The following is a 64,991-nucleotide window of genomic DNA, read 5'->3' on the forward strand; positions in this document are numbered from 1 at the left end:
CGAGGCGGCGGGCCCGTCCGTGCTGCTCCTTCTAGGAGCCTTCTCGGAGCCCTTCTCGGGACCTTCTCCTAGGCGGCGGGCACGTCCGGGCTGCTCGAGCTGCCCGCGGGGCGGGGAGGCGGGTCGGCGCCGAGCGACGGCGGCCCTCCGCGCGCGTACCAGCTCGCCCTGGGCGTCACGTCGGCGCCGGGCGAGTCGTGCCGCTCCAAGATGCTCGTGGTGGAGCACCGCACGACGCTGCTCAACCGGCTCGACCGGCCGGTTGGCTACGTGCACCACGGCAAGGGCGGCCACACTGCGGCGCTGCTGCGGCCGGGCGAGCGGGCACCCTTCCACTGGCAGGACGAGGAGCCTTCTAGGAACCTTCTAGGAACCTTCTAGGCGAGCGGGCACCCTTCCACTGGCAGGACGAGGAGCCCTAGGAACCTTCTAGGAACCTTCTAGGCGAGCGGGCACCCTTCCACTGGCAGGACGAGCCCGGCCTCGCGCGCCTCCTCTCCGTCTGCCTCCTCGACGCCGGCGCCGACGCCGCCTTTGCTGGCCCCCTACTGAGTACTGAGTCAATCCGCAGTCCACCGTTGAGGCTTGTTGACCAGGCGCCGACGCCGCCTCGCTTGCCGAGTGCGACTGGTCCAACGCGCTGCCGATCGACTCCGTCGGCGAGCCCGTTCCTGGCAGTCTCGTCCTCCCGAGACGGAGGGAGGTCTGAGGAGGAGACGTGGCTGCTGCTAGGCGAGCTCAACCTCGTCTGCCGCCTCTCCAACCGGCGGACGGTCCTCTTCCTCTCGGTCGACGTGCAGCTTCTCTCCGGCGCGAGCATGCTCGTCGTCTTTTCGGAGCGGACGGCCGAGCTCGCGCCGTACCGCGTCGACAACCTGTCCGCGCTCCCGCTGCTCATCTCGCAGAGCCCGTGCGCCGCGCTGCAGCAGCCGCGCGTCGTGCAGGAGGTGCTGCCCGCGTCGCGCGCGCCCTTTGCGTGGGAGCAGGCGGTCGCCGTCTCTCGGCGTGTCTCGGCGTGTCTCGGCGTGGCTCTCGGGCTCATCTCGGCGAATCTCGGATGAGCAGGTGGTCGCCGCGCCGACCCTCGACTTGCACGTCGGCCGCTCCGTGCGCAAGGTCTGCCTTGACGATCTCCAGCGAAGCGGCACCATCCCCTGCGCCGACCCGCGCGCGAGCGGCGCGCCGCACGAGCCATCCTCCGTCATCGCCGCGCCGCGCTCTGCCTTTGGAGACGGCGCCGGCGAGTGGAACGGCTACCGCGACGTGCGGCTCGAGTCCTTGCATGAGGGCGTCGCCACGACGAGGCTGCCTGGCTCGATCGCGCGCGCCGAGGTGCGCGCGCGGCACAGCCAGCGAGAAGGCCGGTTCGGATGGCACGGGGACGAGCTTTGGACGGCGGACGGGCTCCGCGCGACGTTTCGCGTCTTCTTCGTCCGCTGGGGGTTGGAGGTCGACCTCGACTCGCGGGGGATGCGGCGGAGCGAGGTCGAGATCAGCCGAGATCAGCCCCGAGATCAGACTTGAGATAGCGTTCGAGGGGGATGCGGCGGAGCGAGGACGAGCCTCCGCCACGCCCTCGCGCTATCTCGGCGCATCTCGGCTCGGCTCGGCTCGGCTCGGCGCATCTCCGCCTCCCCTCCCTCCCTTTCCCAGGTCGACCTCCGCCACGCCGTCGCGCACGCCGCCGTGCAGTCGCAGCGGTCGGCGTCGGACGGCTCGTTTGGCTGGTCCGACTCGACACTGTGGGTGGACGAGGGTCTGCGCGCGCGCTTCGCCGTGACGCTGCAGCGCGATGCCCTGCCCGGCTCGCGCCCGCCGCTCGAACTGCGGTACCGGATGGTTGCAGACGGGCCAGTGAAGGTGCTGCAGGTGATGCCGGCGCCGTCCGCCGCCGCCTCCGGGGAGGTGCCCTCCCTGCCCGTCCTGGCGTCGGAAGAGGACGACGGCAAGCTGCGGCTGAGCGTGCACGTGTCGCTCGCGTGCCTCGGCGTGTCGCTGATTGCGGACGGGTGCGAGGAGCTCCTCTACTTGAGCCTCGTCGACCCTGTGGTGAGCTACCGCGCGTCGTCGGGCCGAGACTTTCTGTCGGCGCAGGTGCGGCACCTGCAGGTGGACAACCAGCTGCAGGCCGCCTCCTTCCCCGTGCTGCTCCAGCCCTCCTTCTCCGCCGAGGAGGCGCAGCAGGCGGTGAGGCCGCACTCGCTCGAGCTGCTCGTGCAGCGCCGCATCGGCGCCGCGCAGGTGCCGTCCCACGACACCGCCAGAGAGACCGCCCGAGACAGCCCGAGACCGCCCGAGATGGCGCGAGACGGCGCGAGACCGCGCGAGACGGCGCGAGACGGCGCGAGACGGCGCGAGACGGCGCGAGAGACCGCCCGAGATGGCGCGAGACGGCGCGAGACGGCGCGAGAGACCGCCTGAGATGGCGCGAAACGGCGCGAGATGGCGCGAGATGGCGCGAGATGGCGCGAGATGGCGACGCGAGCTGGCGCGAGACGGCTGGTGGCCGCCCTCGCCAGGTGCTGTACTACGAGACGGTCTCGCTCCGGCTGCAGACGCTCGAGCTGATGGTGGACACGGTGCTGGTGCGCACCCTCTTCCTCTTCGTCCTCTCCACCTACCTCGACCTCGCAAAGATGGCGACGGCGGTGGTCGAGGCGACGACGCGCGGCCAGCCGCGCCGGGCCGACGCGGTGGTGCCGCCCAAGGTGTACCTGCGCTGGCTCAACCTGCAGCCGCTCCGGCTCCACCTCAGCTGCCGCTCCGTCGCGGGCGGGCGACGCCGCGAGGCCGTGCGTCGAGACGAGGCAGCCGATCTGACCCCGAGCAAGCACCCGAGAGCGTAGGCGGGCGCGGCTTCGAGGCGGTGCTCGAGAACGCGCCGGCCAGCGCCGTGGGAGTGCTCAACTCGGTGAGCGCCGTGCTGTCAAACATCGACTCGGCGCCGCTGCAGCTCAAGGCGCTCGTCCTCGACAACACCTTCGCGCCCGTCGGCACGCTGGCGCAGGCCATCGGCGACTCGTACCGCGAGCAGCTGCTGCAGCAGCTGTACAAGCTCCTCCTCTCGGTCGAGCTGCTCGGCAACCCGCGCGGCCTCTTCCAGCACCTGGCCACCGGCGTGACGGACGCGTTTTACGAGCCGCTCAACGGGATCATGCGCGGGCCCGACGAGTTCGCGCAGGGCGTGCTGCGCGGCGGCAGCTCGCCGGAGCTGCGAACGGCGTCTCTTCACACCTGCAGCCGTGAACAGGCGTGCTGCGCGGCGGCAGCTCGCTCGCCAACAACCTGACCTACGGGCTCTCGGACTCGGTCGGGAAGTTCACCGGCACGCTGGGCAAGGGGCTCGCAGAGCTGTCGATGGAGCGAGACGCGACAGGGAGGGCCTCTGCACGGCGTGCGCGTCACCGCCCTCCCGCTCTTCCCGTGTAGGACCGAGACTATCTCGACCGGAGGGCGTCGTCGGCGCAGGCGCCGAGATCGCCCGAGATCGCCCGAGATCGCCCGAGATCGCCCCGAGATCGCCCCGGGATCGCCCCGGGATCGCCCCGGGATCGCCCCGGGGCGACGCCCCAAGCTCACCCGAGCCTCGGCGGCCTCGTCCGCCTGGCCCGCAGGTGCAGCAGCAGGAGGGCCCGCGCAACATCGGGGAGGGGCTGCTGCAGACGGCCGAGTCTGTCTCTGGCGGGCTGCGCCAGCGCGCGGCGACTGCGAAGACGGGCGGGCGCGCCGAGAGATCGCGAGGGCTGTGTGAGCAGGCGGGCTGCTCAAGGGCGTGGCGGGCGTGATCCAGAAGCCGCTGCAGGGCGCGCAGAGAGGCGGCCTCTCGCCGGAGCTGTGAGCAGCGTCTCTCCACACCTGCAGCTGTGAACAGGCGCGCAGAGAGGCGGCTTCGGGGGCTTTTTCAAGGGCGTGGCGCAGGGCGCCGTCGGGCTCGTCGTCAAGCCGGCGGTCGGAGTCGCGGACGGCATCACCGCCGCCGCCGAGGGCCTCAAGAGCCAGACGACGGTGCTGCGCGGCCTGACTCGCCGCCGCCGCCAGCCGCGCACGTTTGGGCTGTGGGGCGAGCTGCGCCTCCTCTTCTCGGGCGCCTAGGAACCTTCTAGGAACCTGTAGGAACCTGCTAGGCGAGCTGCGCCTCTTCTCAAACGCCGACGCGCGCATCCAGCGCGCCCTGTACGACGCGGTGACGGGGCGCGGCGTCCGCTCCCTCGCGTCGGGGCGCTTCTGCAGCCAGGCGCCGCGGGCGCGCAAGGGTGTGCGGCGGCGCCGCCGCCTCTTCACGCTGCGGCTGTGAGGTAGGTGCCTTGCGCGAGCCCGCCGCAGGCGGAGATCTCGCTCGTCGTCACGACAGGGCACGCCATCCTGCTCTCGGTCAGCGGGGAGGGCGGCGCGGGCAGCAGCAGCAGTGGGGGCGGAGGAGGAGGCGCCCCCGCGACCGCGCTCGTCTGGTCGGAGCCGCTCAGCCAGATTGCCGTGTGGGAGTGCGTGGAGCGGTCCCATGAGCTGGCGCTGCATTTGCGGTCGGGCGAGGTGCGGCGCGCGCGCTTCCCGTCGGCGGCGGCGCGCGCGAAGGCGGTGCGCCTCATCGAGCAGGCGGTCAAGCTGGACGAGTCGAGCACCAGTCGGGCGCCGCGGCGCTGACGCGGCTGCTGCTGCGTGTCGGGAACCAGCAGGTACACTGGCGGGCCCCACATGGTAAGGTAAGGTAAGGTAAGGTAAACTTCTCCACACACACGAGGTGGTGGGGCAAGGGGGGGGCAACCCTCGCGTCTCCACGTCCCACATGGTACTGTGGGATCGGATCGATCTTTGTACTGTAAGAGGCCGACACCCCCACCCGGAAGGCAAAACTGTGAAGCCGTAATTTCATACTGGGGCGAAAAAAGGATTACGGGGTGTGGACCCTAATTAAATGGAAGGGCGCGACAAAACGGACATGGGAGCGCCACCGGACCATCGCGGCGATGGGGGGCGCGAAGCTAGAGGCGCTCAGGGAGGCGCAAGACACAAAATTAATACCGTTCAGCACCCGCGACCGCATCGAACGAGCGGCAACGAGAGGAGAGGCTGGTATGCGAGCAATGCTAACCGCAATCGACACCTGGGCGGACACGGCGGGGGCGCAGAGACCAAACGACGACACGCTGACCAGGATGTGGTCCACAATAAAACGACACGTCGAGGTTGCCTCCCACAGTGACGAGGCAGGACAACGCCAAGACAACATCAAAGAGAGCACGCGCAACGAGACCGAACGCGACAGACATAGCTCGGCGCTACCCTTCAGAACATTATACCTAGGCAAGGAGCCGAGCACAGAGAGCGACGCAGCAGATAGCGATGCACAGAAGGAAAAGACGAAAAAGACGATGGCCCTGACGGGGGGAGGCGACGAGTGGAGAGTAGCCGCCGATGGAGAGGCGACGATCGGCGGGGACGCATGGTGGGGGAGTGACGAACCGGACACGCTCGGACATGGGCAAGAGATAGACGACCTAGTGGGTGGCGGGGAGTGGAGGCGAGGTGCGCCGCAAGCGGTACTCGACAACGTCGCGATCGAGGAGGAGATCGGAGGGGCGGTACATGCACAGCGGACGGTACGGGCCGTGCAGCGGTCATAGCGGCGAGGCGCGGGACCGTCTGTGGCGAGGTGGGTCGCGTCCCCGGATTTCCTCAACTCACGGTCCGCTCCCTCTACGCGGATTTACTCCGTGGCTCGGGTTACACCAATCCTCGCTACCCAACGCGGCCAAAGGATATCCACCTCGAGAACCTCGAGAACCTCGAGAACCTGGAGAGTTGGGCTCGGCCAGGTTTTCCGGAAAACAAAAAGGAAAACAGAGAGAGGGTCCCCAGCAGCAGCACTTTGCGTTTCCGGAAATTTCCAGGGAAAGAAAACAGAGGGTGTTTGGTGCTCCATTCTGGAAACTCGCGAGTTTCCCTGAGTCTGAGAGCTGGTCTGGGGCAAAATCTGAGGCAAAATTGAGGAAATCGACAAAATACCATGCAAACCTGGCCGAGAACTACCTCGAGAGGAGAGGGCCCAAGAGACCTCGAGAGCATCACATCGCCGCCCCGCCGCCTCCTCGACCTCCCTAGAGTGCCGCCCTTGACTCTCAAGAGCTCCTCCGCCAATGGTCGCTCCTGCGTCCGCCGCCGCCGGCCGAGGAGCCGCGCTGCCGCTGGCGGGCCGGCGCCGCTCCCGATCAGTCGCCTGTGCCGAAGAGTGCCGCGAGCGCTCCGTCTCGTTTCGGCTGCAGCAGGGCGGCGGCGCGCCTCTCTTCTACCGGCCTGCCTCGCGGATCATCCGCGACCTCGGCGTGCTCGCCCTCGCGGCGCACGGCCGGCAGCACCAGCGCGCGCCTCGCGTCCTCGACGCCATGTCCGGCTCCGGCGTGCGGGCTCTCCGCTACTCTCACGAGGCAAACGCGAGCTTTGTGCACGCGAACGAGCGCATGTTCGGAGAGCACCCGCTCCGCGCCAACCTCGAGCCGCTCCTCTCGGCCGGCCGCGCACGCGTCACCGCCGACGACGCCGTCGACGTCTACATGCGCTCGCGGCTGGACGGGTCGCTGTACGACCTTGTGGACGCCGACGCGTTTGGCACGGGCCAGCCGCACGCCGCAGAGGCGTGGTGGGCGTGCAGGACGGGCGGCCTCGTCTACCTGTGCGCCACTGACTCGCTGACCACCAGCGGCAGCAACCCGCACCAGGCAGCAGCCGGGTACGCCGCTGTCACGCACAAGTTCCCTGGCTGCAACGAGGCGGGCCTGCGGCTGCTCGTCGGCACGGCGGCGCGTGAGGCGGCGGCGAGGCACCTCACCGCTTCGCCCGTCTTCAGCTTCTTCCACCGCCCCTCCTCCACGTTCCGCGTGATGATGCGGCTCGACGCGGCGAAGCGGCCGCCCGCCTCGGCCTTCGCGGCGCTCTCGCACGTCGCTCGCTGCCCGAGTTGCGGCGAGGTGTGGCGTGTGCCCTCGACGCGGCTTGGGGACGCCGCCTCTCTCGCGCCGCCGTGCAGCTGCTGCTCAGAGAGGGGCGAGGCGCCGAGGGAGGCGCCGCAGGTCTTGGGGAGTGGCGTGTGGGCGAGGGCGGCTGCGCAATTGCTGGTCTGCACTACTCACTCCCTCGGTCGCACCGCCCAGGTGATGGGCCCGATGTGGGTCGGGCCGATGCACGACGCCGAATTCGTGGCGGGGATGCGAGGCGACGCGGCGGCACGCGGCTGGAGCGAGCCGGACCGGCTGCTCGGCTCCTTCCTGGAGGAGGCGGAGGCGGAGGCGAAAGGCGCCCTCCTCTTCTACCACCTCGGGGAGGTGCAGCGCGCGCTCGCCAAGCGGGGTCTGCGCCAGCCGCCGCTCGCCGCGCTGCTGCCGCTGCTGCGCGGCGCCGGCTTTGGGGCCGCGCAGGCGCACAGCGAGACGAAGTCCCTCAAGACGAGCGCAACGCTCGACGAGGTTGTGCGCGTCGTGTCCGAAGCCAAACACCGCGCCGGCGTATAGATAGCTCGTCTTTTCTTAAAGTTTTATTCGTGGGCACAGACCACAGTCACAACCGACGGGCTCTAATGCGGTATGGCTCTCAGACTGGAGTCTGGACTCCTCCCGCGTTGGTCCCGCGATGCCTTAGTCACTAGCTTCGGTCTGATCAAGGTCGGAACAGGTCAGAGTCCTACCTCTTTCTTGCCACCCGCCCCCACCCCCCCCCCCCCCACCCCAGGTGCGTGTTTGGCCTCCCCCCACTTCAGCGCGCCCGCGCCGATGGCCTCCCACCGCATCGGCGCGCGCGTCGCGGGCCTCTCACCAGAACAGCTGTGCGCCATCATCGAGGCGCAGGCGGGCGCGAGCGCCGCCGCGCTGCGCGTGGCGGAGGAGCACGCCGCACGGCTCGTGGAGCAGCCCGAGTGGGTGCTCTCCGAGGTCCTCCTCTCGCCGGACCTCGCCCCGCACATCCTCGCCCAGCTGCCGACCAAGGATCACGCCGTCAAGGGGACGTGCCGCGCGTGGCGCCGCGGCTGGAAGGAGACGCTGAAGAAGCGCGAGAGGCCGCGCATGCTCGTGATTGGCGGCCACGACAGCGACGGCGAGCTTGTCAACTCGCTGGAGCGGTACGACCCGTCCACGAATGAGTGGGAGGAGGAGGCTGTGGCGCCGATGCCAACGACACGAAAGTATTTCGGCACGGCGATGCTCGATGGCAAGCTCTACGCGGCGGGCGGCAGGAATGAGGCTGGTGATGCAACTTCCAACGCGGTGGAGCGGTACGACTTTGCTACGAATGCATGGGAGGCGGTGGCGCCGATGGCGACACCACGCGACAATCACGCCGTGGCGGTGCTCGACGGCAAGCTGTACGCTGTGGGCGGCTTCTGCAACGGAGAGGGCGTCCTCACCGCGGTCGAGCGGTACGATCCGGCGGCCAATGCGTGGGAGGCGGTGGCGCAGATGAACACACTGAGGACGACCCTCGCCGTGACGGTGCTCGACGGCAAGCTGTACGCGGTGGCCGGCTGCAACAACTTCAACCTCAGCTCGGTCGAGCGGTACGATCCCGCGACGAACGCGTGGGAGGCGGTGGCGCCGATGGCGGCGGCGCGGAGTGACCATGGCGTGGCGGTGCTCGACGGCAAGCTGTACGCTGTGGGCGGGTACAACCTCGGCAGCCTCAGCTCGGTGGAGCGGTACGATCCGGCGACGAACGCGTGGGACCCGGTGGCGTCGATGGCGAGTATGCGGGAAGGTCACGCCGTGGCGGTGCTCGAGGGCAAGCTGTACGCTGTGGGTGGCTTCGAACACGACGACGACCTCAGCTCGGTGGAGCGGTACGACCCTGCGTTGGATGCGTGGGAGGCGGTGGCGCCGATGGCGACGGCTCGGTACCTTCCTCTCGCTGCCTTGATGTAGCGCCGGCCATGGCACTGCCGTGCTTGAAGACGTCGATTGAAACAGCAGACCTTTTGCTCGCGCAGTAGGGTCAGTAGCCGCGGACCTCTCGGATGGCCGTGGCCCCGATAGACTGAGAGGTGTGTGCGCGCGCGCGTACGTGGCAAAAGTTTCCTTTCCGCTTTGTAACTATCACTTGCCTCAGCGACGACACCAGCGGCGCACAGAGGCAGCAGAACGTTGCCCCAAACTAAAAAAACCAAAAAAATGTAAGAACATAGATGCAAACTTAGTGCTTAGAGAGGCAACGCCTGGGCCTTAGCCCTTACGTTTACTTACCTGGGCTTCTAGGGGGGGGCGGGCAGGGTTTGCCCCCCGAAAGGGCCCCGGGAAACCTCGAGAATTTAAGAATCTCACGATCTTGTGCTCTGTACTTGCGACCGCTCGGCGCACGGACCTCCACCAGCCCTTGTGACGGAGCGGGCAGGGCACGGCACACCGTGGAGCGCCTCCGCCGCTGCCGTCGTGGCGCTGCCCAATGCGGGCTGAGGGGAGCCGACGGGGGTGGAACCAGCACCAGCCCGCCCCCGGGCTTCCAACTCAAGTGCGGTCGGCTCCGCCGCCGTGCCCTCAGCCTCCGTCCCCTCAGCCACCCCTGCAGCGACGCGGCTGACTGCGAGCTCGGCCGCCGTGCACTCTCTTGGGGCCCCGAGCGCCGCCGGCGGCGTGGGGACGGATCCCGCCCAAAACGGCGTCAAGTTGAAGCACCACGCCGCCTAAGGCGTTGAGGATGGGCGGTGGGGAGCTATGTATGGGACGCACGGGTGGAGGCGGCGAAGGCGGTGGGAGATGACTTTGCAGAGGAGGCTGCCGCTACACTAGCGCCGCTACTCGGCCTTGCGCACCGCATTGTACAACTCGAGGTACTGACCCTCGCTCACACGCTCCTTGACCCCCTCGATCGCCTGCAGGCGGCAAGGGGCGTGTGAGGGGGAGCGCACTGCGCGGCTGTCGCCGCCTCGTGCCAGTCGCCGCCTCGGCCAGGCATGCAAACGCGAGCCTCTTCTCCTCACTGGCGTCGGGCGCCTCCTACACACGGTGAGCGAATCGGTCATCGCTCACTGTTGGGCCGTCCTTCCTCCTCGCTGGCGGGCAAAGACGCCTCCTCCTCCCCCTCCTCCTCTTCCCCGCTCCCGGCCGCGTCGGCCATTCTGCGCGTATGCCGCTGCTGCAGCTGCGCGCCCACTGCCGCCCCTACCAGCGCGGCCGCGAGCACGGCGCACAGCACGTCCGCGCCGTTCGCGAACAGGCCCTGGCCGAGTCTTGCTGACCACCGCGCCGCCTTGAGAGCTTCGCCGCCGAGAGCCGCGGCGCGGCCATGAAGGCTGTGCAGGTATGCCCTGCCCGCCTCGGCCATGCGCGACTGTAGTACGGCTGACCTCCACGGCGCGAGCGCCCGTGCCCCCGCGACCGCCGCCTCGGCCGCCGCGGCCGCCGCCGCTCCGCCGAGCGATGCTGCGGCGTCGATGGCGTCGGCGACGGCGAGCCAAAGAATGCACGACGCACCGCCGCAAGCCGTGCCGCCGCAAGCCACGAGCGGGGCCGCAGCAAGACCGCCGCCCGTGAGAGCTGCCTCGGCGATGCTGCGGTACCAGCCAACCACTGCAGAGCCGCGCGTAGTGAAGCAGAGGAAGGGGGTAGCGACCCAGCCGTCACCCTCCTCTTCGCCCCGCTCGCTGCCGCCGCCGCCGCCCTCGCCGCCGCCGCCCTCGCCGCCGCCCTGCACCAGAGCCGCCACCCACTCGCTTGCACGCCTCCAACCGTCGGAGAGCATCCCCGCCGCCCTCCATCCGGCGGCCCCTTCCCCAGACCCCGGCCGCGCCCGCCACGCCAGCGCTTGGTTTGGCCACGCGCCGGCGGCTGCGGTGCCCGCGCCGACAGCGCCTCGGAGCCAGCCTTCCGTGCTGAGCGAGTGAGGCCCAAGCACCCACTCCCCGGCCTAGTTGTGATCACTGATCTCATCCATCACAGTCATCAGCTAACAGTGAGTAAACCAGCCCGAGCACCCTCTCCTCCGCGCCGCTCCCGACCTCGTGCGCCGCCGCGGGCTGCGCGGGCGCAAACCAGAGCCTCCGGTCGCACGGCGTTGCGCCGCATCGCCGCGACTCAAAGGTCGGCCAGCCGTTGACGAGCAGATCGCGGCGCAAGACGTACTCGCCAAGCCATCCAGCCAGCCACGCTGCCTCGGCGGGCGCGTGCCTGGTCATCACAGTCGCGGCGCGTGAACAAGACGCTGTTCGCTGCCGCGCTTCCGTCGGCGGGTGTGTGCACCCCGAGAGGTAGACGGAGGCCGGCGGAGGGGCGACAAACCGGAGGCGGGAGGAACGCCGCCAGGTGCCGGGACCTGTGAGAGGGAGCGGCGTCACACTCAGGTCGAGGTGGCGCTTGCGGTTCCGCAAGTAGAGGAGTGAGTTGTGCGGGACCTTCGACGGCGCGCCAGCCGCTGCTCACGAGGTCTGGCGACGCGGCGCCGCCATCGTCGGCCGCGATCACAGCCTCGCCCTGCGCTACATCGGCGGGATGGCCCACGTGCCAGAGGAAGCCGCCGCCGTGCGCCGCCTTCTGCCGCCATACGACGCGCGAGTCGTCGCCCGACTTGGAGTAGTAAGGTGCGCCGTTGTGCATTTTTGTGCGGCGGTACACGCCCGCCCACTCTGCAGTCCACTCAGCGTGCGATCCCGCCAACAAGATCTCCTCCGCTGCGGCGGGAGGCTCTGCCGGCGGCGTGGAGGGAGGCTCCGCTGGCGTCGGCGGCCGGTGAGGGCCCGCGGCGATGAGGAAAGCGAACGCAGCCACCCCAATTATAGCAGTGCTGGCGATCGAAATCGGAGGGAGAAATGGACCGCCGAGTGGGCGCCTGGCCATGACGGAAAAGCTCGCATGCGCGCCGCCATACAGAGAAGAATTCTTCGGCGCGCTGGCGTAGCCGATTGTATTCGTAGCCCTTGCATTCGTGCAAGGTGCTCCCCGATCACACCGACGGCGCGGTATGTACACCGCAGTCATCCCCTCTGATTCTCGCGTGTTCATGGCGTAGTATATAGGCGCACAAGCGAAGGACGGCGATTACGCTGACTACGAGCCTCCGACGAGGTGCTGATGGCTGCACGGGCAGCTTCGTCAGGAGAAAACAAGGGCGAATCTCTCGGGCCCGTCCACGCGCTGCCAGTGAGGTCACAAGACGTCCAACTGGCGCCTGTGAGCACAACATACCCGGTCGCATTCCACCAATTGCGCTGAGAGCAGTGTAGGAAGCGGGCCAGTCGCGGCTGCTGGTCCCGGTCGCCTCTCGAGAGCTCTGACATGTACTCGGACAGAACCTGGTCGGCCGTGCCGCCCCCCCTCCGTCGCGCAGCCATCTCGACATGCCTCGAGTTCAAGTGCAGCACACGCGCGCCAGGGAGCGGCCTCGATATGTTGCTCATGAGCTGCTGGCGCAGCTCCAGGTAGCCCTGGCCAATGTCCACGAGCGAAAGGTTGGGCAGTCCAAAGCCATTGCGTGCTGACGCTAGGAGGTGGCCAAAGAAGATGTCGACCAGAAGGCGCTTCGGCGGCTGTGGTTGCTTGAAGAGCGCTCGTGCGTGCTTCTGCTCTCTGGCCATGTCGTTGTCGGCGCCAGCAAGCGCAGCGGCCACAGAGGCCGACCACACCATCAGTGGGCCTCGCAGGAATGGAAACGGCGGTGAGAAGCTTCGCTTGTGGCGCTGCAGCTGAGCAATCATGCGCGCCTCGCCACGCGCGCGCACACGAACCCCCGCATCGAGGCGCCCCGGCCAGACATCCTCATTCACGCCCGTTGCGTGCCGCCAGGCGAAGGTGCTGCCGAAGGCATCCCTTCCCCAGCAGGCATTAGCATGCCCAGTATCCCTCATGTAACAGCTCCATTCAAAGCGGCCGTACACAACGTCCTTCACGTCCAAGTGATGCAGGAAGCTCAAGTGGGGGGTCAGCTGCCGCTGGCTCGGGACCGCTGAGCGACAGGGGGGTGTAGCTACCCCCCCCCACCTCCACCTGGTCAGACCGTCGACCTAGAGGGGGGTCCCCAGGTGCGTGGGGGGGGGTGTTTGAAGATGACGCGCATATTAAAGGATTCGTGTGAAGAAACGCAAACAAGACAAACGGTACTATGGTCACCAGTACAAACGAAAATTCGACTTTGAGGGATCATATCTCAAAAGGCTGGGTGAGAGCATAGCATTATTGTTGCATATTAGGCCACATAAGGTCAAACTTGACCCCAGAAGCATCAAGAACCCGATGCTCCGGCTCGACTGTATGCCGGCACACTGCCTCCTCGCGCACGCTGCTCGCAGGCCGTTGCGGCCCGTGGTGCACCAGAGAGAGAGGTCGACGCGTTGCCCCCGCCGGCGACCCCGCGCGGCTCAGGCCAGCCAGAAGGTGTGTGGTGACGGCACCGTGGCAGGAGTGCGGAGAAGAGCTCGCCGAACGCGAGCAGCAGATGGCCCCAAAGTGTGCCAGCGCGAGAGCCTCGCGAGCGGGCGCAGAAGGAGCTCGCCGTGACACGATGCCGGGCGGTGGTGGTGCTCTGGCGACTGTGCACAGTGGGCAAAGTCAGGCTGCAACAGGGCAGCACGTTGGTAGTGCCCTGCTGCAGCCTGGCCTGACATGCACAGAGGGCGAACAGAGGCGGTACTATCGTCCGGCGCTCGTCACCGAATCTGGGCGAACTTCGACCGCCGCCACAGCTCACCACGAGCACGCAGCGACAAAATGTTGACTGTATGGAAGTCGAGGCTGGTCCATAGGAAGAGGCTGCCGTGCGAGCCGGCAGCAGGCTGGCTCGCGGGCGCGTCGTGGACTGCCGCGGCGACTTTCGGTGTCTTTCTTGATAGTGCCTCGCCACCCTCGCAGGAGTCGCTTAGGCGGCTCCCGTGGTGTACAATCGGAATTCTCGCTCGACCACCACCGCGGTGGCGACAAGAGCGCCTTTTCAACACGCTGCGATGGCGGTGTGCAGCACCAGCCGTCACGGCTTCCTGCGCCGCGTCGAGGCTCGCCGAGCGGGCACGTAGGTCGACTCGACACGACACGGCCCCAAACATCCCACGTCGCGCTCGCGTTCTGCCAGCTCTCTCCCCGCAGTCGCTGCTGCTCACGCTCTCGCCGCGCGTCTCCTGTGCTGCACGCCCACACGTGCGCCGCCCGTCCGCCGCGCGGGAGCGAAGCGCTCTTTGGTGGCGACACGAGCTGCTGTGCCATCGACTCTCGGCAGCCAAGGGATTCTGCCAAAGACATACTCCGCCTTTCCCTGACACGCCGTCAAACCAAAATGGCAAGGCTACCCTCGCCTCGCCGGCAAGAAGACTGCCGGAGACGTGTGCGCATCGCACGGTGGCTTATATGTGCCCAGCTTCCGAGCGTCAGCAGCCTGTGAGATTTCGCAGCTCGATCAGCGCTCCTCACACACCAGCCGACACACCGGTCACCGCTCACAGAGCCGACACGCCGGCGCATCTCATCTCTATGTGGACGTGCAGCGCGCAGCGCAAGCGCTCTCAAGCGAAGGAGAAAACTAAAGATGCTCCTCATTAGATTTCAGTTATTTTTTGCCTCCACTACGGTAGGACGACGATACTGTGCGCACTGCCCGAGGCGGAAAAAACAGCCACGGCCTCAACTGCCGGACGGGCGCGTATTTGCAGGCGCGTTGTGTGTCGTGAAACGCCCGTCCCTGGAAACGTTCAGAGGAAGGACGACCGGTCGCCGTGCGCCTTGCATCCCACCGACTCATCGTAATCGTGCGTCAGCTCATCGTCGCCCGCTTCGATTAATGCGCGCGTACACTATGTTGCGAACGGGCTCGGGCTGGTAGAGCGAGCCGAGACGCGATGCACGTTGCACAGCCGCGCGTGCGAGAAATACGCGTGGCAAATCTCGGGAACTTGCACCGCATACACACCGTTGCCCGACAGGCAGCAGGTGCGCACCGGCCGTCGCCGCACCGGCGATCAGCGCTCTGAAGTCGGCGAGCGCTAGCCGCTGGTTGACGAGGTTGGGCCAGCGGTAGGCCCTCAGGCTTTTGGCTCGCCACCGAGCAATGTGTCGCCGAGCGATGCGCCGCCGAGCGAAGAGAATGGCGCCAGACAGACATAAGCTCGGTCTGAGGTTCCGCCTAGATGCACGACGTCAGCGGCGCGCCGGGCAAACGTCTCGTGACAAATCATTTCCCTGCGCCACCAAAGAGCGCTTCGCTCCCGCGCGGCGGACGGGCGGCGCACGTGTGGGCGTGCAGCACAGGAGACGCGCGGCGAGAGCGTGAGCAGCAGCGACTGCGGGGAGAGAGCTGGCAGAACGCGAGCGCGACGTGGGATGTTTGGGGCCGTGCCGTGTCGAGTCGACCTACGATCGCGGCGAAGATCACGCAGGAGGAGAAGGACTCGACGCGCGCGACGGTCCGCCCCGCCGCCCGCGCCGCGCCGCCCGCCCGCGCCGCCCGCCCGCCGCCCGCCCGCGCCGCCCGCCGCCGACGGCGCCCACCGCCCGCTGACGCCCCGATCCGCCGTTCCTTCCCTTGTCAGGTCGACGAGGACCGGAAGCACGCGAGATCGAGGCGGCGATTGTGCGCATCATGAAGACGCGCAAGACGCTCGACCACCAGAAGCTCGTGCTCGAGGCGTCGACGCAGCTGATGCGCCACTTCAAGCCCGACCCGAGGCAGATCAAGAAGCGCATCGAGGACCTCATCGCCCGCGAGTACCTCGAGCGCGACGCCTCGAACTCCACCGTCTACAAGTACCTGGCCTGAGCTTTTAGCCAGTAGCTTGTAAAAGTACGTCGTGCGAAATCACTCCTACTAACTCCCGCACGCATCCTCACTTAGCACGTCGGTCACGTGAGGTCGTCGGGGTCGAGCTCGTCCTCGGGCGCGACCTCGCCGAAGTCGCCCGTGCCCGCGCCGCCCGCGGCGGCGGCGGCGGCGGCGACGCCGGGCTCGGCGGCGGCGGCGCCGCCGAGCATCCCCATCGGCACGGCGGCCGACTTGAGGGTGAGTGCCTTCGCGGCGCGGACGATCTGGTTCTCGAGGAAGGTGAACGTCTGGTCGGTGTTGACACACGCGACGAGCGTCTCCTCCGACTGGCCCGCGAACGCCGCGAGCAGCACGTCGGCGGCGTCGGCCTCGTCGGAGCCGGCGAAGCCGTCGCCGCGCCGCAGTCGGCGGGCGGCGCGAGCCCGTCGCCCGCCGCGCGCTTCTCGCGGCCGCAGTCGGCGGCGCTCTCCCGCGGGCCGGCGGGCCGGCCGCAGTCGGCGGCGCCGAGCCACCGCCCCGCGCCGTCGCGGCCGACGTCGGCCGCCGCCGCTCGCCCTGCCATCTCGCGGCCGCAGTCGGCCCCCGTCGACCGCAACGGCGGCGCCGCCGGCGGGTTTGCGATGAAGCCCCACGTGATGCTCTCTCGGTGCATCAACACGTGCGACCACCTCGCGGCGGGCGAGGCGTGGGCGGCGGAGGCGCCGGCGGGCGAGCGCGCCGCGCGCGCCGTCGAATTCGAGAAGCTGCGCTCATCGCTGCAGGCGCGCGCCCGAGCGCCGCTCCCATGACCCACCCCACCTACCGCCACACCGCCCGTCCGCTCACCCCTCCCCTCCTCCGCAGGCGATGCGAGCGACGGTGATCCCCGCGCAGCAACACGCAAACATCCTCGAGCTGCAGCGGCTGCTCGACACGGAGCGACGCGCCGCCGAGGGCGCGCGCTACGAGCAGCAGCGCGCCGTCGCTGCGATGGTCGCCGCGCAGCAACAGCTCGCCGCGCAGTACGAGAAGGCGGCGGCCGCCGCCGCCGCCGGCGGCGCGACGCCGATCGGCGCTCAGACGACGGCGGCGTACGGCGTGCTCACCGGCGGCGCGCCGCAGCTGACGAAGCGGCCGAGCTCGGCGGCGGCGGGGCACAAGGTGACGACGATCGCGCTCCAAAACAAGGCGGACCGCGAGCGCGCGCGCGCCGACGCCGCGGAGCTCGCGCTCGTCGCCGCCGAGAAGCGGATGCGGAAGCAGGTGGAGTTCGAAGCGGCGCGCGCCGACCACGCGGAGGCGGCGCTCGCGAAAGCGTCGGAGCGCATCGACCGCCAGCGCCGCTCGATTGTCTCGGCGAACGGGATGCTCGACGCCCGCGGCGGCGGCGGCGCGCGGGCCGCCGACTCGGCGGCGCTCCTCGACGCGCACACGCGGCTCGAGGCCGAGGGGCGGCGCGCGGCGGCGGCGGAGGCGGCGCTCGCGAAGGCGAAGGAGGAGATCGCGTTGTTGCAAGGGGAGGCGGAGGAGGACGCGCGGGCGCTCCACCAGGGCGGCCGCGCGGGGAGCCCGGGCGCCGACTCCTTCTCGTCGGAGGGCGTGCGGCGGATGTCGAGCCACGAGGGCGGGCACTCGATGCGCGAGGCATCCTTCCACCGCGGGAGCAGCGGGTATGGATCGGGCGCGCTGCGCGCGCCCTCCTTCCACGGCGGGCGCGGGCGCACGACGTCCTCCGACCTGCGCACGCGCGTCGACGGCGCGCGCGACGACGACGACGACGGCGACGAGCTCGCCGCCGCCGACGCCGCCGCCGCCGCCGCCGCGCGCCGCCGGCGGACGGTGTCGGGCACGTCGGTCGGCGGCGACGACGCGGCGGCGGCGGCGGCGGCGGAGCAGCGCAAGAAGCTGCAGGACGAGGTGGGCCGGCTGCAGAAGGAGCTCGCCGAGCTCCGCCGCGTCGTCAAGGCGCTGCGCGACGAGAACTCGGACCTGAAGGAGGAGGCGAAAAAGAAGGAGGCGGCGGCGGCGGCGGCGGCGGCGGCCGAGCGGCGGCGGCGGCGGCCGAGCCGGCGGTGGCGGCGCCGACGGCGCGGCCGGCGAGCGCGCGGCCGAAGAAGGCGGCGGCGCGGGAGTGGGTGCGCGTGCAGATTGTGCGCGTGGATGGCCCGAGTACCGCAGCACGCCGCGGAAAAAGTTCGCACCCCTCGACCCCTCGACCCCTCCACCCTCCGAGGGTCGAGGGGTCGAGGCCCCCTCGACCCCTCCGGAGGGGGCCTCCGAGGGGTCGAGGCCCCCCTCGACCCCTCGACCCCCTCGACCCCTCGGCCTGTTTCCCGGCCATTCCACGTCGCTCACGAACACGATACGCGACCAGTGACACGCGAGAAAAATATTGTCGCCGCGTAAGCGCCCCTTGTTCGCGGCCTTGAGTTCTAGCCGCAGTGCGCAGAACCACAACCGCGGACATCCGTCCAGATCGTGCGCTGCCTCCCACCGCGTGCGGCCCAGTTCAGACACCCACCCGCACTCGCCTCCGGCTAGGGCCGCAGCCCAAATGTCGCGCGACCGCCACCAACCGTGAGCGCGACTGTGCATCGGCCACGAATGGAGCGCCACCGCGCATTCATCTCCACGCCTCCCCTCTAGGTATCTGAAACGCCTTCGGGCACCCGCGCGGCGCGAGGCAACCACAAGATCCGCGACAGATCCGATTCTGACCCGACACACTCCTAGGACACGCCCGAGACACACTCGAGACCCGACCGCATGTCCGAGATACGTCCGCTCCCCGCCAGAGTCCAGAGTGTGGCTCGCATGGAAGCATAGTTCTAGAAGCAAAGTGTGGTGCGTCCCCGTCGTGTTCGACGGCCTCCTCCCTTCCCTCCGCCCCTTCCTTCCCTCCTCGCAGCGATACCTCCAGCACCATCCCATAGTGCCCCGCTGCCGTCCAATCTGCCGCGCCGCCTGCCGCGGATGGCTCGGCCGGCACCGCCACCGTCGGCGGCCACCTCCCGCCCGCCGCCCTGGCCACTGCCACTCGCGCCGCCGTTTCGCCCAAAGCTGCCGCCGACACCTCCCGTCCGCCGCCGCTGCCGTCTCCAGGCATCCGGCCCCGCCCACGCGACTTGCCTCGCCGCCGCCGCCGCCGCCGTCCTCCCCACCGTCCTCCCCACCGCTCTCACTGCCACCGACGCGCCGCTCGCCGCTCCTGCCTCTGCCCTCGCCGAGCCGTCGCCACCGCCCTTCTCGCCGCCTGCACCGTGCCGCCTTGGCTGCCGCCTTTTCCGTGGCCCTCGCTGCCGCCACCGCCGCCGCCGCCGCCGCCGCGGCCACCGCTACCGCCGCCTCCCTGCTCGCCGCCCCCTCCGACACCGTCACCCACCCTCCTCCTACCGTCCCTGCCGGCCGCCTCCGTTCTCGCCCCACCTCCCACACCACCGACCTCTCCGCGCCCCCACCGCCCCGCGCTCCCATGCACCACGACCCGCCAATGGCGCCCCCCCCCCCCCCCCCTCCCCCTTCCCTCCCCACCCACCCACCCAGCGCCCCAGGCTCTTCGTAGCTCCACTCCAGGCGCCGCCGCCCGAACCGCTGCTGCCCCCGCGGCCACCGGCCGCGGCGGCGCGCGGCGCGTGGCGGGCAAGCTGCTGCCGGGCGGCGCTTCTGGTCATGGTTTTAGTGGATGTGCCGCGTAGGTTGCCCTTCGGCCCGCTTCTTGTGCGTGCGGCCGTGGCATGCGAGAAGGCGGCGCGGTACGGCTGGCTGGGGCGGGTGAAGCCCCTGGGGGCGGGAGCTGGCGGCATCACCAGCGGTGAAGCCCCCGAGGCGGGTGTGCGTGGCGGCATCCCGTAGTTGGCTGACGTTCCCTGGCCGTCAATGGCCTCTCTCTGTGCGAGCCTCGTCCAGTAGGTAAAATCGTCCTCAGCATCGTCGCACTCACTATCCTCAAAGGCATCACTCCAGTCTCCTGCGTCACCTGTTGCAGGCGCTTTCCCATCCCGCATTGCGGCTGTAAGCGTGGTGAGGCCCAGAAGGCACAGCGTCGCCGGCCAGAGCATACGTGCAACCATCAGGTGGCGGCCAAGAGCTACAGGCGAGAGGAGAGCTGCAGCCCACGACTGCAACCAGATGGGCGGGCGGGCGACGAGGCCGAATTTCGCCCGCCCACTATCTATCAGTAAACCTCGTCCAACCGTGAAACCCCCGGCGTTTTCGTGAGCGACGTGGAGCGGAATGGCCGGGAAACAGGCTGAGGGGTCGAGGGGGTCGAGGGGTCGAGGGGGGCCTCGACCCCTCGGAGGCCCCCTCCGGAGGGGTCGAGGGGGCCTCTCGACCCTCGGAGGGTCGAGGGGTCGAGGGGTCGAGGGGTGCGAACTTTTTCCGCGGCGTGCTGCGGTACTACCGCGGGTGGACTGCTGGACTTCGCACGTCGCCAAAAGATGAGCGTCGCCGATGCCGAGCAAGCGGCGCTCGCCGAACTGCTCGCGAGCCCGTTCTTCCCGAATCAGGCCGAGGCGAACCGACACCTTGACCGCGTGCGCGCGGCGCCGGATGGGTTCAAGGACACGGCGGGCGCCGTCGGCAACTTCGCACGCCGGCTGATCGCCCGTGACGAACAGCCGATCGACCCGTTCGGCGGCGGCGGCGGCGGCGGCGACGGGCCGGCGCAAGCTCCGCCGATCCCCGGGCGGACCGTATCGCAGGCGCTCAAGGTCGACGTGGCGATGATCAAGGAGCACGACCACTTTCGAGAGGGCTCGATGAGCAGACAGCAGGTGTACGCGCGGGCGCCATCGGAGCACTACTTCAGCCATCTGCACATCGACCACACGATGTCCGGCTTCACCGCGGGGTCGAAGGAGGAGGGGGCCGTGCGTCAGATCTACAAGGTGATGATGTACTCGTCGAAGCCGTTCCCGTGCATGGAGCTGCCGGAGACGGAAGGCGGCCCACCGGCCGGCGCGCGCGGCCCGTTCTACACGGCGCGCGAGCACGACCACACGCCGCCGTTGGCGCCCGGCGCGCACAAGGAGGTGCTCATCTACGGCGCGACGCAGCTCTCGAAGACGCCGGAGGCGTGCTTCACGGCCTGGTGCGCGACCTTCATCGACGGCTGCCTCGCGGTGCTCGGCGTGCGGAACAAGGGCGGCCGGACCCAGGGCTCGACCGACATGTGGAAGGGCTTCAACGACGTGAACAAGCGCATCAAGGAAGTGTTCGAGCGCGAGGTACAGAAGGGCAACATCGACCTGCCGGCGTCCGACTACAAGAAGTTCCAGATTAAGGCGCGGAAGTCCTCGGATGGCGAATACCTCGAGTTCGACCCGGACACGCGGCTGCTGCGCGAGCCGCAGGTCTTCATCATCTGCATGAACGCCGGGCAGATCAAGAATATGATCGGCACGCAGGCGGCCAGGGGATACAGCAAGGCCGGCGCCCTCGCGGGCTACATCACGATCATGACGGGCGAGACGCAGCACCCGTACCCGCCGAAGTGCAACGACCCGTATGCGCTCCTCGACGACGGCGTCAACCGCCCGGTCGCGCGCATGTACTTCATCCTCGACGAGGACGACCTCAACCGCTCGAACACCGGCAACGTGACGCAGAATCTGCAGTTCGAGGCCCCCGCGTCGCTGCGCAAGCAACTGGACTCGGGCCTCGCGAAGATGAAGATCGCTGGCGTTCGGCGTGCCGCCGCCGAGTCGAGGGCCGCCGCCGCCGCGGCGTCGAGCGCCGCCGCCGGCGGCCCGTCGAACGGTGGCGCGATCGACGAGGAAGAGGAGGAGGAAGAGGAGGAGGATGAGGAGGACGAGGTCGAGCAGGTGGACGACGGCGTCGCAGCTGCGAGCGAAGCTCTCGGCGTCGCCAGGGACGGGATCGAGTTCCTCTCCGAGCTTAGTGATTCGCGGATCCAGGTCGGCACGAACACCACCGGCGTCCGCTCGGCCGTCCGCGGCGTCGTCGCGCTGACGGCGACGCCGGCGGCGTGCGGCCACGACCTGGGCAGCGGCGCGTCGCAGGTGATACATCAGGTCTGCAAGATGGAGCACCCCGCGAACTACGTCGGCTACGAGTTCACGGCGGCGCCGTACGCGCAGCACACGATCAAGCACGAGCCGGTGCCCGACCGCAAGCAGATCAAACAGATGAAGAAGGGGCTGTTCTACGAGAAGGTCCTCAAGACGAACGACTGGTGGAACAACGACCTCGACGAGCCGATGATGCCGTTCTCGATGAACCGCAACGGGACGATCACGGTGAGGAAGGCCGAGCTCGACAGCATACAGGAGGGCAACAACAAGAGCTCGCAGGACATTTTCGACATCGTCGATAGGGCGCACGGGCAGGCCGGCCGGAGGGGTGACAAGGTGCTCGAGTCGGACGGCGTCGGCATTGCGCTGATGCTCGAGTCGATGGCCGAGAAGCCGCTCGCCGAGGAGCAGCGCCAGGGGTACGTCGAGGACGAGCGCCGCGCGCTGATCATCTCCAACTTCACGCGCACCGATGAGCAGAAGCTGAAGCTCGCCCGGCTCATTCTGATGGGCGAGCTCTTGCTCCCGGACGAGGTGAAGCTCCCGGCCAAGTGCTACGAGGACCTCTTTGTGATCGTCTACCACCACGACCGCGTCAAGATCATGTGGCGTGGCGTCTCCGCCGACGCCGACCCGGACGTGTACGAAGCGCCGGCGCACGACCCGCACGAGGTCCTCAACGCGATCCGTCGCGGCTCGCAGGACCTCTTCAACGCGTGCCCGCTGGCGGACGCGAGGAAGGGCACCGCCGCGAACTTCGAGGAAGACGGCGAGCTCAAGTACTTCGACACGCGGCACTGCGACATCACGGAGGTCTACACGGCGCTTCACCTGTACGCGCGCACCAAGCGCATGCACGGCGGACGTCCCTTCAAGCTCAAGACCGTGGTGCTTTCGGGCGAGCTCGGCGGCCGCGGGGTCGCCTACAAGACGGCAGAGCTCGTTGCACACGGCCAATCCTCCGAACCGCTCGTGCCTAAGCACCACGGGTATTTGACCGACATGTTCTACATGTTCGACGCCGTCAAGAACCGCCAGATCACGCAGCACGGCGAGCAGTCGCTCCAGAACCTCGGCCGTCTCTGCGGGCTCACGACGAACGAGTTTCTCTCGAAGATGACGGACGACAAGACGCCGCCGCGCCTGTGGACGTCGCACAGCTGCTACAACGTGATCAAGATCTTCGGCCTCTGCGTCGACCAGTGGGTGCAGGTGATGCAGGTGAAGGCGGCGGACGAGTCGATGAAGGACGCCGTCATCCGCTGCATCAAGGCCGAGCCGGAGCGCTTCGCCGTGCTCCACATGGTGTACGCAAAGCCGACAACCGACAAGAGGTGGGCGAAGAAGGACCTGTGGCTTCGGCAGTCACGCCTGCAGAAGAAGGAGAAGCAAACTACCGAGGGGGTCCTGGCAGCGCCGGCCATGCCGATCGTTGCGCGCGGCCGCGACTTCGGGATCGGCCATGACCCCGACGTGGACGCCGCGGCCGCTATCGACGCCGCGGTTGCTGCCTCCGAGCAGCAGCTTGGGCTGGGCGACGGTCGGCCGCGCCAGCGGCAGCGCGTGCACGACCCGCAGCGTATCGAGCTGCAGGACTGGCTCCGTCGCCTCGAGACGATGCTGAGGGGCGACGACGTGAAGCACACCGTCTCGGACAAGTCGCGCAACGACTATTGGAAGTTCATATACAATTCCATCAGGAACAAGTGGATCAAGTCGGCCGCCGAGATCGGTGCCGAGATCCAATCCGAGTCTTACTCGGGGAAACTCGAGCAGGCCATACGAGTGAGCAACGCCGCTTCGGGCATCCCTCTCCCGAAGAACCCGAAAAAGACCGCAGTAGACACCGTCAGCGCAATCCGCTACGTGATCTCGCACGGCGTTCATCCCGAAGGCGGCGGTAGCTACGTGGCTCCGGCCCGGGGGCGTCGGCCGGCGGCGGCGGCGGCGGCCGCCGGTGGCGACGTCGCGATGGCGTGAGCTCGGCACGCGTAACGCAGCGCCTGCCATTCACTTTCTCTGTACGGCTGTACGTGTACGTGCACTGCCGAGCAGGGAAGTGGGCGAGCGCGCGCGTGGGGAGGGTACAAAGGGCGCTCGGGTAGGGCCGGCAGCGGGGATGGTATTCTCTCTCTTATAAAGCTTTCTTCGTTTCGTGCTCCCGGTACATGCCCACACATCACAAGAGTTCACAACTTCGCCACCTTCAAATCGGGCGGCCCCACGCTCGCCCCCGTCGCCGCGCACTCCGTCCCGCAGCACGGCGTCTCCGAGTTTGGCGACACCGTCCCCGACACCGACTCGGGCGACGCGCCGACCGGCGCGCCCGCGACGACGCGCCCGCCGAAGGCCGCCGCGTGCTCCGACGTGCCCAGCCGCTGCATCTGCCACGCGCGCTTCGAGAGGATCGCGCGCGCGCGGCGGCGGCGGACGACGACGACGGCGGCGATGGTGCAGCTGGCGACGACGAAGAAGACGGCGCAGAGCGCGATCACGTGCTCGGTGACGGAGGCGACAAAGGCGGCGCGCGCGTCGCCGTACTCAGACACGAGCGGATCCTGCGCGGGGATCAGATGGTGCGACGGGTCGAGGCTGCCGCACACGGTGTTGTTGGCGGCGGCCGACGGCTCGGGCGCGCCCGGCGCGAGCAACCAGACGGAGACAATCTTCGTCGCAAACTGCAGCCCGTCGAGCGACGCGGCGAGCGCGACGCCGACGCAGCGCGTCTCGAGGACGGCGGGCGCCGCGACGCTCAGCCGCAGCACGTCGGACGAGGCGGCGGTGAGTGTAAGCGCTTCGGACGGGAGCACCTCCTCGTTGGTGCTCACCGCGTACGCAAACGTCGGCGGCGCCGTCGCGCCGACGAGCGCGACGTCGACGCTGCTGTCGGCGGCGCCGCTGCGCACGTGCACGGTGTCGGCGGCGCCGACGGGGCCGAGCGACTCGGTCGAGGGTGGTGGGCCGAAAACGCGAGTAGGTACGGCCGCGCGGGGCCACGGCGAGCTCATGAACGACAGGTCGGCATAGGTGAACGCGGCTGGCGCCGGCGGCGTGGCGAGCCTCTCGGTGCAGCAGAAGCGTGGCATTTCGCCAGGGGGGCCCATGCCGCCGCCAACCACGCAATAGCCGTCACAGTGATACGCCTGCTCAGCCGCCCACGCTGCGAGCGTGCGTCGCTGGAAGAGAGTGCGGAACGGTGCGGGCATCGCCGCGTGGACGATCGGCGAGGTGTTGAGCGGGTCGGTCAAGACTCGTCAAGACGGAGCAGATGTAATCGCTCGCGCTTGAGCCGACTGGGCGCAGCAGCGGCGTCGGGGAGACGCGGATGAAGTACGTCTTCCACAGTCCCTCGTCGATAGCGGCAGCACGCCAGGTCCGAGGGGTCGAGTTGACCAGGCCCGCGTTGAGAATGAAGCGGGCTATGTCGCGTGCGTCGGGACGGTCATAATACATAAAGCGTGAGTGGAACGCGTAGCGTCCGCTGTCCGATTCGTTTGGTCGTTTTTGGCGTATGCTGGTGACCCAGCACTCGTTTTCTTTCCCTGTCACCTCAAAAGGAAGGGCGCACTCGCGCAGCACACCCAGCCCACTCCGTGGGGCTAGCACGCAACAGACAACGGTGACTACATCAAGAGGGCGAAAGCCTTCATCCGCGCCGTCGCCATCGGAGCCATCGCCTCCCACGCGCCGACTGCCGGGTCGTACCGCTCCACCGAGCTGAGGCGATGGTCGTGGCCACGCCCGCCAGCAGCGTACAGCTTGCCGTCGAGCACGGCCACGGCGTGAGCATACCGCGCCTCCGCCATCGGCGCCACCGCCTCCCACGCGTTCGTCACGGGGTCGTACCGCTCCACCGAGCTGATGAGGCGATGGTGGCCGCCGTCGTAGTTCTGGCCTCCCATGGCGTACAGCTTGCCGTCGAGCACCGCCACGGCGTGATCAAACCGTTCCTCCCCCATTGGCGCCACCGCCTCCCACGCATTGGCAACCGGGTCGTACCGCTCCACCGAGCTGAGGAAGCCGTCGTCTTCGTTCAAGCCGCCCACCGCGTACAGCTTGCCGTCCAACACCGCCACACCATGGTCGCTCCGCGCCTCCGCCATCGGAGCCACCGCCTCCCACGCGCCCACTGCCGGGTCGTACCGCTCCACCGAGCTGAGGGGGCCGTCGTCGTCGCCCTTGTAGCCTCCCAGAGCGTACAGCTTGCCGTCGAGCACCGCCATGCCGTGAGAATGCCGCGCCTCTGCCATCGGCGCCACTGCTTCCCACGCTTTCGCTGCCGGATCGTACCGCTCGACCGAGCTGAGGAAGCCATTGCTGTACCCGCCCACAGCATACAGCTTGCCGTCGAGCACCTCCATGCCGACATCCCTTCGTGCCGTCGGCATCGGCGCCACAGCCTCCTCCTCCCACTCATTCGTTGACGGGTCGTACCGCTCCAGCGAGTTGAGGCGCTCGCCACCGCGTTGGCCGCCGATCACGAGCACGCGCGGCCTCTTGCGCTTCTTCAGCGTCTCCTTCCAGCCGCGGCGCCACGCGCGGCACGTCCCCTTGACGGCGTGCTCCGTGGTCGGCAGCTGGGCGAGGATGTGCGGGGCGAGGTCCGGCGAGAGGAGGACCTCGGAGAGCACCCACTCGGGCTGCTCCACGAGCCGAGCGGCGTGCTCCTCCGCCACGCGCAGCGCGGCGTCGCTCGCGCCCGCCTGCGCCTCGATGATGGCGCACAGCTGCTCGTGCGTGCGTGTGTGTGTGTGTGTGTGTGTGTGTGTGTGTGTGTGTGTGTGTGTGTGTGTGTGTGTGTGTGTGTCACTCACGCCCCCAACCGATGGCCTGCTGACGGGGTTTGCGATGAGGAGCGATCCGAACGTGGTATTCGGGTGATTAGATCACCACCGCCGAAGGAAGCGCAAGCGCTTGGAGCAAGGGAACTGCCACGTATGGGTCCCAGACTAGCACCCCACCTCGCGGGCCGATGTTCTGGCCCAGCGAGGCTGCTGCGGAGCACTCGGGGCCGATGTTCTGGCCCAGCGAGGCCGCTGCGGGGCTTTTTGAGAACCCACCGCACTGGCCCTTCTCCTGTAGATATTTTCCCAAAATATGGGCAAAAACAGGGGCTCCATGGCTCAGACTGGACTCCTCTTGGTCCCTTCTGATGCCCTAGGCCACACCTGGGCCTTACCTGGGGCTCTGGGGGGCGGGCAGGGTTGCCCCAGGGAAGAATTCTTGTTGCGATACTCCATCGACCTTGCCGCAGTTTCTCTCTCCGCTCCAGCCATTCTACAGCCACACCAGCCATGAGCATCGCATCGCTCCTGGCGGTCGCCACGATTGCATACACCAGCTCGGATCTCGAGAGCGGCTCGGACCTGTACGTGAGCACGCCGCACGGCCTTTGGCTGAAGAAGTGCGTGCACGCCATCCCGGAAAACGCACGCGTGCATGAGCACGCAGACGGATTGATGGTGCATCTCTTGGAGTCGGGATCGGCGTACCTCATTTCACACGACAAGGAGTGCGAGGCCGAGGCCGAGGGGATGGCTCGGCAGCGGCGAGAGACGAACCAGTGGCAGGACGACACCGGCTTCCGCCACGAAGGCCTTTTGAACTTCACCGCAATTTACACCGCGCCTGAGGAGTACCCACCCGACGAGGGACAGCTGCTGTACTACTTCATTGGCCTCGAAAACTCGCACGGGCCACTCACGATCGTGCAGCCGGTGGTCCGGTCGACAAGACTGGCCATCACCCCGACGGGTGGTCCATGGCGCCTTGGAATTGCTGCCCGAAGGGTCAGTCGCTCCACGGGAAGACCGTGCCGACCACGCCGGGCGTGCCCATCAACACGTGTCTCCTCGTCTGCATGTATCGATCCGTGACCCCCGACGCCGGGTCCGAGCGAGTGTCTAACAACACGTGCTCAATCGAGCTGTTGAGGCCGGCCAGCTCGGGAATCACGGATCCGTCGCCCTTGCGCGCATGCTCCTTAGGCCGTTTGTGTTACCTCTCAATTGCTCTAGTTCATCTCCTTTACGATACGGCGGAATTGCTCTCAGTGAGTTACGTATGCGCCGCCACTTGTGCACATCAACACATCTACACGACCGCGGACGGAAAAGTCGAGATCGGGATGGAGCGCCTGGCCGAGGGCCCTCCCGCTAAGTCGTCGTTCACGGTACCGCTCCTGAAGCGTGACTGGACGTACGCTGTCGCCACGCTGGAGACGTACAAACAGAAAGATTGCGCCTCGACGACGAGCCGCCCGTTCCACTTCACCGACATGAAGCTGTCGGATTCCGGGGGGCCGGTCACCCCAAAGTGGTTTGCCGGCATGAAGCAGACGGCGTGCAAGGGGGGAGCAACGATTCATGGGCCGTCATCGGTCGACCTCTACGGCGCCAAGATGCCCGAGTCGGCTTGAGTGATTTGTCTCATTCCACACAGTAGCTTTGGGCCTATAGCTCTCCACTGCGAACTGTACGTACATGCAGATGTGCATGTGCATGTGCATGTTTGGACACACGCCGGCGGGCGCTAGAGGCGAGCGGCAGCATTTTTCTAGCCGCATAGTGTGCACCGGCGCGCAGCGCCGAGGAAAATTTTAAGAAACATGCTAAAAGCTAGGCGCTGGCCTCCGAGTACAGACGCGAGACGGCCAAAGTGGTAAAAGTCGCACTCTCCCCTGACCCGATCAAAAGCGTAAAAGCACGCGAGGCTCCAGAAACCTAAGAAACCCTCAGTGCTCAGACGTGTTAAACTCGGACCGCTTAATTAAAAAGTGGGTAGACGTGTCACTCTTCTTTTTTGGAACATCAATCGGCTTGCCGTTCGCCCCCCCTCCCCCCCAATCTTCTGCATTCACGATTCACTTCTAGATACTGGCGGTGTGGAGGGTGAGTTGACCAAGGGGTTGTGCGCCGGGCCCTCCTGCTCGGCCCCAGCCGGTAGATAAGTCTTGTCATCAACAGAGTAGATGGATCTGACCTCGGGGCCGATGTGACCAAGCGCTGGTAGCGTGATTTTACCTCACACCCATGTCTCACAGTGTGCCGGCAGTCGCCGAGCAGTGTCGCTCACACAAGCCGCAGCACAAGTGACTGAGGGCCAGTGAGGGCGAGCCCATCGCTGTCACAGCTGTGGCAGCCGCACAGTAGGCTGTGTGAACTGTGCAGAGTGTGTGAGCAGCAGAGGAGCTGCTCTCCAGGCTTCAGGCGCAAAGAGCTGCATGCCACCGAAAGCGCTGTCGAGGTTCGCCGAGCGCGACGAAATCGGGGGACACCGTCACCGACGAGCGCGTTCGAGTATTCACTCCGGACAAAGACGGCGACACGCACACGAGCTGCGGCCGTGTCGCCGTCATAGCGGCGAGGCGCGGGACCGTCTGTGGCGAAGTGGGTCGCGTCCCTCGATTTCCGTCAACCCAGCATCCACATCCACATATTTTTGGCGGGGTTTGCACGCGAGACTTTTTGCAACTACGTAGTCTTCCGCGCGGTTTACATATATCATATAATTCCAACTTCGTCGTGTGTTGTGTGCGAGCCCGAAATAGCCGTCTACATCAAGACAGCTACGGGATAGGCCCGCGCCGTCGTCAGCGGCGCCACCGCCTCCCACGTGTTCGCTGCCGCTGCCGGGTCGTACCGCTCCACCGAGCTAAGGAAGTCGTCGTCATTCTCGCCGCTCACAGCGTACAGCTTGCCGTCGAGCACTGCCACGGTGAGCTTATACCGCGCCAACGCCATCGGCGCCACCGCCTCCCACACATCCAAGGCCGGGTCGTACCGCTCCACTGAGCTGAGGACGCCGTTGTTGAAGCCGCCGTGCCCGCCCACCGCGTACAGCTTGCCGTCGACCACCGCCATGGCGAGATCGTCCCGCGCCTCCGCCATCGGCGCCACCTCCTCCCACGCGTTCGTCGCCGGGTCGTACCGCTCGACCGAGCTGAGGCAGCCACCGTCGTACCCGCCCACAGCGTACAGCTTGCCGTCGAGCACCGCCACGGCGAGATCCTGCCGCGCTGTCGCCATTGGCGCCACCGCCTCCCACGCGTTCGCAGCCAAGTCGTACCGCTCCACCGAGCTGGAAGTTGCGCCGTCAGCCTCGCTCTGGCCGCCCACCGCGTAGAGCTTGCCATCGAGCACCGCCGTGTCGACATAGCTTCGTGCCGTTAGCATCGGCGCCACAGCCTCCTCCTCCCACTCATTCGTTGACGGGTCGTACCGCTCCAGCGAGTTGAGGATCTCGCCATCGCTGCCTTTGCCGCCGATCACAAGCACGCGCGGCCTCTTGCGCTTCTTCAGCGTCTCCTTCCAGCCGCGGCGCCACGCGCGGCACGTCCCCTTGACGGCGTGCTCCGTGGTCGGCAGCTGGGCGAGGATGTGCGGGGCGAGGTCCGGCGAGAGGAGGACCTCGGAGAGCACCCACTCGGGCTGCTCCGCGAGCCGAGCGGCGTGCTCCTCCGCCACGCGCATTGCGGCGGCGCTCCAGAGAGGCGCCTGCTCGTCGATGAAGGCGACGAGCTGCTCTGGCGAGAGGCCCGAGAGGCGGGCGCCGATGCGGTGGGAGGCCTTCGGTGCGGCGCGCGCTGAAGGTGAAGGTGCTGACACGCATGTTTTCTTTTTTACAGGAGCGCCGCTCTTTTTGTGAGCCGAGGTAGATGGTAAACAAAAAAGAGAAACCTCAGCATAAAGAAATGAAGCCGGCTGCACGATGGCCTCCCACCGCATCGGCGCCCCCGCCCGCCCGCCTCTCGGGCCTCTCGCCAGAGCAATTCGTCGCCTTCATCGACGAGCGGGCCCAGGTGCGCCCTCTGGAATATCTAGGAGAAGGAATTTCGTTTCTAGCTTCTAGGCTTCTAGCCGAGAGTTTCCTGGGCTCGATTCAAGTCTTCTTGGAGCGGCCAGCCCCCCCGCCCCAAAACTGGTAGAAAAGGACGGGCTGACCACACACACACGCGCAGCGCGAAGGAGAGCGATCCGTTGCCTCGCTCGCTCGCCCTAGAGGCCGAGCCAAGCCGCCAGCTGCCTCCGGACCGCCTTGCGCGCTGCAACCACCGAGGGCTGGTCGGTGGGCAGCGACGGGTGCGTCCAAGCGTGGTGGGAGGCGCCCGAGACGAGCAGCGCGGGCAGCTCCGGCGAGAGGGACGCGAGGATGGAGAGGCCGTGCCACGGGTCCACGTCGCCTAACGCGCAGCGGTGCCACATCAAGAGGGGAGCCCCTAGGGCTAAGCAGTGCGCGAGCCCACCCGACTTCAGGCGAGGCGTCGGCTGCATCACGCGGAGGTCGACGGGGCGCCGGGCGCCTCGAAGGTGTCCTTCAGCAGGTCCCACGCGTCGTCGACGATCCAGTCGCCTGCTCGCGGGAGCGCGCGGGTGACGTATGTGGGTGTGTGCTAAGGCGTGTGCTAGTGTGTGGGGCGCGTGCTAGGGCGCGCCCATGTAGCCACAGAGGTTGAGCGTCGGCTTCGAGTAGTTCCGCACGGGGAAGGCCTCGAGGTAGTACGGGAAGGGGTCGGTTTTGATGCAGCACGTTTTGTAGGCCTTGAAGTTAAAGCACGAGGTCGAGCCGAAGGAGGCCTCGTGGCCCGGGCAGCAAAGGAGCTGGAGGAGATCCGTTTGCGTGAAGAGGTCCACGCCGGAGGCATGCCCTGGGTTGAGCTGCGGGTTCGCGTTGACCTCGTCCTTCCAGTTCTTAGGCTGATCGAGCACGACCACCGTGAGGTCGACGTCCTTCTGGTCTTTCTTGGTCCCGAAGTACGGGTTGTCGAGCACCTTTAGGCCCTGAAAGGGGTTTGGTGGCGGGGGGCTGGGCGCGCAGAGGGATAGATAGGGGTAAAGCAAAGGGCGGGAGCGAGGCGGGGCGAGGTACCTTGAGGGTGCCAGCGATGGCCTTGCCGCACTTGTGGCGGTCATCGAACTGCGTGACGAGCAACTTGTAGGGCGTCATCGCCTCGAGATCGACTCTGGTGTAGGGCTTGCCGCTCTTCGGGAGCTTGTTGACGATCGGCAGCATCGCGTCGACGTCAAAGGCCCCGGCCGTGTTGTCGAAGATGTGGGCCAGGAGGTAGAACGGCGCAACCCCCGCATCGACGACGTTTCCGAGCCCGAAGCAGTCCGCCGCCGACGTGTTTAGGTAGTACGAACAGGTGTTGCGCAACCCGTGGCAGAGCTGCGGGGTGAGCCCGTTGGAGGGGGGGGCTATCGCGCCATACTTGAGAGCGGCCGGCGGCTCTTGGTACACGATGCCAAAGAGGGCGGCCAACTCGGGCTTGATGACCTTTCTTTGGTCATTGAAGAAGTCTTCCACGTAGGGCGCGCTGATGTTTGTGAGGATGGAGACCACCTGCGGCGGAGGCAGGGGGGCGGCAGTCGAATGCTCGCGCTGCAAGCGGCGAGAGCGCCTCCCATCAGCTCGCCTTGCTCGCCCCCTTGGCGACGGCGGAGGTGACCGCCGTGTTGTCGAGCAGTCCGCCGTCCGAGAAGAGGACAGTCTCGGAGGCGTCGGCCGGATTCGTGCGGATCTTGAGCGACACCTGTTCATGCCGGGACGCTCCTGAGCAGACAGCGTATACCCCCCCCCTTTCGGTACTGAGCGGCGCGCGTCGAACTCGCGCAGGGGGCAGCAGAAGAGGCTGCCGACGCAGGGGCAGAGGCCGCAGCAGAGGCCCGGCAAGACCACCGCGGGAATACCGAATGCGTCGCCGCCCATGCCGATCGTGGTCTCAGGCGAGAGGTGAGGCGCGCCAGGCGAGTGGCCGTACGGGACAAAGTCGGGCGCGAGCACGAAGTCCTCGTTCTGCAGGGGGGCAGGGGGGGGGGGGGGGGTCAAAAAGCGGTCGGGGGCGGCTGAGAAAACGTTTGAGAAAGCAGGGCCCAAACGGCCTTGACGCGGACGGCGGAGAAGTCCGCCTCGCGCCCGAGGATCCCCCAGCCGCAGACGTCGTCCTTGAGCCACATGCTGCTGCACCAGGGGCCGCCGCAGATCATCCACATCCCCACGGGCGGGATGACGACCTTGCTGCTGCCGTCCTTGTTCACCGCAGTGTACTTGGTCTCGACAGAGCCCGGGGTGAAGACCTGCGGCGGGGGCGGCAAGGTGACGAGACGGGCGGCAGAGGGTCGCTGAGGAGCGATTGGGACCTGCTTCCCCGCGTGCGTCATCGTGTGTGTCCTGGCATCTACGGCTCCACACAAACGGCACGACGGAGATTCCGAGCGCGTTGCCGGGCTGTGCAAATTTGTACTCCTTGTACTCGCTGATCCCTGTCGTGCCCCACTGGAAGTCAAGGGCCTGCTTGACGCCCTCGCCCAGCTGGAGCTCGTAATCAGCAGACAGCAGGTCCGGATCCCGCGAATTCAAGTCCACGAGCGCAGTCGGGTTGGCCTCTTGCCGCTGCTGGCCTGCCTCGAGGGGGCGCTTGGGCACAAACGGGTCGTTGTTTTTCGCCATCTTCTTTGAGATCTCTACAGACTCGTTCCACGCCTAAAGGCAGGTGCAAGGATGGTGGGTGGTGGGGTGAAGGGTTGGTGGGGGGGGGCGTGTGCCTCGCGCGGCAGAAAAAAAAGCAGCGAGTGCATGAGTGTGGTGGAGGCTGCTCCCAGTCTCCTCTCGGACTGCACGCCTTAGCAGCGAGTGCATGAGTGTGGTGGAGGCTGCTCCCAGTCTCCTCTCGGACTGCACGCCTTAGCAGCGAGTGCATGAGTGTGGTGGAGGCTGCTCCCAGTCTCCTCTCGGCCGGCACGCCTTGACGAGCCAAGTGTACAACGGGCCGGTGTACTGGTAGGGGCTCACATTGCTCAGCGAGGCCTACACGAGCAGAGGCCCCGTCATCAGCCCCTCCTCGCTGTGCCCCCCCTCCCCTCTCCCCCGCATGCGATGCTGCACCATGGTCGAGATGCCCACCGGCGTCGGCGACTCCTTCCGCGGCCAGACGTACTCTTTCTTCTCGCTCCCCACCTCGGCGGCGGCGAGGAGCGTGGCCTCCTCCTGCGGCGGACGAGCACGGGGGACACGAGGCGGGGTCAGCGTCTACGAGGATGGGTCAGCTACGCACACGTCGTGAGGCGAGGGTTGTGGTGCGCGGGCGCCTCGCTGGCCGCCGTGTACATGCCCTTTTTGATGCCGATGGGGTCGAGAAGGGTGTGCCACATAAACTCGATGAAGATGGCCGGGTCGCCGCAGGCGAGGGGCCAGCTCGCGCGGAACGGGCACTTTCCGCAAGTGAGGATGCGGTACGGAAAGCCTGTGAGGGCGAGGGAAGGGTGTGGGCAGTCTGCCCCCCTCTCTGTGCGAGGGGGAAAGATGAGAGTGCGATTCGCAAGAGAGGCGCGCCCAGGATGCCCGCCATGCAGAGCCAGAAGACGTCGGGGAAGCAGCACTGCGACTGGCACGCCTCGGTGCCCGCGCAGCACAGGCCGGGCTGGTGCAGGATGCTTCCATACGAGCCGTACTCCTTGCTCACCGGCTCGAGCCGCTCCATGCAGGCGGGCGTGATCTCGCAGGGGCGCGTCACGCGGGAAGTCTCGAGATATTTGGCCGGGTCGCACTGGGAGTAGCAGTACCTACTCGCGGCAAGGTGGAGTGACGACCGTTTATGGGCGATGGCGGTGGAGGCAGCAGTAGCGTGCATGGTGGACGCGAGATAGCCACCCGAAGCGCCAGAGATGATGTCGAAGTTGTCGAGCGCGTTCTTCGAGCATGCATCGGGTCGGCGCTGCTCCACCTCCTTCTTTGCAAAGCCTCGAAAGACGCCCAGCATCTCAGCGGGCGGCACCAACCCGCCGCCGGTGACACAGAGAGCGACGTCGACCGAGTCGTCTCGCGGCTGGATCGCAGCCTTTTTGGCCTTTCCCTCTTCGCTGCGCTTCTTAGCGAGGTACTCCGGGCTCGGGCGGAGCAGGGTGGGCTTGGGAGGCATGGGAGGCATGGGAGGCATGGGCCGAGGCTGCTGCTCGAGGGCCGGGGCGACGAATGGCGGCGGCGCTTCCGCGCTGTATTTTGCTTCGCGAGCCCGCTGTCCGTGAGTGCGAGATAGGGCTAGCAGTAGGCAGCTAGCCCGTGAGGAGAGCGTCCATAGACACCTCACATGATCCCACACACGATCTCGTCCGTGCCTCGCCGGCCGGCGAGATTGCTGGAGGTAGAGCAAGACTGCTCTAGCCTCGCATGTCACTTCCTGTTGTCTGTTGTTTGTTGTGCCCTTGTTTGTTCTTCTGGTGCCTTGGAGTGCTGGGGGGGGCGACAGGGAGGATGTGGCCCTGAGTTATGTGTACGCCTACTCAGGGTGTGTGGCAGCCAGCTGGCTGTGTGTCTTGTGAGCCTGTTTGTGTCTGTGTGTCGCTCGTGCGTGTCGTCATCATCTGTCTAGCGTCCACCCATACCGCGTTGGTGTCCAGTCCGAGCCTGGCTGTTCTTCACCTTACTACCTACCTACCTAGGAGAGAGAGAGAGAGAGAGAGAGAGAGAGAGAGCCAGGCAGGGCAGATTGAGTGCGCCCGGCTCCTTCTTAGGCTGGCGCGGCGATGGACCAGGCCAAGGAGAACGGCGTCACGCCGCTGTCCATCGCGAGCGCTCAGATCTGTCTTCTCAACTCTGTTGATAACAACTTTTGTCTACTCGCTGCCCGGCGTAGGGCCCTTAGGAGCCTAGAGAAGAAGAGAACACGGGAGGCTTCCCTCTCCCTTTTCTAGTATGTAGTAAGCTAAAAGTACGTACACTGAAAAAATCATAGGAGTTAGGACAAGTTTACGCGAACGCGGTGTGTGCGGAGCTGGTGCGGAGTCAAAACGCACGCCGCAGCACTTACGTCTTAAAATTAAACCGATTAGCGTTCCACGCGGGAGCGTGAGCCGCGCGATGGAGGCGTGAGGCGACCATATCCCCCCATGAATCGTCCGCGCCGATGAACGATGTGCGATGCGGCTGTTTGCATGCATGAGGACCCAACTTGCTAACCACACATGCATGGCGCGCGGTGCCCACGGCGCCCCGGGGCCTCACAGTAATTTACTCACGTCCATCTTCTCTCGGCGCTGCGCCTGCGGCGCTCCACACAGCGCGCCGGCGCTCGCAGTTCCCCGCCGGAGCTCCGCACACGCTCACACCTCACAGGAGGTTCTCCTGGTACCACTCCTCGCTGGCCTTGGTCGGGCCGTACAGGAAGGAGGTCGGCCCTCGGAAGAGGACGAGCTTGGTCGCACTGTCATCGCTCGCCTGGCCAGCGGCGGCGGGGCGGTGAGACTACCCGAGAGAGTACGAGCTTGGGGCTGTCGTCGCTAGCCTGCCCGCGGCACTGATGCGATGAGGCGCCGTCCCGCAGATGTGGACAAGACCGGCCTCAGCGACATCTAGATCTCGGCGAGATCTCGACGGGATCTCGGCGGGATCTCAGCAGACCTTGATGGCATCTAGCGTCGCGTCGAACTCCCATCCGAGCACGAGCGTGCTGCCGACGGCGACCTGCGGGCGGCGGGGAGGGGGGAGGGGTGGGTGGAGGGGAGGGTGGAGGGGAGGGCGGCGGTAGATGGCGGCGGTGAGGGCAGCGGGGAGGGTCGGCAGGGAGGGAGATGGAGACGGTGCGACAAGACACGCAGGCAGAGCGATGAGGAGGAGGTGGTGGAGGAGCAGGCGGAGAAGGGCGAGGAGGAGGAGGCGGAAGCAGAGGCGGCGCGGGCGAGGAGGAGGAGCAGGCGAGGCAGGCAGGAGAGGAGGAGGAGGCGGAGGAGCGCACCAGCTGATCGCCGCGCGCAAGCACCGGACTCGCAGAGGCGGCGGAGCCAGAGTCAAGCACCTGGGCGGCGGGATGGCGACGGTTGGCCACTGGGCATCGAGCAGGCGGCGGCGGCGGAGGCGGCAAAGGCGGCGGCGGCGGCGGCAAAGGCGGCAAAGGCGGTGGCAGAGGCGGCAGCAGGGGCGGTGGGCGAGGCGAGCCGGGTGAGAAAAGACCGCCGAGAGTGCGGCGGCAGCGGGGGGGGGAGGGAGCGGTGTGTGGGGCGGCGGCAGAGTCGGAGCGGCCCCACGCGCCTCGTCGACAAACACGCCGCCGCACCCGCCCTCGTTCTCGACAAAAGCGATCCCCATCGGCTTGACGAGTGAGAGCGAGACATAGTTGCTCGCGTCGGAGGGGTCGACGTACGTCACGTCCTGATCGACGCCGTCGTTGAGCTCCGCCTCGAGGTCCTTGTCCAGGCCCAGCCACCGGTCGAAGGGTGTCACACGGTCCGCCGCAACAAGCGGCTTGTCGCCGCCGCCAAACGCATCCTTGACGCCGTCGAGGAGGCCAGCCACAGCTGGCCGCGCGCGGACCGCGCCCGAGCGGGACGCAGGCGCGGAGAGAGGCGCGAAGCCGACGAAGCTGGTGCTGGCGAGAGCGAGCATGTGTGTGAGGGCGAGGAGCGAGGAGGCTGCCCACACACAAAATGGGAACTTGCCGAGAAAGTACTGGATTCGGCTCTATTTGGGTAGGGTGAGAGATTTTTCTTTTTATTCGCAGCCGCTTCCGCGCCGGACGCTGCTTTTGATGTTAAAATGAATCGGGGGCACGGGACGCGGCAAAACGCGGGGCTTCTTGTTGGTTTTCTAAAATCTCTCTCTCAAAGGCTTTGTGTGTACTTGTTACGTGAAAACCCGCTGGGACCCGGACGCCAGCACACACGGCTAGATTTCATGGCGGGCCGCCTAGGCCCTGGGGTCGGAGTCAGAATCGGTTGGGTGGCCGCGCAGGGCGCGGGCTTCGCTTTCGGGGGCGGTCAGGGAGGGGTCGGGGCGCTGCAGGGGAGCGCGAGGCGGTGCGGGCCTCCTGGGCCACCCGAGAGGCTTCAGCATCTGGGTGCGGCGGCGGCGGGAGGGCGGGCCGGTTGCGGCCGGTAGGAGCTGGGAGGCATTCGCCTCGCGCGGTGGCGGTGGCAGCCGCGCGAGAGAAGGGCCGGCGGGGAGCTCGGAGGCGGTGGCCTCTGAGACAGGGCGATGGCGTTGGCGGAAATGCGAGAGCGTGTGGGCAATGATCCCCTCCCAGTGGCCAGGGTCCCCTCGAGCAGGCCGCTCGCGGCGCGGCTGTGGCCGGCGGGGCTGAGACGCGAGTTTGTCGAGGGACTGCTCGAGGGCACGGTTGGCGGCTTCCTCTGCAAGAGCAGTTGCGAGATGGTCGTCCCCGTCAGATGGATCCATCATGGAAAGCAGCGTCGCTGCTTGGCACAATGGAAAGAGCAGTTGGTCCGTCGTCGGCCGTGCCGGCGACCGTGGCCGGCGCAGTGGCGCCGGAGCGTGGACCGGGTGGCGCAGTCGCGCCAGCCGAGCCCTGGCCCGCAGGCTGGGGCTCGGGCTGCCAGTCAGCGGTGCTGGTGGCAAAAGCGCTGCTTGGCACAAAGCAGCCCGCGCAAGCGAGCAAACTTCGTACCACTTGGACAGACGGGTCGGGCGGGTCCATGTCCTCCATGCTGCGGCGTCGGGTGGGCTTTAGCGCGATCCTCTGGGCGCAGGTACGTCGACGGCTCGCTGGCGAGTGGACAAGGGCGGAGGCCCCGTTGTGTGTGTGTGTGTGTGTGTGTGTGTGTGTGTGTGTGTGTGTGTGTGTGTGTACACACACACACACTCACTCACACTCACTCACTGTGTGTGTGTGTGTGTGCACTCACTCAAAGGCTTTGACTCTAACGCCAGGCTACAAAGACGGGGAGGCACGTAGTGTGACCGTTTCTAAGTATCAAGCTTTTTTCAATTTTTGTCCCCTTCCTCTTCCGGCCCAGGCGCCGCCACAAGGTTGCAAATACGTGAACTGGCTGTGAACGTCAACGCCGCCCGCAGCATCGAGCGGCACGTCCTCCCCACAACCAGCGGCGTGTATTGCACCGCAATGCGTGTCGCGATCCACATCACCACCGGCTCGCGGCAGGTATGAGCACAGCCACAGGAGCGAGGTAAACCGAACCCCCCGCTCCCTAACCCAATCGCCGCGCGCTCGGCCTCAGTAAGGCCGCATGCGGCTGCTTCGCGCACTGTCCAGACCGGCATGTGTCGGCGCAGCACTGCTGGCTTCTCGGTCGCCAGTCGCGTAGTGACCAGGTCATTCATGACTGTCCACTCGCGGCTTGGCAGCTGCAGCAGCGCGCCGACGAGCTCGCTGGTCATGGATGCCCCGTGGCGAGCAGCGAGACGCGAGAACACAGTGCAGGTCTCGCCGATGGCATGAGCGAAATCATGAGTGGTCAGCGCCTCGAGGCGTAGGTTGCCACGACACACTCGCACGCGCGTTCCATCCTCGAGCTGCACCACGTACCGATCGGCTTCAGCTGAGTAGCCGGCGATTGTGCCACACTGTTCATTCATGACGGTATGGGCAGCAAGCTTACACAGCGCTACCTTGGTTCCTGCAGGCGGGACGCAGCGGCTCGCATCGACGTCATCATCGTCATTTGCCATCTCGGCATCGTCGGCGCATTCGTGCTTTGCTCCGTACATATCGACTAGCGCAGCGCGGCCAGAGCTCGTTTGGAACTTCGAGACGAGCTCCCTGCAGGCGTGGGGGCTGCGACTGGTTGGGCGCGAGAAACGTGCGGCAGCGGCAGTGGCAGCGGCGGCTTGCCTGCGGCAGCTCATCTGTGCCGGCCGCGTCTAGCACCATGCTCATAACGCTTTTTGTCTCCGACCCTCGACGCAGGTTCTTCTTGGCATTGGCACGCTCTTCGCCGCCGACGATCTCATACGTGTCCCCTTGCATCTCCGCTGCGTGAACACTCCATTCTTCCACCACGAGCTCGAGTGTGTCGGCCAGCGATCGAGAAGTTGCTTGTTTGGGCCGTGCGACATCGAGGAGACGCTGCAGCATCTTGACGGCGTAGCCGTCGCCATCGTCGGGGTCCTCGCCAGCAACGGCTCCGCTTTCGCCCACCTTCCTCTTGCCGCCAGCGTGTCGGAGCGTCGAGAGCATCGTCGCTAATGCGCGCGAAACGGACGGATGACGGTGCAACTCCGAAACCACCCCCTCAGTTGCGGGGGAGAGACTTATAAAATGGGAACTTGCCGAGAAAGTATTGGATTCGGCTCTATTTGGGTAGGGTGAGCGATTTTTCTTTTTATTCGCAGCCGCTTCCGCGCCGGACGCTGCTTTTGATGTTAAAATGAATCGGGGGCACGGGACGCGGCAAACACGCGGGGCTTCTTGTGTTGGTTTTCTAAAATCTCTCTCTCAAAGGCTTTGACTCAAACGCCAGGCTACAAAGATACAAAGACGGGGAGGCACGTAGTGTGACCGTTTCTAAGTATCAAACTTTTGTTGAATTTTTGTCCCCTTCCTCTTCCGGCCCAGGCGCCGCCACAAGGTTGGGTGCGAGAGGGCAGCTGCCAGTCAGCACGTGACTTCAGGACTGGCTACTCTCGGGATGCTGGCCAGCTGGTGATGCCCGCGACTTGCCGCAGAGATCCTGCTACGAACGTGTGTACATGCTGTGTCCCCGCCCTACCTGCGGGTGCTCCTGTACACTATCGCCTCTTCCTCGTCACTCGACTCGTCGCTCGGCTCCTGCTTTGCGGCCGAAGGGGATCCCCCCCGCTCGCTCCGCCTTGATGCCCCAGCGCTCCGCAGCTGCAAGCCCCCGTCTGGCTCAAATTCTCCGTTCATCTTCAATGCGGACTCAACGTTTCTCGCCTCCTCTTCGTTCGCGAGGGATACAGTTGGATCTTCCAAGACATTGACGACGGCTTTGAGCTTCGCCGCGAGCGCGAGCCTCTCCCCTTCGCTCAAGCCAGATATCTGAAGCGTGCTCGCCCTGGCCACCAGGTCATCCACTGGCGCGGCAGCCGGCCGCTTCCTGGCGGGCTGGGCTCCGCTTCCTTGCGACGGGTCTCCTCCCTCTCCGTTAACGGGCTGAAGGTTGACCGACCAGGAGGTTGACAGGACATTGCGGGAGGTTGACGGGCCAGCGGTGGCGGCGGCGGAGATGGTAGGCAGAGCTTCGACCAAGGCCGGAAGAATGTCACGCGGGATGCCGTCATCGAAAGACAGCTGCTCGTTGCGCTGCCCCAGTCGCTGCGTAGCTAAAACCGGGCGCCGGCTGCCTCTGCCCAGTGGCACAAAAGTCTTGTACATCACAGAGAGCTCCAATGGGCCGCCTTCTGGCTGTCCATAGTCGGCAGCCGAGGGAGTCACCCAGTGTGGCGGCGGCAGCGGCGAGTCAGGGTGAAGAAGGACGAGCGCGCCATCTTGGCTTACGTCCTTGTGCTTTGGACCATCCTTGCAGGTGCGCCCCTCGGCTCTGCTCAGATCGCCGCTGTCATTGATGAGACAGTACTTGAACCTCTCCGCATAAGAGGCCGGTGCATCGCGAAAGCCGTCGGCGGAGCCACCCTTGGGTCGGAGCGCCAGAAGCTCATCTCGCGGAACGCAGCGGACAATGCTCTGATCGACTGCAAACCCGTTGTCTTTGCATCGCACGCAAACGCGCTCCCACGGCTGCTTGCCCGCGGACACAGCTGGGCCCGGGCCATGCTGTCCTCTCTCGAGGCGCTCGTCTGCCGCAGCAAGACACGTTGCGCCTAACCGCTTCGCAAGACACTCGCTGTGCGCCATGCACATCTGCCGTCCGCCTGCAGATGCAGAGGGGGCAGTTTTTCTTCTGAGCTGAGCTTAGCCGCAAGGCGGAGAGAGAGAGAGAGAGAGAGAGAGAGAGAGAGAGAGAGAGAGAGAGAGAAACCGCCAATGGCCGTTATCCGTTAGTGCGGACGTCGCCGCGGCTCGCCTCTGCCGCGGCGGCTGCTGCGCGCACGCGGCGGCGCCGCTCTCTCGTGAGACGGCTGGCGACGCGGCTCGCCGCCGACGTACGGTGCGCTCGTCCGACGGTCCGCAGCGTGGCGTGCGCGGCGCTGAGCGCCGCTCTGCGAGCGCCTCTGCGCCTGCACTGCCTGTCTCTGTTGCTGTTGGTGGTGGTGGTGCTGATGCTGCTGGTGCCGATGCTGCTGCTGGCGCGGCGCGGCTGTGCGACTGGGCTCGACGCGCGCGTCGCGAGCGTCTGACGCGGCGGGCGGCGTCGGGCAGGTGCGCTTCTCTCTCGGGTGGTGGTGGTGGTGCTGCTGCTGCTGCTGGTGGTGCAGATGCTGCTGCTGGTGCGGCGCGGCTCTCCGACGCGACTCGATGCGCGCGTCGCGGCTATCTGACGCGGCGGGCGGCGTCGCGGGCGGCAGCGGTGGCGGCTCGCGGGTGGAGGTGGAGGCTGGTGGCTGTGGTGGACTTTGAGTTTATTTCATGGTCGTGTACGGGGACCGGGGGGTCAACCGGGAGGCAGGGGGTTCAACCAGGCGACGGAGGACCGTGGGCCATCGCGGGGACGGCCCGCCGGAGGCGGGCTCGATTGATCCGGATGGTCTTCACGCCGGTGGGAGGCACCGAGGCGTCTTGGACGCTCAGCTCTACCTTAAGCTCCTGAGGGGCGCGTGGTTGTAACCACGTAGTATGACTACAACCCACCACAGACACCCTCCCCCACTCCTCACGTGTGTTCACACCCTCACCCTCTCCTCTCTCCTCTCTCTCTCTCTCTCTCTCCTCTCTCTCCTCTTGTCTGTGCTGTCTGCCTGACTCAGGCACTCAATCTGCCGATGCGTGATTGTGTGTGGGCTGCTCCGAGGGGGCCCTCTGTGCGATCCGACGGGTAGGGGGGCTGTGCCCGGGCGGTGTCCGGTGTGGAGTCCCCTTCTGATCCCGCCTGCGATGTTGGGTGTGAGGTCGTGGAAGCTGTGATCCCAAGGGGGGGAGCTGATCCCACTCAATAACCAACTCTCAGGGGCAGTAGGTGGGCGAGCTTCAGGCACGCTCATCTCGATCGTCAAGACGTTGCTACGCGCGGTCTTCCGCGGGGGGAGCTGCGTCGACGGGTGCGGGACCGCGGCGCAGCCAGTGCCGTGGCGATGCCTCCGGCTGTTTGCGGCGGGCGGCTTGCTGCTCGCTGCGATGGCGAAAAACTCGTCTCGCCACACGCCAAGGGCTTATGCTCTGGCGAGACGTGAGGCGCATGCGCCCAGGAGGGGAGGGGGCATGTGTAACGACACTGCTAGAGATGCCTTTCGGGGCCCAGAGATAAAACTTCTGTGATGCCATGCGTGACCTAGTAGTGTCCCCAGCTATGGGCGTGTCCACGTTGGAGCCAGGTGTGGTGTGGGCGCGAGAATAGCTCCGCCGTTCATGGAGGCAACCGATGCGAGTCGACTGGTGTGTGTCGTCGTGGTTTCGTATCAAGAATTCTCTCTCTCTCTCTCTCCGCAAGGCGGACATGGCACATATCGCTCTCGGGCCCACGGACATCCCGCACACCCGCCGCCACCCGCGCGCGCCCCACCCCGGCCGGGAGAAAGGGGAGTGACAGTTTGGGATGGACAGCCCGAGTATGTTGAGTCCTGGCTCAACAACGCAGGAAACAAGAGGGGGTGGTCCGGCTCACAAGTCCGGCTCACGCGCCTCGAGCTTACCATCTACGTACCGCACTGAACACTTCCGCCCCCTCGCTCCCAACCCATCCACCTCGCCTCGGGCCGCGCCGCGCGATCTCGGGCGATCTCGCGCTATCTCGGGCGATCTCGGGGCCGCGCCGCGCTATCTCGGGCGATCTCGGAGCGTCGCTCGCGCGGCGTCACACCTGCTCAAAAAGGAAGGAGGTTGGAGGCAGGAGGTCACGCCCCATCCAGAGCGCCGTCGTCGCCGGGTTTTTGGCCCCCGGGTCGTCGCCCGACGGTTGCTGCGCGGGGCAGCAGACCATCGGACGGCGCGGCGACGCCCCGTCCGGCACGCTCCCCCCTCCACCCGGCTATTGCCGCACGAGCGCCCTCAGCGGCGGAATTTTTCCCTCGCGCTTCCTTGGGCCCCCGGCAACGCCGACGGACTTCCCGTCCCCCCACCTGCGCCGCAATCACCGCCGTGATTGTCGGCGCTGCGCCCCTTGGCGCCTGTGCATGTCCCGCGTGCCCGCCCGCCAAGGCTGGTGCCAAGGCCAACTCAACTGCCAAGGCTGGTGCCAGGGCCAACTCAACTGCTTGGCTGGTGCCAAGGCTCAAAGGCTCTCCTCTCTCTCTGCTCGCTCCGCCCTCTCTCTCCCTCCCTCCCTCCCCCCCTCTCACCCCCTCCCCTCTTCTCTCCTCTCCCCCTCCTCCTCTCTCCTCTCTCCTCCTCTCTCCTCTCCTCTCCTCTCCTCTTCTCATCCTCTCCCCTCTCCTCCTCTCCTCTCTCCCCCCCTCTCTCCCCCAGCAGCTTCCTCGAGGCCGAACAGGTTACATTCCGTGACATACAAAAAATAACACTTAAACCTAGATCCTCCCTGATCGCTAAGCTACCACAGGGGACGGCCAGGTAGTAGACGTCGTCCGCCGCCGCCTCCGCCGCCCGCGTGCCTCCGCCCCGCTCAGCAAAAATCAGCATTATATCAGGAGGTGCCAAAGCAGCAGCATCTCCATGAGGTGAGCGTCGTGCGTTTTGCCGCCGCGTGCCGCCGCTGCGCCGACTGGCTCCCGGTTCGAATCGTCCTTCGCGGAGCGAACGCGGCGACACAAGCGCACGTCGCGCGCGTGTGCGCCTGCGACAAGACGAGACGAGAAGAGAAGGAGAAGTAGACGGTTGATGTTTTTGCTGCCGCGGCCGCGCCGCGAGCTCGCGTCTGTTTTGGCGCCGACGACGCGACGCGCCCCGCTGCGTGAGATGGCGCCGCCGCGGAGTCGGCGCCGCGATCAACCGCGCGTCAGCGGCGAGCGGCGCAGCGCGGCCACCATGCGATGCAGACGCGGATTGGGTGCGGTTTGTCCAGCAGCTCAAGCACGAGCACCCCCGGCTCTGGCTCGCTGAGGGACTTGACGCTTTGCAGATCGAACCTGCGGGGCGAGGGGGGTGCGAAGGGGGGAGTTAGTTAGGCAACATGGGTAAGTGTTCATGGTTCGGGCGAGCACGGTGCACTTCCCAGTGCTCGCGAAGACAGAGCCAATCATCCGTCCGTAGGACACAATAAAGCCGTCAGAGACAAACCAGCGCTTCTCTGTACGGGCGTCAGAGCCCTTGTGGCTCTTATGCAGATACCCTGATAGCTTCGTGGCATCGCTCGTGCCGGCCATCGCGCTCAGCCAGCGTCGAGGCGGACTCGTCCGTCCATCCCGTTCTTCATTCATTTTCACAGATAGGTCGATTAAGAATTTTACAACAAGAAGCTCACCGGACCTAAGGCTTCACATCCGGGCTGCGCACAAGAACATAAGGTACCCAGATCGTTCGCACAACCCCGGACCCAACATTTGGCATTACGCGAACACGATTTGTACATACACCATACAGCCGTGTTACGCGCAGACAGAGTCCGGACCTGGCTGTGAATAGGTGGGCGGCGCTCTCGCCCGCGAGGATGCTGCCCACAGTATGCTGCCTATCTATGCGGGCTCGATATGCGGGCGAGCCGGGACCGGCCGGCTGCCGCGCGGCGACGCCGGACAGAGAGCGCCCTCATCCTCGTCATCGAGCAACCCGTTGTAGCTCCTCTATACGCGGCTGCAGCGGTGCAGGCACGTCCGTGCCGTGTGCTCGCCGCGCCGCCTCCCTCTCCCTGCGCGCTCGTCCTCTCGATCGCGTCCGTCTCTGCCGAGCGCGGAGCAGCGGCCTCACTTCTTCTTCTTCGCCGCCGACTTTAGCGACCGCTCGCGGAAGAGCGCGTCGAAGAGGAGGACGGCGCCCTCGACCACCATGATGCCGATGAACGGCTTGACCGTCACGTCGAAGCTGCTCATGAAGAAGGCGTCGTGCCCGAGCAAGGTGCCGGCGGTGAGCCAGTCGCACAGCCCGAGCGTGATGAACAGGTTGCGGCGCAGGAAGGTCCCCTCGAGGTTGGTGAAGACGGCCGTCATCTTCACGAGTGCGACCGTGATGATGAAGCAGCCGAAGAGCTGCCCAAAGAACATCTTGGCGCCTGTCGAGCGGAAGACTGCGCTCGACTTCATCGACGAGTCGGCCTCGAACATCTTCATCAGCTTCTCCTCGTCCGGGAGCGGCAGCGGCGTGCCAGTGGCGACCAGATCGCGGATGCCGATGGCGAGGAACAGACTCTGAGCGAAGGCGACGATCGCCTTGACGTGCACAGGAGGCGACATGGCTGGGCTGGCTAGCTGGGCTGGCTAGGCTGGCTAGCCCGCTGGTGGGGTGCCCCCCGGGGGCGGGTCCGCTTTTGATAACAGAGCGAGTCGCAGCTGTGAAGAGACGCCGTTCCCAGTGCAGGCCCGCCTTGGAGTCGCCCGTTCGCGGGCGAGAGCGCCGCCCACTTTGGAGACGGCGGGCCTGCGAGGGCCGCCAGCGACGTAGCCGGGCGAGCGGAATATTTAGGGCAGCCCTAAAGAGCGCCTTGAGGCCGTTCAATAGAGCTTAAAGATCTATGTCGAGAGTCGATCGCCGACCGCCGGCGCAGTGCTGGTCTGACCGCTCCGCGCGGGCCGCCTCCGGGCCGCCGCAGCAGAGACGTGCTACGACGTGCACATAGTCAAAGTTGGTGTTTTCACATATGAGCTTCAATAAGAGCAGCTCCGCTCCCAAGGTGACTGGTGACGCCTACGACTACTACCAGCGCGCTCGCAATCCGAGCAAAGCCTAGGATTGCGAGCAGCTTTGCTCACAATCCGAGCAACATGCCTCCGATTGCGAGCAGTAGCGCTCGCAATCCTACATCTTGTAGGACTCTGAGCGGCGGTGCTCACAATCGTACCCAAGATCCAAGGATTGCTAGCATTTGCACAGGGGGCGCTCCCAATCGCTCCAGCCGCGAGCGCTTGTGAGTGAGCGCGCCGGGAGGGTCTCCTCACAATCCAAACAGTGATCGCACCGATTGCGAGGGGACCCGCTCGCAATCCTAGAAGTCGTAGGACTGTGGGCGGTGTCGCTCGCAATCGGCGAAAGTTCTAGGATTGCGAGCGCTCCTGCTCGCAATCGGAGGCATGTTGCTAGGATTGTGAGCTAAGCTGCTCGCAACCCTAGAGTTTGCTCGGATTGTGAGCGCGCTGGTAGTAGTCGTAAGCGTCAGCAGTCACCTTGTGAGCGGAGCTGCTCTTAGTCCTAGAAGACGTAGGATTGCGAGCGTGGGTGCTCACAATCGCACAGAGATGCTACGATTGCGAGGAGTGCTGCTCACAATCCTTCGACTTCTAGATTGAGAGCGAGGCTGCTCTCAATCCTAGCGGTCTAGAAAAGAAGGTTCACCCCCAGTGTTGTGCGAGGCAAAGCCACCTAAAATTCTTTTCGACGCCCCAACGGCGGCCTCAGGGGCCGTACTAAGGGCCCCCCGCGCGGGTAGATGGAGGTCTCCTCATACACGGAGCTGCTGCGAAGGCGCCACGGCCAACCGCCGGGGCTCGCGTCATCGCTCCGCCTTCCGTCCCGCTCGTCCACCGCTGCGCCATCTCCCGCGCCACAGAAGCGGCAGCAGCCGCGACAGCAGCAGCACCCGCCGCCGCGGCGACAGCAGCCGCCAACGCCGCCACCACAGCAGCAGCAGCAGCAGCAGCAGCAGCAGCAGCGGCGGCAGCGGCATCAGCAGCCTGGGTGTGCGGCACACTCAGCTGAGACGCCTCGGCCGCCGCCGCCGCCGCCAACCAAGGTGCCTGCAGCCGCGTCGCAGCTCGCCGCATACGCTGCGCCCGTCTCCTACGCCGCCGTGGGGCAGCCGCCAGCGGCCGAGCGGCCGGCCTCCGACGCGACGCCGCTGCGCTCCACGATCCGAGCCGACATTGACCGCCGCGTCAACCGCGCCGCCATCGCCGCGCTCGCTCGCGCCAAGGGGCACTCAAAGGCCGCCGCCGCGAGCCGGCAGCCGGCCGAGCGCGCCCTGTGCGTCGCCGCGCCAGCCACGAGCGCCGCCGCCCCAGCTCCACCGGCGGCTCCGGCGCGCCGGGTGGCTGGAAGGACCGCACGCGAGCGCTGCCGCGGCTGCGTCGAGAGGGCCGCAGAGGCGGCGAGGCTGGGCGATGAGCTCGTCCGCTCTGATTGCGAGTGGCGGAGGATGGTCCACTTGCTGGAAGGGGAGCTGGTCGCCTCGCGCCGCACTGTGACGCGGCTCGAGGTCGAGATTAGCCGAGATTAGCCGAGATTGGCCGAGATTGGCCGAGATTGGCCGAGCCTGGAGGGCGGCGCTAGAGGCGCTGATGCAGGATGGGGGCGGAGTGTCCGGGACACGTCCACGACATGTCCCAGAGCGTGTCGTGTAGGCCGAGCTCGCCACGCACGCGCGTCTGCTGCTGGCGCCTCCCGCTCCCGCGCCTCAGCACGCCCCTCCTCCCCCTCCTCCCCCGCCGCGGCGTCGTCTGCACCGCGGCGCGGAACCGCCACTGGAGAGGGAGGGGCCGCCGCTAGACCGGCCGCCGCCAGTGCGACCGCCGCCGGAAGTGCCTCCGCCGCCTCCGATGGAGCGTTCATTGCCAGAGCAGTCGCTGACAGAGCAGTCGCTGCCAGAGCAGTCGCTGCCAGAGCAGTCGCTGCCAGAGCAGTCGCTGACAGACTCTTCGCCGCCGGTGACTGCGGCGGCCTGGAGGCGGCACCTGCTCGACGAGAGGCAGGAGGTTGCGGCGCGGGAGGCGCGGGCGCGAGGCGCGGCGGCGGCGGCGGGCGAGGCGGCGGCGGCGGCGGTGGCGAGGGAGGCGGCGTTGGCTGCCGCGGACGCCGTCGCTATGGCGAGAGGCCCTCACCACCACGGGGAGTGCTTGAGACCGCGCACTCTGGGGCAGCGCCGGGCAGAGTGCGCGGCAGAGGGCGGCGGGGAGGAGGAGGAGGAAGCGCCGCGGGAGCGGGCGCCGACGCAGAGAGCGGCGGCGGCGGAGCTCGGTCTGGGAGATACAGGGAGATATGGGGAGATACGGGGAGATGTGGGGAGATATGGTCTGGAGCCCGAGGCGGCGGGTGGCTGCTCCTACGCGGGCTCGCCACCGTCCTCCTCGCGACGCCGCGCGGGAGCAGCAGAGGAGGGGGGGGGGTGGCGCAGAGGCGGCGGCAGCCCCTCCCTCTTCCCGCCCCCGCAGCGGCTCTGCGCGTGGGGGGCCACCGCCGCCGCCGGCGCGCCTCCCCTTCCGCCGAGCAGCCTCGCGCCCAAGCCTGAGCCGCCGCCGTTCGGCTTCACCCCTCCTGCGAGGGTGGTGGCGTGGGCGGCGGACGACGCAAGCCGCGACGCCAAGCGGCCGCGCTCCCCCGCCTGGCTGTGCGCGGGCGCCGAGCGCACCGGCGCGACGATGCGCCATCCCGTCGGCCCGCGCGTGCTGCACACCGCCCGCGAGCTCGTGCGAGAGTCGAAGGCCATCCTCTCCGCCGCGCCGCACCCGGCGAGGCTGCGGCCGACCGGGCCCTTCGACGCATGAACAGTGGGTGAAGGGAGTCGCCTCGGGGGAGGGGCGGCGGGCGGTATAGCTCCTTTTTGCCGGACCGTCGTCTCACGCACGGGTTGTTCGACGGGAGATAAAGGTTTTTCTTCTTTCTTCTCAAATTCGTTTGAAGAGTTTTGAGAAGAATCCTCACAATAAAGCCGTAAATTTCAAGAATCTAACAAGAACAAGAGTTTAGTATTAGAATTTAGATGCATCAATGGTTGGGCACACACTACGCCTGTCTTCGTTTCCCAGGGGGAGGTTTTGCGAATCTACAGAGAGGTGCCCGAAGGGCTGTACGCCATATGTTTTCTTTCCCAGGAGGGGAGGCGGCGTTTTTCTTTTGAATTTGTATATCTTATACGGGCTGGCTATCGTGTGCGAGTGTGGTTTTCCCGCACTTTTCTTCCCCCCCCCCCCCCACCCCACCCCCAGGGTTGTGAAGAGCTACAAGTAACTGGTGGTTTGTGTCAAGAGCGTCTTGGGTCCGGGGTTGTGTGTTTTTATGGGACGTGGGCCGTACTGCTATGTACCGGCCCTATATGCATCCAGGCAGAGATCGAGGAGCGCCGCGCCGGCCGCTAGGATGGACGGAGAGGAGGACCGACGAGATGGAGGGTGGAAGGCGAAGAGCGCGAACAGGCGCAGGAGGCGAATGGGGACAGGAGACGGGACCATGCCTGAGAGAGAGGGGGGGAGTGAGGAAGCGGAAATCGGTGGGAGCCAGCGGAAAACGACAGGAGTCGGAATGCATGGTGCGTAAGGAATGCAGTAAGAAAGCCTTAAGAAAGATTGTAAAACACCCCGACGAACCCCGGCCGCCCAACAGACCCATACTCGAGCCGATAAGAAACTCCCGCCAGGGTTCGTACAAAAGTTGGCGGGCGCTATGCCGCGAGGAAGACCTCCTTGCGAAGAGTCGGTCATGTCATGCGCCACAAAGCGACAGCCCGACCAGCCGCGCCAGCGCATGCCGACGCAGGATGAACGAGAGGGGTCGGGGCTGCATGCCAATCACACAGTCAACCATGAGGAGAAGGGGTCCAACACCATCCACTTCGACACGAGGGCTGCGTCAGAGGAGAGCGACAACCCGAGACAATGGGAGGAAAAGCACGGGAGAGGAGCAGAACGAGAGAGGAGCTACCAACGAGCGAGGCGTTCAAAACGACGGCGTTCGCGCGACGGCGTCCGTGAGACGCCAAAAGTTGAGAGTGCAAAGCCTTGCGATACCGCGGCACCGGACCCTCACAGACAATGAGAGGATGCTTGGGAGACGTCGGAGTGCGTGCGAGGAAGGCGACGCAGTCGGAAGAGGACGGCGAAACAGCAAGGCCGATATCAAGAGGATCCGAATATTCGCATACAACCGACCTGGCCAGCACATGGTAAGCAGAGAAAGTGACGTATACAGGAGAAAAGAAACAGGCAATGGTAAGGACCTGGCCACCACACCGAGTGAAGCGATGGCCTGCGTAATCAACATGATGAATGACCATCGCGGCGATCTCGGTGTCATCTCGGAGAGCACGACGACAGAGGACGAGAGAGCTGCAGTGATAGGGAGATGGGATCTCGAGGGGTATGGCACCAGCGTTGCCTGCGGCGAGAGGGAGGGCGACACCGACGCCGACGCCAACACAGGGCAGACAGGAGCAACATCGGGGGCGGGCACGAGCAGCGACCCGCAAAACGACAAGCGCGGACGCGGGCGAACGAGATGTGGCGTGACCATCGTATGGAACACCGACAAACTCAAAAAGGTTGAACCAGAACAGGAGGTCGACATAATCGCTGCACGAGTAAGGAGGGTGGTACTCGAAACACTCGATGGGAAACACCGAATCAGCGTGTACGGCGCGTATATGCCCGACACAGGAAAGAGCAATGACGAAATCGCCAAGGCGTGGAAGGAGCTCAAAGAAGCGATACGACACGACACGCACGAGAGGGTGCTCATCATCGGCGACATGAATGCTGTAACGCGGAAATGGGTGGAGGAAAGAGGGCGGCAAATGGGGACGGCGGACACGGAGATGGAAGACCTGCTAGAGACCGAACAAATGGAGTCGCTGGGCACGGGCGTCGCGACGCACAGGGGGGGAAGGGAGATTGATCACATAATAGTCGACGCGCAGACACGAGCACGAGCAAGCGAGGCGGAGGTCATGCCAGGAGAGAAAGACGATCACAAAATTGTACACGCCGACATCATACTCGCAGAGGAGAACGCCGACGAAGGACAGCACAGGCGGATTGGAGTAAAACTAGACGACTGGGACGAGGCGGAATGGGCGACGTACGTGACTGAGACGGGGTCCATGAAGAATATGTGGCAAATAGGAGGAGAGACGTGGAAAAGGACGGGAGGAGGGAAATCATACATCGAAGAGGCACAGGCTATGATGGAAGCGGCGGCGACGGCGATCCGGAACAAGCGAAAGAAGGGCAAGACGCGAAGAGACGAGGACGGGGACGAGGAGCGGCCAGCGGCGAAGACGCACCGCGCGTCGCTCTGTGAACAGATTGGCCGGTGGTCGAGGCTAGCGGGAGAGGCGGAACGGTACCGAGGGGAGACGGGAGAGGACGCAAACGATATCGGGGACGCAGAACAGCGCAGAATCTACAAGGCACTGTGGCACCACGCAAAATTAAGAAAGATGCTCAAGCGGGAGAGGCACGGAGGCGATGCGGCGAGGGCGCAAGCCGCGCGGGATGCATGCCGACACCATCTGCAGAAAATGAGCAAACGACTTGAGAAGATGGACTCGACGGAGAGAGCGGTGGGGGAGAGAGCGGCGGTGCACGAGCTGGAGCGACTAATAACGACGACAAAGCAAGGACTGATACGAGACGTATTCAGGATACTAAACCGAGCGAGGGGACGCAGGACCGCACGAACGGCGAAGATAACGAGAATCATAGAGAAAGCGCCCCCGCCGCAACAAGGACCGGACGTAACGCACGAGGAGCCCGCGGCAGTGAGGGCGGCAGCGGCCAGACACGGAGAGCGGACGCTCAGGGCCGTCCCAGTAGCGACGAGGGTCATGGCGACGCTGATAAAAGAGTTACTGCCGCAGAACAGCGATGGCGGCGGCGGCGACACCAGTGGCGCACAGAGTGGGACGGAAGAAGACGAACGAGACGACACAACCAGCGTGGTGGAGAGAGTGTGCTCGTGGGAGAACTTCAAACGAGCCCTCGCAAAGTGCAAGGCCAAGAAGGGGACGGGGAAGGACGGCTTCAACGCGTACCTACTGCTGCGTGCACCAGAGTGGTTGCAACGAGCATACTGGGAAGCGACGATGCGATGCATCCGAACGGAGGAATACCCGGAGGTGTGGAGGGAATGGATCGCGATGCTAACGCTCAAGGCCGGCGGCACAGCGAGTGACATTGCGCAATATAGAGACCTGTGGCTCGTGCCACACGGACAGAAGCTAGTCATGCACATGCTAAGCAACGAGTACGACGAGGTAAACGCCAAGGTCATACCAGGATCTCAGGCGGGATGGGAATCGGAACGAATGTGCGCAGAGATGATAGTGACGGTACGATTAATGATAGAGCAGGCGGCGATCGAAGGACGCGAAATATGCATCGGCTTCCAGGATCTGTCAACATGCTTCATGAGCATCGTAAAGGAGATACAATTTCAGCTCGAGGCGGCGCTAGGAGTAGAACCCGAGATCAGCGCGGTAATTAAGGCGCTACACACAAACGTTACAGGGCAATTTGAGACCGAACATGGGCTGTCGGACGCATTCCCCCTGGACCGAGGCACAGGCCAGGGCGATCCAAACGGAGGGTCGAGGGCGAAGATGCCGATAGCAATGGGACAATGGGCGGTATCCAAGTACGCGAGAGGATTCGCAGTCACAAAAGGAGAAAACGGGCGGGTGCCACAGCTATATTACGCGGACGACGGCTCATTCATCACTGAGAGCACCGCGGACCTACAGGCGATATTCGACCTGAACTGGTACTTAATGAAGATGAGTGGCATGGCGGTCAAGGTCAAGGGAAAAGAAAAGACAGCGTACATGGCAGTACGATACGAGAATGGGATCGCACGAAACATAGAAGGCGCGCCAATGCGACTCCTCGACGGGACGGAAATTCCACAGATACGGGCACCACGCAGCATCAAGAGGGCGACTTCGACAGCGAGAGGACAGACGAGCAAGGGAGAAGACGACGTACAGACGGCGAGACAAACGGCGGTGGAAGCGGCGGCGGTCGAGATCTACAAATACCTGGGCACCCCGATAACCGCCCAGTGGCAGAAGGGGATGGAACCGGCGAGACAAAAAACGAGAAGGGAAGCGACGCGGCTAATGAAAATGGTGAGGTCACATGCCACGTTCATTAGCTCGCGCCTCTGATCAGCGCGACGCCTTACCTTTGTTGTCTCTGCAGACAATGGGGGAGTGTAAGAGATAAGGCGTCCCGGTGTGAACGTGTTCCACCCCTCACCCGTGTGCGTCTCTCTCTCTGAGAGAGGAGCCACCCTTCCTTCCTCCTGTGTCCTTGTCTGTCCCGCGCACATTGTCATGGAAGGTGGAGCGCGCACATTGTAGCGACGTTATACTAAGTCCTTTACTCTCTACGATTTCCGACAAGGACTTCAAGTAGACTGAGCTACGATGCATCAGTGTGTGTATCAGTGTACCAGCGCCGTGTGCATGCCGCGCATCATTAGGGCGATGCGGGGCGTCTACCCATGACATTCGCGCGTCAAGATGAAGGCGCGTGAAGACGAAACAGCTTGTACGACGAGCGTCCCATGCCTGCCGACAAAGAAAGAGAAAAAAGACACGTCAACCCCAGGTTCCCGCGAGAAGAGAGTCGCGGTGCGCTCAGCACCCGCAACCCCGCCCGTTTGCATGCCCGGCCGAACGAAGGCTGGCTCAGCCGACTCCCGGCGCGGACACGCTTCAACGGCGCCACAGGCTGCGCCGCTCGCGCTGCCGAAAAAGATCGAGACAGCGGCGGCGAACGGCAAGGCGGGCGTGGTGCAGACGTGGCTCGCCGGGGACGGGCGGGTTGATGCGACGTGCGTGCGTGGCGGTGTGAGTGGCTGGACGCTCCTGCTGATCGCCGCCGGACACGGTCACAAGCAGATGGTCGAGGTTCTGCTGAAGCAGGGCGCGAGGGTCGACGCGCAAGACAGCTACGGCAGTACGGCGCTGATTGCCGCCGCCGTCAATGGCCACGTGCAGGTGGTCGAGACGCTGCTGCGGCACGGCGCAGAGGTCAACCTGCAGAGCATTCGCGGCACCACTGCGCTCACGAACGCTGCCTACTACGGCCACGAGCGCGTGGTCGAGCTGCTGCTGCGGCACGGGGCGGAGATCAACCTTCAGGTCCCAGACGGCCACACTGCGCTAACGTACGCCGCCTACTACGGCCACTCCGAGCTCGTGCTATGCCTGCTGCGGGCAGGCGCAGACATGGCGCTGCGCACTGCGGACGGCCACACGGCGCTGCAGACCGCCAAGGAGAAGGGCCACACCGAGTGCGTCGCCGCCGTCAAGACGTTTCTGGGCGAGGTGGTGGCGGAGAGGCGCGACGCGGCGGCGGTCGAGGCGGGCGGCGCGGGGGCAGGCAGCGCTTCGGGCGGCGCGGGCGGCAGCAGCGGGCCTGTTCCCGAGGACATCGGCGCAGGCGGCGCAGGGGCGGACGGCGATGCCGCCTCGGGCAAGGGGGCAGCGGCAGCATCAACTGCCGCGTCCTCTTCTGGCGGCGTGGAGAGCGGAACGGGCGAGGACGCCGTCCCCGAGGAGGTCGTGGAGGCGGCTATGCAAGGCGACGAGGCGGTGCTGGCGTGGCTCGACGGCGGCGGGCAGGTGGACGTGACTTTCACTGCGAAGGGTGTGAGCGGCATTACGCTGCTGATGGCCGCCGCCCGCTACGGCCACGAGCGGCTGGCCGTGGCGCTGCTGCAGCGTGGCGCTTCGATCGACCTGCAGAGCAGCGTCGGCAGTACCGCGCTGCTGTGGGCCGCCGACCGAGGCCACGAGCGGGTGGCCGAGGTGCTGCTGCAGCGTGGCGCCTCGATCGACCTTCAGACCAGCGACGGCCGCACCGCACTGATGCTCGCCGCCCTCAACGGCCACGGGCGGGTGGTCGAGCTGGTGGTGCGGTGCGGGGCAGAGATCAACCTGCAGAGCAGCATCGGCAACACCGCACTGATCATCGCCGCCTACACAAACCACCCCGCCGCTCTCCACTGCCTGCTGCGGGCGGGCGCCGACACGAAGCCGCGCACGGTGGCTGGACACACAGCGCTGCAGGTCGCCAAGGAGAAGGGTCACGCCGAGTGCGTGCGCGCCCTCGAGGAGCATGCGGCGGCCAAGGCGGCGGCCGAGGCGGTGGCGAAGGAGGCGGCGTGGGCTGCGGGGGCGGCGGAGCGGGCGGCGGAGCGGGCGGCGGCGGAGGCGGAGGCGGCGCGGCACGCCGAGGAGCTGCTGGCGGAGGTCGAGACGGAGAAGCGCGGCAAGGGCAAGAAGGGCAAGAAGAAGAAGAAGGGCGGAGGGGCGGGCGCGGCTGGGCCGTCGCAGGATCCCGAGGCGCCGTCAGGGGCAGCTGCAGCCAAGCCCGCGAAGCTGGACAGGGAGGGGTTGATCAGGCTTCTCGAGACGCTCCACGAGGAGCGGATTCGGTACGGCATCACGGCGGAGACGTCGGTCGAGGGGCTGGCGGAGGCGTTGGGAGAGGAGGCCGAGGCGGCAGGCGAGGCGAGCGAGGAGGAGACAGCGGGGGAGACAGGGGAGGCGGGCGAGGAGGCGGCAGCCGAGGCGGCAGCCGAGGCGCGCCGAGAGGCTGAGGCAGAGGAGGAGGAGGCCGCGGCGGCGGAGGAGGCGGCGGCCGAGGCGGCAGCGGCAGCCGCGGCGGCCGCGGCGGTTGCAGAGGCGGCGCTCGCCGCAGCCAAGGCGAGGCGCATCTCGGCGGCCGCTGCGAGGGCGAAGGCGCGGGAGGCAGCCTAGCCGTAGCCTGCGCGCAAGACCAAGAGGTTTCTGCGTGCTGGCGCAGTGGAAGGCACGGCGGCGGCCAGCTCTGCCGGCGCGGCGGCCGGATCGTCGAGGACGCCCGCGACGGTGGCAGGAACGTGGAGCAGGAACATGTCCGGCGTGACGCGGTCCACCACGAGCGCGTGCCGCACATCCGACCGCGTGCCGTGCCGCAGGTCGCCGACGGCCGCCTCGAGCGCCGCCCGACAGCTCGTGAGCTTCCGCTTTGGGACGAGCAGCGCGCCGACAGGGACGCCGCCGTGGTCTGACCGCCGAGAGCGGAGGGAGGCGTCGAGGGAGGCGTCGAGGGAGGAGGTGGCCGGCTCGGGCATATGCACGTGGATGGTGCCGCGGGAGGCTGAGGGGACAGCAGCTTTTCTTTTGAGCTACTAGCTAACGGGGAGAAATTCTCCAGTGAGAGCAATACCCATACGCCTCCTATGTGTACACACGTTCATGACCCAGTGCGCAGGACCGACGTACAGACTGTGATCATCTTGCCGAAGAGACGTGTGCGGCGGCGCGCACCAATGCTGCGGTTACCTTTTGCGGCGACGCTGTGACGTTGCACTGCAGCCAACGCGCGCTCGGGCAGCTGTCCGCGAGCGTCGCGGCGACGCGCTCGTACCTCACGCCGAGCGCGGCGGAGAGCGCCTCGTAGATGTTCGCTTTGGCGCCGCGAGGCCTCAGCTCGACGGCGGCGGTGCGGCGCTCGGCCCACGGCAAGAATAGCACCCACGCCAGCGCCTGGCCGTGCACCGCGACGAGCCCTGCCGCCGCCGCAACCTCGCGCGCCTGCGCGGCGACCGGAAGCGCCTCGAGCGTCGTCGGCCGCAGCGCGTCGCCCAACCCGGCGCGGCGCAGCGCGTCCAGCAGCGCACCCTCGTTCGTCAGCCCGCGCCGTGGCGTCGACTCGCCAACGTTCAGGTAGAGAGGCGAGCGGCGCACCCAAAGCAGGGGCGGCCGTTCCGGCGCGGGCGGCGGCGCGCCCAGCAGCCGCCCGATGCTGCGGAGCGCCGCCGCGCGGAACGCGCCGACGCGCGGCCGCGACGCCGGCGCGGCCGGGTGGAAGGGGGCGGTCGTGCCAGTCAGCGTGGCGAAGCAGGTGCAAGGCGCGTTGAGGAGAGCTCGCACGTCGGCGGCGACCTCGGCGCGCGGTGTCATCGCGCGCAGAGCCCACTCCCACGCGTGCCACCGGCGCGGGTCGGCACTTAACTTGCGCCCGACGGCGGCGGTCGGGTAGACCAGCGGCACAAAGGTGGGCGGCGCCGCGGCCGGGCGGAGGGTGAGGAAGTGCTCGAAGCTCGGGACGGCGTGGAAGGCCATGTGGTACACGTTGTTGCAGGAGAAGGGCACGAGCACGCCGAGCGACCTCCGCTCGCAGCGGCGCAGCTGGTCGGTGGCCTCCGCCGGCCGCACCTTGAGCACGCGCTGGTAGCCAAGGGTGTACTCGCTGAAGCCGTGCAGCATGGCCGAGTCGCCCGCCTCGGAGGTGACGGACGGACGGAGCTGTGACGCCCGGTCGGCGTAGAAGGAGACGCACGCGTTGTTGAAGGCGAACGGCCCGACGAGGTAGTCTGGCACGCCCGCGGCCCCTGCAGCTGCCCCCTCCTCGTTTCGGCGGGGCCGCACGTCGCGGCCGGCGGGCGGCTGCTGCAAGTGCCGTGGCGCCTCCGCCTCCACCGGCACGCCCTCTCGCTCCCTCGGGGCTGCCCGCGCGGGCGCCACACGCAGCGACCTCTGGAGCGCCGCACGCACGTGCCCCGCGGTCCGCTCTCGCTCGGCGGCGAAGAATGCCTTTGCGCCGTCTGATATGGTGCGCCGGGCGCTCTCGTCGCGGAGAAGCTGCTCCACCTTGGCGTGCAGCTCCTGGGGCGAGTCAAAGTAGGTGACGTGTGGCCACTGGTACCACTCGGCGAACTGGAGCCACTGGGCCGCCGCCGCAGGGGTGCACGCGTCGTTGGGCTCCGAGGCGCAGCACGGCACGTCGGCCGAGGGCGGCGGCGCGGCGAACCACGCGCGCGCGTCCTTGATGCTCCACCGATTGAGGAAGGGCACCCTCCTCCTCTCGCCGCTGCTCGGCCTCCACGGAGTGTTGCCGGGACCCTTGTGGCTGCAGAGGCCGGTGGCGACGTGCAGCGCGGAGAGCAGCCGCAGCGAGGGGGCGAGGAGCGGGATGCCGAGCGAGTACGCCTGCACGAGGCCGTACGAGTGCATCGAGTACGGCAGCAGCACCGCGAGCGGGTGCGAGGCCACGTCCTCGTACGAGTAGCCGCACACCTTCGACCTCGCGTACACCCTGCTCGCCGTTGCGTTGGTCGGCGCCCTCCGGCACTGGTCCGACTTCGTGTACAGCTCCGACAGCCACGCGAAGCGGACGGGCGCCGACCCCGTCCCCGCTGCCCGAGCCGCGCTCCCGTTCGCGATGAGCGCCGCCCAGTGCCGGATCGCCTTGTTGTACGCATGGTTGCCGCAGCAAAAGAGCACCTCGCTCCTCGTGCCGGTGTACGGCGTCGCGGCGAGCTGCGGCGACGTGCCCGGCCACGGCACCGGCGCGATGCCCGTGGTGCGGCGCAAGTACACGTCGTCGTACGCATTGGAAGCGGCGACCACCACGTTGGGCCCTGAGCCCTAGAGTTGTTTTTTTAAATTCTTTTGGCGAACCTGGTGCGAACGGGAAGACCGAGCTAGAAGAGCTCGTCATCGGGTACCGTCGCAGCGAGGTGACAGAAAGCCCGTCATGGTTTTTGCCGCTCCGTACGAGTTCTGGGTATGATCTTTCCACGTTCGACAGTGTGCTGGGCTACCGCGGCGATGAGAAGGACCTGCTCGAAAAAGTCATCAACGCTGCAAGCAAGGCGCGGAGCAACAATCCGGAGGAGGCCAGCGAGATCGTCCTGCGCGACAACGTGAAGGACATCCTCGACAAGGAGTTTGGGAGGTGCGCGTGCACACCGCCCACACACGCATCTCTCTCTCTCTCTCTCTCTCTCTCTCTCTCTCTCTCTCTCTCTCTCTCTCTCTCTCTCTCTCTCTCTCTCTCTCTCTCTCTCTCTCTCTCTCTCTCTCTCTCTCTCTCTCTCTCTCTCTCTCTCTCTCTCTCTCTCTCTCTCTCTCTCTCTCTGCTTCCTACTCTCACCGCGCAATGCCGATCAATAGGACTAAATTTACCTTCACGAAAGAGACGCCGCCTGGCCCCAAGAGCAAGCAACGCATGGACCTCGGGATCTGGATGCAAATCTGAAATATGTTCCAGCCATCTACTTCTCTTCCACCTGGTGGAGGTGGTGCGATGGGGACTGGCGCACACTGCGAGGTTCTTCGTGTCTTGCGCTTTGGTTGATCTTGCGGTGATACCTGATACCAGCCGACATATCAGCAACAAAAGTGGGGCTCGCGTATCGGCGGCGAACACCATGGAGCAGAGCTTTGGCATCTATACTCCATATCTTAGAGCCTAGGCACACTTAGACCCGCTTGCTAGGCGTCGAGGCTCAAAACTACCCAACCAGTGTCGTCCCAGGGATTCCTCTCTTGTAGGACAGGTTGCACCCAGCGCGGCACGGGGGAAGCGCGCGGGCCTCCTACTACTTCTCACTGGTGCCTTTTCCAAAATTCTTTTTGGCCAGTGCGCGCCAGTAGTCCCATGGCCATGCCCAGAAAAAGAAAGAAAACAGACAAACCAAGGGAGGGGTGGGGGAGGACGGCACGCCGCCACCACACAGGGATTTTAAGGAGAGGAGTGTGGTGGTGCTAGCCGTCGCCCTGGTACGCCCACCCTTGGGCGTCTGCCCCTCGCCTATCTCTCTTCGCAGTCCCTCGCCGATTCTCGCTGCAACCTTCATGCCACCTCGCGGTCGTCCCACTCTCGTGTCTCGTCGTTCTCTCCCGTGCCCAGTGTGGTGCGAGGGAGGATGGTAAAATTCTTTTTGGTCCGGCAGTCGACGACGACGTGCAGCTGCTGCTGTTCGAGTCGTTCGGTGGGTTGGGGAGGGGGGTCCGTGAGATCCTCTGGAAGGCGGCGAACGTGCTGCAGAACAAGCTGACGCGGGCCCAGTAGTACCTCGATGAGGTGACTTGGACCACCAAGAACTGGCTAGGGCCTAGGCTGCAGAAGCAGCGTATCTCAGTCGTCCTTCACACAGACAGCCATCGCAGAGCAGATTGTGAATGAGCTTGCCTGCGGCGAGGGCGGTCGAGTGCACGGAGCTAAGTGCCTCGCCGTCCTCGCAGGAGTCGCTTAGGCGGCTCCAGTGGTGTACCTGTGTTAGTGCCAGTGCGCGCCAGTCCCGTGCCCAGTGTTTTCCGCAGAAATTCTTTTCTCCCGGAGCTTCGGATCTCCTCTCATGTTTGCGCTCTCGGCCGCCTCCGGCCTGCTCCTCCCGCCGCGCGGGGCGGAGCGAGCGGTCAACTCTCGCGCTCCGCGACGGACCATTGCTGCTACCGCGACAGACCCGGTGCAAGAGGGCTGGGTGCGCGACGGCGACGGCAACCTCGTGCTCCGGCCTCAGGCTCGCCGGCCCACCTTTTGAGCCCGCATCTCACCTCCCACCTGTCCCTGAACTCACTCATCAGAGCCTCCTCGCTCGCCGCACGAAAACCACGCACCTTGGTCGTATATGCAGGCACGCACCCACGCGCAGATCGCCGGCCTCGCGCGGATGCAAGGGCGGCGGGAGGGCCACGAGGCGTTCCGCGACCGGCCGTGGCCCTCCTCGATCGGCTTTGGCGAGAGTGTGGAGGGAGTTGCGGCGCGAATGGCCGGACGCCGCCGGCGCTCGGCGGCTGGCGGCGGCGGAGGCCGCTGGGGTGAGCGCCGCGCGGCAGCGGAGGCGGCGAGGGTTGGCGGGGTGTGGGCTGGGCGGGATCACGGGGTGGAGGACTTTCGCGACGCTGTCCGCCCGACGCTCGACACCTTTCTCGACGGCTCAGCGGCCGACGTTGACGGCCGACGGCGCGCGCCGCCGCGCGCGGCCAAGGTGCTGCCGCCGGCAGGGCAGCTGACGACTCGCGACGGCGCACCGCGCGTCGGGTTGCAGCCGAGCCGATCCGTCGGTGGGGCAGAGGCGTTCCGCGACGGCCTGGCGACGCGCGACGGCTCCGCCAGCGTGCGCGACGCGCCGCTTCCTCGAGGCGCCGCACCCGGCACGTGTGTAGGGAAGGGGAGGGAGAGCCTCGGCCCTCTCCTGGAGACTTTCCTGGAGACTTTCCTGGAGGAGAGAGAGAAGAGAGTGGGGAAGTTACTCCTTCGGCTCGCCTTGCCACAGGCGCCGGCACGCGCGACGCCGCCGCGAGTGCGTACGCCGCCAGCACGCGCGACGCCGCACCCGGCGTGCACGACAGCGGCGTGCCGCAGCAGCGTCGGCCAGCGAGCTCCCCGCCGGCCGGCATGCCACTGCCGGCGCGCGGCGCCCCTCCCGGCACCCTCCCATCGCCGACCGGCTTGCCTCTGCCGGCCCCTGGCGGCATGGCGGCTGCCCCTGGCGGCATGGCGGCTGCCCCTGGCGGCATGGCGGCTGCCCCTGGCGGCATGGCGGCTGCTCCTGGCGGCATGGCGGCTGCTCCTGGCGGCATGGCGGCTGCTCCTGGCGGCATGGCGGCTGCTCCTGGCGGCAGCCGTCTGCCGTCGCCGCCGGCCGGGATGGTCTCTCCGCCGGGCAGTCTGCCGTCGCCGGGGATGGGAGGGCCTCCCGCGGGCATGGGAGTGCCGCCGCAGGGCGCGGCCGGAGGACTGCCCGGCATGAGCGGCCCGCCTTTGGGAAGTGGCGGTGCGGCGGCACCGCTAGGCGCGACCCCTCCTTCGGGCCGCCCCACGCCAGGGCCCGCTGGCGCCGGCCCGGCTGCCGGCTTGCCGTCGCCGCCGACGCAGCGACCGATGCCGGCGCCGCCGACGCAGCGACCGATGCCGGCGCCGCCGGGCGGTCTGCCGACGCCGCTTGGGAGCGGCGTTGGGAGCGGCGCGTCGGCGCCGCCGGTTGGCGCAGGCTCGGGCCGGCCAATGTTCGATCCGGCCGGCGCTGGCCCGCCGAGCAGCCTGCCGAGCAGCCTCCCCTCGCCGCCGTCGCGCGGCGCCGTCGCCGCCCCTCCCGGCACCCTCCCATCGCCGACCGGCATGCCTCTGCCGGCCCCTGGCGGCATGGCGGCTGCCCCTGGCGGCATGGCGGCTGCCCCTGGCGGCATGGCGGCTGCCCCTGGCGGCATGGCGGCTGCCCGCCCCAGCGCGCTGCCAGCGCCTGCCGGCGGGCTGCCCGCACCGCCACAGCGCGGCGCCCCGACGGTGCCGCCGCCGGCTGGAATGGCCCGCTCCCCCGACGTTGCCGCGCCTCCCACCGCCAGAACAGGAGCTGCTCCCGCTGGCATGGGAGTGCCGCCGCAGGGCGCGGCCGGAGGACTGCCCGGCATGAGCGGCCCGCCTTTGGGAAGTGGCGGTGCGGCGGCACCGCTAGGCGCGACCCCTCCTTCGGGCCGCCCCACGCCAGGGCCCGCTGGCGCCGGCCCGGCTGCCGGCTTGCCGTCGCCGCCGACGCAGCGACCGATGCCGGCGCCGCCGGGCGGTCTGCCGACGCCGCCTGGAAGCGGCGCGGCGACACAAGGTGGCCGCCCGGTGCTGCGTGAGTGAACTAGCCACTTCTTAAGGACTGCTTGGCACTCACTACAGGCGGCGGCGGATCCCCGCTCCCTGCACCCGCTGGCGGGCAACCACCGCTTCCCGCCCCCGGCAGCACGCCCGCCCCCGGCGGCGCGCCTGTCCCCGCGATGGCGCCGCCGAAGGGGCCTGCTCCGGCGGGGATGGCGCCGCCGAAGGGGCCTGCTCCGGCGGGGATGGCGCCGCCGAAGGGGCCAGCTCCGGCGGGGATGGCGCCAGCTCCGGCGGGGATGGCGCCGCCGAAGGGGCCAGCTCCGGCGGGGATGGCGCCGCCGAAGGGGCCTGCTCCGGCGGGGATGGCGCCGCCGAAGGGGCCTGCTCCGGCGGGGATGGCGCCGCCGAAGGGGCCAGCTCCGGCGGGGATGGCGCCGCCGAAGGGGCCAGCTCCGGCGGGGATGGCGCCGCCGAAGGGGCCTGCTCCGGCGGGGATGGCGCCGCCGAAGGGGCCAGCTCCGGCGGGGATGGCGCCGCCGAAGGGGCCTCCCCCCAGCGGCGTCGCGCCCGCCCCGGCCTCGGCCAACACGGCGGCGGCAGCCGGCGAGACGGCGGAGGCGGTGGCGAAGCGCGCCTTCCTCGCCCGCAGCGATTCGAGCTCCGGGCCGCCGAAAGGGGTGCCGCCGCCGGCCGGCCATCCTAGCGCGGCTGCGCCAGGGCAGGGCGCGCCGCCGTCCGAGTTTGCGTCCGAGCGCCTAGATGGGGAGAGATGGGGAGAGCGCGTAGTCCTTGTCGTCCAACGATCACTCGAGAGCACTCGAGAGAGGACACGTGTGCCGCTGTGTGCAGCCGTGGTCAAGCCGTGCTCACTGCAGTCGTCAGCGCACGGCGCGAGACCGCACTCACGCGCTGAACTTGGTGCACTCACGGCACCCGGGCCGGTGCTTGCACTTTGAATGCCGTGGGGCTCCTCCCCGTGTCCGGGCGTGGAGATGACTTTGTGTGGTGTGTGCAGACGTTTACCTGACCTGTACCGTAGGTTCGACTCGCTCTCCGACGACCAGGTGCGGCAGCTGTGCATGAGTGGCGACGCGCAGGACATGAGCTACGCCATGGACGAGATGACCCGCCGGAACGACCTGAGGGGCAGCCAGGGGACGAGCATCCCCACCGGCCGCCGCGTCTCGATGCAGGGGCTGCAGGCGTTGTTCGAGGCAGGAATGGCGCCCTAGCCAGACCTGGTGGCCGAATGTACATGTGGAGTATTCCGAGGGAGAACGAGGAGCAGAGATGAGAAGAAAGAGATAGCGTGATGCCCGAGTGCCGAGTGGTAAAATGCAACTTTGGCATTCCGCACGGCGGCTTGCCGGCGCGCTCAACGACAGAAAAAAAAATGCGCTTTACCTGCGAAAGACACTACTCTCCCCCCCCCGTCACTTGTCCCCCTTGGCGTGGCGCGCCTCTCCCCCAGCTCTCGGTATCGCGTACTGCACGAGGCTACCGTGGGCCCCGCCTGCGCGCTGGGGGTTCCCTGCCCTGTCGGGAAGCCTAGCTCTGAACCTGGGGTCGCTACCTAATGCGGGGCTCCTGGACGGGTGATGAAGTTCGCCTTGAATCTCTCGTCTCGCTTTCCCCCCTACTCGCGTCCATCGGGGGTACTCCCGTGCCTTGGCTCTCTGATCTCCCCCTCCCCCCCCCCCCCTCCTTCCCTCTCCGGGATGAGAAGCGCGCTGCTGTCCCTAGAGTGGGGTCGGGTGTTGGGGGAATTGATTAGGCACCATGTTGTCCGCGGCCGCCCACGGACGATCGCCGGAGTGGGCCGAAGGACAGAGGCTTGCCTGCGTGGGGGCGCGCGGGCGCCCACTCAGGCTCGGCCTCCGTTGTCTCAGCCTTCAGTTCACCTCTCCTAGCGCCCGGTTTTGCGTGGCGACCTTCATTTCGGGGTCGAAGGTGCTACACACACTTGCCCCCTGGTGGTCTGGCACTCGGCGTTATACCTACTGGGGTTAGGCTGTTTTTCTTTTATTTTCTGAATTCACGCGGTGTTCTTTCTTTCCTGTCAGTTTGGCGTTATCCCTACTGGGGTTAGGCTGTTTTTCTTTTAGGCGTATGCGTGCACATGGTGCTGTATGCTGTGTACTTTGCTGTGTGTGCAGGCAGGCTGGCAGTGTGTGCTCTGTGCTGTGTGCAGGCAGACTGGACAGCGGACTGAACGGATGGCGGAGCGTGCGCGCAGCGTGCCACGCGCGCGCCTCGTGCAGTGCAGACCAGGCGCGTGGCGGCAGGGGCGCAGCGCGGAGCACGCGGGCTGAATGTTCAGAACAA

General features: G+C 66.7%; 13 protein-coding genes across 13 annotated transcripts in view; 6 read left to right on the forward strand and 7 right to left on the reverse strand.

The window, feature by feature from the left end:
- EMIHUDRAFT_451837 (hypothetical protein) overlaps positions 1 to 4,813 on the forward strand; it is a gene marked incomplete at its 5' end in the record, with an annotated part of 15,842 nt that extends 11,029 nt beyond the window's left edge. The window contains 15 exons of the mRNA XM_005766405.1: positions 1 to 4; positions 73 to 316; positions 445 to 519; positions 597 to 677; positions 733 to 989; positions 1,066 to 1,485; positions 1,654 to 2,241; positions 2,520 to 2,792; positions 2,864 to 3,171; positions 3,270 to 3,309; positions 3,615 to 3,747; positions 3,872 to 4,060; positions 4,125 to 4,234; positions 4,300 to 4,692; positions 4,784 to 4,813. The exon at positions 1 to 4 is cut by the window's left edge and continues 54 nt beyond it. Coding sequence (XP_005766462.1) covers positions 1 to 4; positions 73 to 316; positions 445 to 519; positions 597 to 677; positions 733 to 989; positions 1,066 to 1,485; positions 1,654 to 2,241; positions 2,520 to 2,792; positions 2,864 to 3,171; positions 3,270 to 3,309; positions 3,615 to 3,747; positions 3,872 to 4,060; positions 4,125 to 4,234; positions 4,300 to 4,641 — 3,064 coding nt within the window. The 3' untranslated portion in view covers positions 4,642 to 4,692; positions 4,784 to 4,813. The remainder of the gene's footprint in view (positions 5 to 72; positions 317 to 444; positions 520 to 596; positions 678 to 732; positions 990 to 1,065; positions 1,486 to 1,653; positions 2,242 to 2,519; positions 2,793 to 2,863; positions 3,172 to 3,269; positions 3,310 to 3,614; positions 3,748 to 3,871; positions 4,061 to 4,124; positions 4,235 to 4,299; positions 4,693 to 4,783) is intronic.
- Positions 4,814 to 6,107: 1,294 nt separating this feature from the next.
- On the forward strand, positions 6,108 to 7,502 carry EMIHUDRAFT_464575 (hypothetical protein; the record flags this gene model as incomplete). The annotated part of the gene is made up of 2 exons (XM_005766406.1): positions 6,108 to 6,962; positions 7,146 to 7,502. Exons 1-2 carry the CDS (start codon positions 6,135 to 6,137, stop codon positions 7,500 to 7,502), a joined length of 1,185 nt encoding a protein of 394 aa, XP_005766463.1. The 5' UTR covers positions 6,108 to 6,134.
- A 7,577-nt stretch (positions 7,503 to 15,079) lies between these two features.
- Positions 15,080 to 15,708, forward strand: EMIHUDRAFT_211963 (hypothetical protein; the record flags this gene model as incomplete). Its single annotated transcript, XM_005766407.1, has 2 exons — positions 15,080 to 15,284; positions 15,491 to 15,708. 2 exons carry the CDS (start codon positions 15,080 to 15,082, stop codon positions 15,706 to 15,708), a joined length of 423 nt encoding a protein of 140 aa, XP_005766464.1.
- A 9,584-nt stretch (positions 15,709 to 25,292) lies between these two features.
- On the reverse strand, positions 25,293 to 26,824 carry EMIHUDRAFT_356689 (kelch domain-containing protein). Its single transcript, XM_005766408.1, has one exon. It carries the CDS (start codon positions 26,111 to 26,113, stop codon positions 25,349 to 25,351), a length of 765 nt encoding a protein of 254 aa, XP_005766465.1. The 5' UTR covers positions 26,114 to 26,824; the 3' UTR covers positions 25,293 to 25,348.
- A 195-nt stretch (positions 26,825 to 27,019) lies between these two features.
- EMIHUDRAFT_211967 (hypothetical protein) lies at positions 27,020 to 28,143 on the forward strand (the record flags this gene model as incomplete). The annotated part of the gene is made up of 2 exons (XM_005766409.1): positions 27,020 to 27,442; positions 27,514 to 28,143. 2 exons carry the CDS (start codon positions 27,020 to 27,022, stop codon positions 28,141 to 28,143), a joined length of 1,053 nt encoding a protein of 350 aa, XP_005766466.1.
- Positions 28,144 to 30,601: 2,458 nt separating this feature from the next.
- On the reverse strand, positions 30,602 to 34,641 carry EMIHUDRAFT_451838 (hypothetical protein; the record flags this gene model as incomplete). Its single annotated transcript, XM_005766410.1, has 11 exons — positions 30,602 to 30,906; positions 31,171 to 31,504; positions 31,593 to 32,066; positions 32,173 to 32,256; positions 32,313 to 32,519; positions 32,603 to 32,800; positions 32,916 to 33,206; positions 33,474 to 33,530; positions 33,609 to 33,672; positions 33,780 to 34,006; positions 34,087 to 34,641. The coding sequence occupies 11 exons, from the start codon at positions 34,639 to 34,641 to the stop codon at positions 30,722 to 30,724; spliced, it is 2,676 nt and encodes an 891-aa protein (XP_005766467.1). The 3' UTR covers positions 30,602 to 30,721.
- Positions 34,642 to 35,626: 985 nt separating this feature from the next.
- EMIHUDRAFT_436948 (hypothetical protein) lies at positions 35,627 to 37,114 on the reverse strand. The gene is made up of 4 exons (XM_005766411.1): positions 36,747 to 37,114; positions 36,454 to 36,513; positions 36,120 to 36,182; positions 35,627 to 35,936 (listed from the first exon to the last, which is right to left on the reverse strand). The coding sequence occupies exons 1-4, from the start codon at positions 37,098 to 37,100 to the stop codon at positions 35,829 to 35,831; spliced, it is 585 nt and encodes a 194-aa protein (XP_005766468.1). The 5' UTR covers positions 37,101 to 37,114; the 3' UTR covers positions 35,627 to 35,828.
- Positions 37,115 to 40,176: 3,062 nt separating this feature from the next.
- On the reverse strand, positions 40,177 to 41,286 carry EMIHUDRAFT_211973 (hypothetical protein; the record flags this gene model as incomplete). Its single annotated transcript, XM_005766412.1, has 1 exon — positions 40,177 to 41,286. One exon carries the CDS (start codon positions 41,284 to 41,286, stop codon positions 40,177 to 40,179), a length of 1,110 nt encoding a protein of 369 aa, XP_005766469.1.
- An 8,674-nt stretch (positions 41,287 to 49,960) lies between these two features.
- EMIHUDRAFT_211977 (hypothetical protein) lies at positions 49,961 to 51,045 on the reverse strand (the record flags this gene model as incomplete). The annotated part of the gene is made up of 4 exons (XM_005766413.1): positions 49,961 to 49,981; positions 50,315 to 50,544; positions 50,806 to 50,867; positions 50,915 to 51,045. The coding sequence occupies 4 exons, from the start codon at positions 51,043 to 51,045 to the stop codon at positions 49,961 to 49,963; spliced, it is 444 nt and encodes a 147-aa protein (XP_005766470.1).
- A 5,434-nt stretch (positions 51,046 to 56,479) lies between these two features.
- On the reverse strand, positions 56,480 to 58,790 carry EMIHUDRAFT_211980 (hypothetical protein; the record flags this gene model as incomplete). The annotated part of the gene is made up of 5 exons (XM_005766414.1): positions 56,480 to 56,524; positions 56,615 to 56,998; positions 57,221 to 57,301; positions 57,398 to 58,710; positions 58,751 to 58,790. The coding sequence occupies 5 exons, from the start codon at positions 58,788 to 58,790 to the stop codon at positions 56,480 to 56,482; spliced, it is 1,863 nt and encodes a 620-aa protein (XP_005766471.1).
- Positions 58,791 to 61,326: 2,536 nt separating this feature from the next.
- On the reverse strand, positions 61,327 to 61,618 carry EMIHUDRAFT_211983 (hypothetical protein; the record flags this gene model as incomplete). Its single annotated transcript, XM_005766415.1, has 2 exons — positions 61,327 to 61,343; positions 61,414 to 61,618. The coding sequence occupies 2 exons, from the start codon at positions 61,616 to 61,618 to the stop codon at positions 61,327 to 61,329; spliced, it is 222 nt and encodes a 73-aa protein (XP_005766472.1).
- A 466-nt stretch (positions 61,619 to 62,084) lies between these two features.
- Positions 62,085 to 62,490, forward strand: EMIHUDRAFT_211984 (hypothetical protein; the record flags this gene model as incomplete). The annotated part of the gene is made up of 2 exons (XM_005766416.1): positions 62,085 to 62,363; positions 62,428 to 62,490. The coding sequence occupies 2 exons, from the start codon at positions 62,085 to 62,087 to the stop codon at positions 62,488 to 62,490; spliced, it is 342 nt and encodes a 113-aa protein (XP_005766473.1).
- A 564-nt stretch (positions 62,491 to 63,054) lies between these two features.
- On the forward strand, positions 63,055 to 64,016 carry EMIHUDRAFT_436949 (hypothetical protein). The gene is made up of 2 exons (XM_005766417.1): positions 63,055 to 63,409; positions 63,706 to 64,016. The coding sequence occupies exons 1-2, from the start codon at positions 63,062 to 63,064 to the stop codon at positions 63,958 to 63,960; spliced, it is 603 nt and encodes a 200-aa protein (XP_005766474.1). The 5' UTR covers positions 63,055 to 63,061; the 3' UTR covers positions 63,961 to 64,016.
- Positions 64,017 to 64,991: the final 975 nt, after the last annotated feature.

The sequence above is a fragment of the Emiliania huxleyi genome (genome assembly GCF_000372725.1).
Source record: "Emiliania huxleyi CCMP1516 unplaced genomic scaffold EMIHUscaffold_51, whole genome shotgun sequence".
In the NCBI taxonomy this organism is placed as follows: Eukaryota; Haptophyta; order Isochrysidales; family Noelaerhabdaceae; genus Emiliania; species Emiliania huxleyi.

Bases quoted from the DNA above. Each gene is read 5' to 3' on its own strand.
- EMIHUDRAFT_436949 (XM_005766417.1), top strand. From the start codon at position 63,062: ATGGCGCCGCCGAAGGGGCCAGCTCCGGCGGGGATGGCGCCGCCGAAG. The intron at 63,410-63,705 runs GCGTCCGAGCGC...CCTGTACCGTAG, and splicing joins GCGCGCCGCCGTCCGAGTTT to GTTCGACTCGCTCTCCGACG.
- EMIHUDRAFT_436948 (XM_005766411.1), bottom strand. From the start codon at position 37,100: ATGCTCGCTCTCGCCAGCACCAGCTTCGTCGGCTTCGCGCCTCTCTCC. The intron at 36,514-36,746 runs GCGCGTGGGGCC...CCCGCCGCCCAG, and splicing joins GCGGCGTGTTTGTCGACGAG to GTGCTTGACTCTGGCTCCGC. The intron at 35,937-36,119 runs GTCTGCTGAGAT...GCCGCTGGCCAG, and splicing joins CGACGCTAGATGCCATCAAG to GCGAGCGATGACAGTGCGAC.
- EMIHUDRAFT_356689 (XM_005766408.1), bottom strand. From the start codon at position 26,113: ATGCCGACGGCACGAAGGGATGTCGGCATGGAGGTGCTCGACGGCAAG.